The sequence below is a fragment of the Glycine soja genome, chromosome 16 (genome assembly GCF_004193775.1).
Source record: "Glycine soja cultivar W05 chromosome 16, ASM419377v2, whole genome shotgun sequence".
Taxonomy (NCBI): domain Eukaryota; kingdom Viridiplantae; phylum Streptophyta; class Magnoliopsida; order Fabales; family Fabaceae; genus Glycine; species Glycine soja.
Genome location: NC_041017.1, coordinates 13,525,522 through 13,597,610, shown reverse-complemented (window position 1 = coordinate 13,597,610; position 72,089 = coordinate 13,525,522). Strand labels below are relative to the sequence as shown.

General features: G+C 37.8%; 3 protein-coding genes, 1 long non-coding RNA gene and 1 other non-coding gene across 5 annotated transcripts; 4 read left to right on the top strand and 1 right to left on the bottom strand.

Moving 5' to 3' along the window:
• Positions 1 to 20,394: 20,394 nt before the first annotated feature.
• On the top strand, positions 20,395 to 21,092 carry LOC114391028. Its single transcript, XR_003662052.1, has 2 exons — positions 20,395 to 20,713; positions 20,825 to 21,092. It is a non-coding gene; the product is annotated as an uncharacterized LOC114391028 (long non-coding RNA).
• A 4,064-nt stretch (positions 21,093 to 25,156) lies between these two features.
• On the top strand, positions 25,157 to 26,789 carry LOC114391027 (aspartate--tRNA ligase, chloroplastic/mitochondrial-like). Its single transcript, XM_028352020.1, has 5 exons — positions 25,157 to 25,315; positions 25,411 to 25,598; positions 25,692 to 25,763; positions 26,344 to 26,442; positions 26,550 to 26,789. Exons 2-5 carry the CDS (start codon positions 25,446 to 25,448, stop codon positions 26,754 to 26,756), a joined length of 531 nt encoding a protein of 176 aa, XP_028207821.1. The 5' UTR covers positions 25,157 to 25,315; positions 25,411 to 25,445; the 3' UTR covers positions 26,757 to 26,789.
• A 4,433-nt stretch (positions 26,790 to 31,222) lies between these two features.
• On the top strand, positions 31,223 to 33,022 carry LOC114390374 (transcription factor bHLH91-like). Its single transcript, XM_028351099.1, has 4 exons — positions 31,223 to 31,261; positions 31,352 to 32,045; positions 32,199 to 32,591; positions 32,744 to 33,022. The coding sequence occupies exons 2-4, from the start codon at positions 31,362 to 31,364 to the stop codon at positions 32,834 to 32,836; spliced, it is 1,170 nt and encodes a 389-aa protein (XP_028206900.1). The 5' UTR covers positions 31,223 to 31,261; positions 31,352 to 31,361; the 3' UTR covers positions 32,837 to 33,022.
• A 2,044-nt stretch (positions 33,023 to 35,066) lies between these two features.
• LOC114389787 lies at positions 35,067 to 40,961 on the bottom strand. Its single transcript, XM_028350520.1, has 4 exons — positions 40,471 to 40,961; positions 38,574 to 40,360; positions 35,290 to 35,397; positions 35,067 to 35,161 (listed from the first exon to the last, which is right to left on the bottom strand). Exons 1-4 carry the CDS (start codon positions 40,959 to 40,961, stop codon positions 35,067 to 35,069), a joined length of 2,481 nt encoding a protein of 826 aa, XP_028206321.1.
• A 6,679-nt stretch (positions 40,962 to 47,640) lies between these two features.
• LOC114391346 lies at positions 47,641 to 47,747 on the top strand. Its single transcript, XR_003662137.1, has one exon. It is a non-coding gene; the product is annotated as a small nucleolar RNA R71 (small nucleolar RNA).
• Positions 47,748 to 72,089: the final 24,342 nt, after the last annotated feature.

Below are 72,089 nucleotides of genomic sequence, written 5' to 3'. Positions count from 1 at the left end.
CCTTCGAAGCTTGAGCTCACTGTTGTTGCCCCACAAAGCTCCACAAAATTTGTCTTAGCCATGCTCTTCCTTGTGAGCCCTCTTGGTTTCTTGTTCAAGGGCTCTTGTGGTAGCTGCATTTTCTTCTCGTAACCTGGCACACTCTTTCCAGACGTCTGTAGCGACCAACTTGAATTTTTCTTTGGCAAGTCTTGCTTTTCCTAGTTCGGTTTTTAGAGCTCGGACTTCTCCATCCTCTTCCGGAGCTTCGAAGTTCTCCTCATTGATAATTTTCAACTTGAAGAGCCAATCTAACCTTCGTGTACAAACTTTCAGCCATTCATGATAACCACCGATGATGCCATTACGGATACCCTTAAGTTCTTTATCTTTCCTTAACGGGCCTTCCCACGCCTTATGGACTCTTTGTATAACCTTGAAACTTTGCACGCCGAAATCTCTCACAAGGAAATGAGAAAGGCTCTTTTCCGCCGGTGCTCCCCTCATAGGGTACCCTAACTGTCTTATAGCAAGTGCGGGATTGTAGTTAATGCAACCCCTCATTCCTATCAATGGGATGTTTGGGTAGTCCCCACATGAGAATAAAACTTCCTCCTTTCCTTCCTTCCATCGAGGAAACCAGTTGATTGTTCTGCCTCCTATCCCAGCCAAGTGTTGGTCCCAATCTACTCTTCTCTTTTCGACACACGAGCGATGGCTTCGGAGCGGACATGGATGCCTTATGTCTTGTTGGAATAGGTGCGCAACCAACCATACACAAAGAGCGGGTAAACAACAGATGATCCGTGCGCTACTCTTCTCGCACCTTCAGTCAAATGTGTCAAATAAGTCCACCAAGATAGCTACCACCGGGCTCTCTTTGCTATGGTGATATGCAAGGAAAGCATCAATTACGGCTAGGTCCACCAAACCATCCATGTTTGGAAAGAGGACAACCCTAAAGATTAACAATGCTAATACATCCATAAACGGGACCCACTCCTCTTGATTCGCCATATCCCTTGCCTTGCCTTCTAAGTACTTCTGTGGTAGGCCCACTACGTCGTTTCGAGTTTGCTTTACACAATCCAACTCTCCTGCTGAATCCCTAACCACAACTACAATCTTGCTCAAGGAGGGAAGAAACCCAGAGAAAAGATACGGTTTCCTTCCCCCAAGAGGACATCCTAGAATCTCCTACAATTCTTCAACAGTTGGTACTAATTGGAAGTCTCCAAACGTGAAGCATCTCAAAGGCTGGTCATAGTATTGGGTGAGTGATACAACGGCTTCCGTGGATATCTCTGCTATGGTCAAATCTAAAATCTTTCCGTACGCCTTGCGGAAGGCTTACATTTGGAGAAGTCCTATCAACCACCCCAACTCCTTAATGTTGGTGATATCTAGGCCCTTAATCTTGACTTGATAAAACCTTTTTCCAGTTTGATTTGTTCCCATGTTTTACTAAAGTGAAACAAAAACCCAGTGCGAATCAAAACTCTGACATCTATCATGGGTGGAATGGATGAATGCATGAAGAAATGCATATGACACAGATGCAATTTATGAATACGGGAGCCCGGGATATTGTCTCCTTCTTAGATACAACGTCTTGGGGTAGCACGGTGCCCGACATATGTATTTAAGAAGGTGACACAAACCTTCCGTTGGTTTGCCAAAGAGAAGGGATCAAGACGAAACCCGTGCATGATAAGGCACAACATGGGAATGTACATAGTACGACACTATCCACAAACAAATATAATCAAAGGGGTACACGACATTTGACTATATGGATGGCAGTGTGAAAAATGGCACGCAGAGTGTTTGTTTCGTGTCCCTATTTTAGGGACCTACATGGGAGGGAGCTAAAAGGGCTTTTAGTGATAATTCCCAAGGTGGTCATATTTCTCTTGATGGTCTCTAGAGGTATCATCCCCTTCGAAGAACATATTGCAGCAGTAGGGACAACTAGCAATAATATGTTATCAAAGAGAAAAAATCTAGATGAGGGTTCACTGTAATCAAGCAAGTCGGAGACCTAGCATGATCACAGATTCACCTCCACTCCTTATGTTCCCACGAACCCGGGTATAGGACCCTTTTTCAACTCACCGTGTGTGCAAATAGTGTTGGTGTTTGTGTGCCTCAAATGAATAAATATTTACCTCATGCATACATTTTAAAACACACTAAAAGCATCAAAAGAGTTTATATACACAAGAACATAAGAAAAAAAAGACAAAGAAAAAGAACAAAAGGGAAGTCATAGTAAAGAAAGCACACGGATTGATTGGCCTAACTCTCTAACAATAGTCCCCAGTGGAGTTGCCAACTGTCGCAACCTACCCTTCGGCGGGAGGGCGATGCGAGGGCTCACGGGTGCGTCTTCCAAGAAAGGAAAATGCGCAGAGTCGCCACCAACGTTTATTTGAGGAAAACGTCAGAAAAACTGGAAAAGACGTGGTCTACGAACTTTAAGTGAAAGGTTCGAGAGTTGTATTTACGCACGGGGAAGGTATTAGCACCCCACGCGTCCGTCACAAAGGACGGCAGCCTTTAATCAAGTGTGCGAATATGACTTCAATTGTGTTATCTTCCCTTTTTTATGCTTTTTATGTCTTTTTATGCCTTTTATATTTTTTATCTTTTTATGGTCGACAAGGGTGTTTCCCTTGCTCATACGTATTCCTCAATTGTGGTAAGGAAATCAGACCTACGTAGTTCTTTGAGAACTAAACGTTGGTTAAATTATTTTTATCCTTTTTTGCAAGATATATTTTGATTGAATGAAAGGTCATTTAAGGAGTTGGACCATTAAACAATCTTTTGATTCTTTTGAAAGGAGAGAAAACATTAAGGCATTGGACCATTAATGATCTCTTGTTTTTTTGAAAGAGGTGACAAAGCTACGTGTTGATTTTAGGCTTTAGAAATCCAAGTTTAACCAATAAAAGCGGAAAAGACCATTTCAAGGCGTTGGACTTTAAAAAATGGCTTTTTAGGTGATGACAAAAGCTTGATTTATGAATTGATTTTAGCCTTAGTTTCACTTTGGTTATTAGTCAATTTGATTAAGAAAGAAAAATCCCAAAGAAAAACGTCCGATTGATTTTTTTGATTATTTTATTAAAAGATATTTTTTTGATTATTATATTATTATTTTGCCTCTTTTTGGTTTTAAACGTGATTACGGCATGACAGAACGGTCGGATTTCATTTTAACAGAAATTAAAAGATGTTACAATTCAAATAAACGGTGGAAATTTATTTTATTTTTTATTAGGCGAGAAAACAACTTAAATAAATTACTAAAGCACGTCAAAAGGGGGTACAGAAAGTAAATGAAATAAAAATAAAAGCATGCGAAACAAATGGTGACCTCTAAGGGTACCTAGAATGAATTGAAAAGTTCGATTTCGGGAACTTACCGGTTGAAGACCGAACAACGATGAAGAACGAACGAAGAACGATGAAGAACGGTGGAAAACCTTCGCGAAATCGCCCACGGAAACGTCTCGAAAGCGTTACGGAATCGCCTCGGCTTGGATTTTCTTCACGAAAACAATTTTTCTCACTAATTTTAAGTGATTCTCAGATACCAGGAGGGTTGAACATTTTTGTTCTGCCCTCCTCCCCCTATTTATAGGGGAAAAGAGGGTGGTGGTAGCCGCCCAGCTCGCCCAGGCGAGCTGGATTGCTTCCACCAAAAGGCACCGCCTTCGGTTGGAAGATCCTGGAAGGCCCAAGTGGGCCTGATTGCTATTTGTGCCCCCCTATTTACTAAATACACCCCCTGCCCCCTTTTTTTGCTGATTCTTTTTTCATAACGTTACGGAACTTTACGAATTACGTAACGATACTTGTTTTCTTTCTGTAATGTCACGAAACCTTATGGATTACACAATCATCCCTTCTTTGGCTTCCAGAATGTTATGGAACTTTACGGATTGCGCCTTAACACGTCCTTTCAACTCCCGACATGTTGTGGAACTTCACGGATTGCCTAACGATGGGTGTCAAGTACCTCGAAGTGATCAAGCAAGGGTCGCACCCCAACAAACAGATGATCCTCGAACGAAATTAGGGTATGACAAAAGCTTTTATTTGAAAGGATGTGACTCTTCACATTTGAATTTGAATTTCAACGTTCAAAGGCACTGGTAATCGATTACCAAAACATTATAATCGATTACAACTTTTTGAAATCAATTGGAACGTTGTAAATTCATTTGAAAACTTTTTCAAATCCATTTTGCTACTGGTAATCGATTACAATAATCTGGTAATCGATTACCAGAGAGTAAAAACTCTTTGGTAAACATGTTTTGTGAAAAATCCATGTGCTACTCAGTTTTTAAAAAATCCTTTTCATACTTATATTGATTAAGTCTTCTCTTGATTCTTGAATCTTGAGTCTTGAATCTTGATCTTATTCTTGAAATCAACTTTCCTCTTGAATCTTGAAGTGTTGTTCTTGATTCTTTCTTGAACATGTCATCACCTTTGTCATCATCTTTGTTATATTTGTCATCATGTTTGTTATCATCAAAACATCTTTGAATCAATCTTGATTCAACATGAAGCTTTGCTTCTACATTTTTTTCTGATTTTGAGAATAATAAAAAATGATTTTCTCATAATTTTAGTTTTCTATTGTTCTCTCACTTTATCTTTTGATATTGAGACATAGCCTCTTGATTTTTTTGGTAAGAGGGAGATAGGATGAATGAGGAGAAAAATAGAGTAAAACTTGTATGGGTTTGACATATCTTACACTATTTTAATTTAAAAAATCTTTATTTTATTTTTATCATTTCTATTTTCATCTTCTCTACTAATTGAAGGGTAAGAGAATCACCATTATGGAGTGTCCCTTTCCTACTTGTGGGTGGAGAGGTATTAGGTGTTGTGAGTCACTAACAATAACAACATCGAAGAACAAATCCTCTCTCACTAGGTTCCTCACAAAAGTCAGTGTGTGGACAAAATGGCACTAAATCTTAAACATTAATTAAGCTAATATTTGGTTCAAATTTAATGAAATTGTTAATAAATTTATCTTGTTATCATCATAAACATACGTTGTTTAGTAGACTTGTAAGTTGAAACTTGAAACCCATAGCTCTATTTTTTTTTATTCTTGAATCATGCAATTTTCATACTTCAGTTGCACGTGAGTGAGCATGAATAAGAGCCATAGTGTACAAGATGTGAGAGCAACATGCAATGCATAGTACAAATTGATGAGAATCAAGGAGACAATTAGGAAAGACACCACAATTCCAAAGGAATTGATAAGTCACATATTAAGATCGCCATAAGGATTAGGGTCTTTGATAAGATCAAAGGTGACTCAATGAAGAACCCTAGAGAGATAATTCTCTCAATTGGAAAATATCCAATTTCAATAACCAAGATTCTGCCTTTCATTCATAAAATTTGAGATACATATAGTTGATCATAGAATACCAAAAGTCTCTAATAAAAATGTACTAGTGGTAATTATGTCAAGCTAGTCTTTATTAATTAACATGTAAGTCACTCAAGCAACTCAACACAACAACACCAAACATCTAATTACACTCATATTAATATAAAATAAAACTAGATATTATATCTTCATGGGTCATCATCAATTCAATCCATTATCTTCATTCCTTAAGTTGGTTTATGTAGTTGACAAACTTGAACTTTAATTCTTCTAGATGTGAATTTGCTTTAATGAGAGTCAACATAATTTGTTTTAAGACTTCCTTTGCTTTCTTAGCACCCGCCCTTTGTTGGGATTTAATTCCAAATATAGGGATTCAATCAATCAACCTAATTTCATTCTAGCAGACAACCATTGATCCTAACCACATGCTTTCTATTCATGTATAGAGGAATTACTGTACAGAGATGAGTAGAATCCCTTTGTGTTTCCATACTCAAAATCATGATGAAAACTATATGCGAAAGCGTACCTGGATTAGCCATAATGGAATGATGATGATGAAAGGTTGATCAGAAAATTGGGTTTGATAAATCTTCCAATTGTAGAGAGCCCTTATCTTTCCTTCTCTGGATTTTTCTCTTCTGACCATCGGATTTAGAGAAACTATAACTTCACGCGTTGCACTGCATTACGTTGTGCTCTACAAATGGGGACCATAACCCCTTATATTGGTAACTGCCATCAGTTACCCCAAATTTGATAATTATAATTTGGCCCCTCATCAAATTATAATATCACTGGTATCTACACAATTATCCTTTCATGACATATATGCCCTTAGCCATGCTTTTATATTGATTAAACCACTTTAATCTTTTGGCTAATTATATAATGGTCCTAACTCATTCAATTTTGTGATATATATATATACATACATATATATATATATATATATATATATATATATGACCCAAAATTGCTAACAATCTCTCACTGGTCACAAATATATATATCCTTACAATCCTTATGAATGTATTAGACTTTATGAGCTCAAAATTTGCCATTACATTCCTTGAGCATATTCCAAAAATTTTGTCCATTGATTACACCTGCATGTAGGACCAAAGCAGTTTTCATTGTATCAATCACAACTAAACTCATCAATGATCACTAATGCTGACAGAATCAAATGACATAGACTCATCATGAAATGTGTAGCATGAAAATTACGTGAAGGTGGCCTGTACACGTCTATTTTCAACTGGTCCTACTTTACCTCAATGAGATCATTTAATAACCTTAGTGTACAAAGTGTAATAACTGAATAATAAACCACATATATATATATATATATATATATATATATATATATATATAACACCAAATATATCCAAAATTCAATGTATGCATACATAAAATCTAACATAGAACATAAAATACATAAAAGTGACTAACTCTCACTAAGCCAAAGATTCCTCGAACTGTAAAACACTCATGTGAGCAACATGCTTATGAAAGACCTTAGGTGGAAGTCCCTTAGTAAAAGGATCTGCTATCATGGAGTTTGTCCCTAAGTGTTCTATGGAAATCTGTCCACTCTGTACCCTTTCCTTAACAACTAGGAACTTGATGTCAATATGCTTCGACTTGGTCGTGCTCCTATTGTTGTTAGAATACAATACAGCTGATTTGTTGTCACAATATAACTTAATTGGTCTTTCAATTCCTTCCACAATTTGCAGCCCCGTGACAAAAATTTTTAGCCATATTCCATGATTTGATGCCTCATAGCATGCCACAAATTTTGCCGCCATGGTGGATGAAGTAGTAAGGGTTTGCTTGGCACTATGCCAACAAACCGCACCACCGGCTAACATGAAAATGTAACCTAAAGTGGATCTCAAACTATCTAGGCATCCTAAAAAATTTGAGTCAGAATACCCAGTGATCTTCAACTGATCTGACCTCTTGTATGTGAGCATATAGTACATTGTTCTCTTCAAATACCTCATAACCCTTTTGGCTGCTTTCCAATGATCCATTCCTGGATTGCTTAAATATCTGCCTAATACCCCAACTATGTATGCTATCTCAGGATGTGTACATACTTGGGCATACATCAAACTCCCTACTGCTGATGCATAGGGAATCTTCTGTATTTCCTGAATTTCCAAATTTCCTTTTGGGCACTGTTTGAGACTAAACTTGTCTCCCTTAGCAACTGGAGTATCCCCGGATTTACATTCCTACATGCAAAACCTTTTAAGTACCTTTTCGATATAGCTCCTTTGTGATAATCCTAGAATATCCCGAGATCGATCTCGGTGTATCTGAATTCCTAACACAAAGGAGACATCACCAAGATCTTTCATTTCGAAGTTTCTTGATAAAAATCTCTTGGTTTCGTGCAACATGCCTATATCATTAATGGCAAGCAGTATGTCATCAACATATAATACTAGGAAAATGTATTTGCTCCCACTGAATTTGTGATACACACAATCATCAACAAGATTCATCTCGAAACCAAATGAGAGAATTACTTGATGAAATTTGTGGTACCATTGACGAGATGTCTGTTTTAGCCCATAAATGGATTTTGTCAGTTTGCAAACCGTATTCTTTGGGTCTCCTGACACAAAGTTTTCTGGTTGCACCATATAAATTATATCATTAATGTTGCCATTGAGAAATGCCATCTTAACATCCATTTGATGAAGCTCCAAATCATAATGTGCAACAAGAGCCATGATTGTCCTAAAAGAGTCTTTCAATGAAACTGGAGAGAAAGTCTCTTTAAAGTCAATCCCTTCCTTTTGGGTATAGCCCTTCGCCATAAGACAAGCCTTATACCTCTCCACATTACCATTGGAATCTCACTTGGTCTTAAAATATCCATTTGCAACCAATGGGTTTCACACCTTCTGGTAATGGGACAAGTTCCCAAACTTTGTTGTCTTGCATGGACTTATACTCCTCATTAACTGCTTCAATCCACTTTTCTGAGTTGGAATCTTGCATGGCTTGATGGAAGTTGATTGGGTCATCTTCCATCATGCCATTATTTTCCTCATGTTCTTGGAGAAATACCACATAATCATCTGGAATAGCACTTCTCCTTTCTCTTGTGGATCTCCGCAAAGGTATTGACTCATGAAGCATAGGTTCTTGAGGATCCTGAGTTTGTTCTTCATGAAAGACCAAATTATCTTGAGTGGGAGATTCAATAACAATTTCTTGTAGAGGTTCCAAATTTTCTTTATCAAAAGCAATTGTATGAATCGGTTCTGGAATTGTTACCGATTCTTCTTCTAAGACAAAGTCTCTAACCTTATTCTTCCCCCTAAACTCAATATCCTCAAAGAATGTAGTGGTTCCCGTCTCAAACAGTGTCTTTAATTTGGGATCATAAAATTTATAGCCCCTGGATCTTTCAGAATAACCAATAAAGTAGTTGCTCACTATTTGGAAGTCCAATTTTCTTTCGTTTAGCTTATAAGGCCTTGCCTTAGCTGGGCATCCCCATACATGAAAATGTTTCAAACTAGGCTTTCACCCAACCCAAAGCTCATAAGGTGTTTTGGCAGCTGCCTTGGTTGGCACTCTATTTAGAATGTAAGTTGTAGTCTTTAGTGCCTCTCCCCAGAGTGACTCTAGTAAGTTAAAATGACAAATCATACTTCTTACCATATCCTTAAGAGTTCTGTTTCATCTTTCAGCCACACCATTCATGCTAGGTGACCCTGGCATGGTGTACTGTAGGACGATTCCACATTCCTCTAGGTACTTGGCAAAAGGCCCCGGACGTTGTTCACTTGAACACATCCAGAGATTGTGACTTTTCATATATAAGAAACAAGTATGGATATCTAGAGTAATCGTCTATGAATGATATAAAATATCGTTGACCATTCCATGAAGGTGTATGAAATGGCCCACAAATGTTTGTATGTATCAATTCCTAGACGTTTGTAGCTCTATATGCACCTAATTTCTTGCTTTTGGTTTGTTTACCTTTAATGCATTCAGCACAAACATCAAAGCTTGTGAAATCAATGGAATCCAAGATTCCACTTGACACAAGTCGTTCAATTCTGTTCTTAGAAATGTGACCTAAGCGCTTATGCCATAATGCTTCTGAGTTTGTATTATCAATTCTACGCTTAGTACCACGCAATTCTGCATTAAAGGATTCACCAGAGGAAGCTATAGTATCAAGTAAATATACATTATCATTAACCAAGAGTGAACCAGTTCCAACAATATATGAATTAAAAGACAACCTGAACACATTGTTTCCAAATGAACACAAATAACCCAATTTGTCCAAATAAGAAACTGAAACCAAATTCTTTCTAAATGACGGTACAACAAAAGTGTCTTTCTAATCCAAATAAAAACCAGTACATAATAATAATCTAAAGTGCCCTATAGCTTCCACTTCTACCGATTTACCATCTCCAACATAGATCCGTCTTTCAAAATCAATTGGCTTCCGGTAGTTTAATTTTCAAATGATCAAAGTTAAAAAAATGCACACACATGACCTCTATTTATAGCCTAAGTGTTTCACAAAATTGGAGGAAAATTTGAATTTCAATTCAAATTTCACTTGAATTTGAGATTGAATTTGTGGAGCCAAACTTTGGAGCCAAAATTTCACTAATTATGATTAGTGAGTTTTAGTTATGGTTCAGTCCACTAATCCAAGATCAATTCCTAGATTCTCCACTAAGTGTGCTTAGGTGTCATGAGACATGTAAAGCATGAAAGACATGCACAAAGTGTGACTATATGATGTGGCAATGAGGTGTGTTAAGCAAATGCTCACCTCCCCCTATAAAATTTAATTGGATTGGGCTTCTACCAATTCAATTAAATTTATTTCCAACCACACACATCAAATATTCACTTAGTGCATGTGAAATTACAAAACTACCCCTAATACAAAAACTAGTCTAGGTGCCCTAAAATACAAGGGCTGAAAAATCCTATATTTCTAGGGTACCCTACCTACATTATGGAGCCCTAAATACAAGGACCAAAAATAATGAAACCTTAATCTAATATGTACAAAGATAAGTGGGCTCATACTTAGTCCATGGGCCCGAAATCTACCCTAAGGCTCATGAGAATCCTAGGGCCTTCTCTTGCATCTTTGGCCCAATCTTCTTGGAGTCTTCTATCTAATGCCCTTGCGGGGTAGGATTGCATCATTCCCTCCCCCTTGAAAAGGATTTGACCTCAAATCCCGAGGTTCTTGAAACTCTGGGCTTTTTTCCTCAACACCTGTAAAAAGAACAAAAACATATGTATTAGTGGTGTTTGGTATATTGAAGTAAGGTAAGGTCTGAAAACCCATTTCCTTGGCATCTTCCCATGAAGGAACATGGTTCCTCACCAACTCAATGAGTGGTGCTACGAGTATAGAAAAATATGGGACAAACCTTTTGTAAGAGTTTTTTAAGTCATGGAAGCCCCAAATTTTTCTTATACTTGGGGGAGTGGGCCACTCAGGAATGACCTTTATTCTCTTAGGGTTCATGGGAACCCCTTGATCACCATTTAAAAAATTAAGAAAAGTAATGCAATAGAACATACCTTTTCTGTATTTTCATGTTGATTATTCCTACCAAAAAGTATGACAAACCTAAGGTGTCCCATTTGAGTACCTAAGTTTGTATTGAAACTAAAAATAAGAACAAACCTACCTAATGAGTCCTTATGTATACAAATCATGAAGATTTTGGGTGCACGAGTGATTTTACAAAAGAGTGTTGCACCACTCAAAGCATTCATCATACCACCTATTTTAGGGATTTGGTGCCTAATAATACCTATTTTGGGCACCAACAAAGCACAAGGATTTAAGCTCTTGCGAACCAAACCCTCATCCAACAACTCCTTTACTTGAGAAATAAACTCAAGCCTAAGAGGTGTGGCAATGCTAACAAGTGTCTTTTTACAAAGGAGAAAATGTGGAAATTTCTTTAATATTTGTCTTTATTTCAAAATGTCTTTCCTTCTTAGCTAACCTCTTGGAGGAGACACTTACCTCCTTACACTCCTCCTTAACCATTAAAGGTTGTCCTTCTTCTTTGGGGTAGATCTCTTTACTAGATTCTTCCCCTTTTGCTTCTTCACTTTCACTAAAGGAAGGTGAAGTAGTAGCCTCATCTTGGCTACTATAAATGTCTTGGCCCCTCATAATCATGGTTTTCTTGGTGGGGCATTGAGAAGTAATGTGCCCTCTTCCAAGACATTTAAAGCACTTTATGGAGCTAGTCTTCTCTTGCATACTAGCCTTAAGGGGTTGCTTTTCTATTGTCTTCCCCTTATCATCTTTGGGCTTAGAAGGTGTCACCCCTAAGATTCCTTGACCTTGGTCTTTCTTTGGATAAGAGTGAAAGCCATAAGATTTTGAAGTAGACTTCCTTTTAAGTTGTTGCTCTACCCTTATTTCCCAATCTAAGTAGGCCTCAACATTATCTTTTCCATGGAAATATGGGAGGCTAATGTTAACCTCTTGAGGCCTTCTATCCTTTTCTCTTCTTTGGGAGTGATATTTAGTATGTGAACTATAGCGCCCTCTATAATAGTCGCTAAGTTCTTCACTTAAACTCTTGCAAGAGTCATGACTACTATAGGAGGCATGTTTTTCTCTTTTCATTTCTTTCATTATTTTTCTTCTTTCTTCCTCTCTTATTTTCTCTCTTTCATGTTGACTTATTTCTTCCACTCTTTTTTTACCTTTTTCTTTTCTCTCTTGTTTTTCTTTCCACAACTTAAGGGATCTCAACTCATCTAATATTTTATACAAGGGTTCCTTAGGAGTAAAACCCTCACCATTAACACTAGATGAAGAATGAAGACTCATGTTGGTTCCTAAGTTATGGTTCTTTCTTGTTGGGGATTTGAAAACAAAAGGTAAAAGAAACTATGGTTGAAACTAGCCAAAATAAACACTAATAGAGGTGTGAAAGATAAGGTAAAAACTAATTGGTAAAAGGCAAGCTATCTAGGTGGTTTGACAATGGAGGGTAAAGGAAATAAGCTATGAAAGTAAGCAAGAAATTAAAGTACAAGAAATGCAACTAGGCGGATCCTAAGAGTGTTTGGATGACCTCATTTAAGGTTCCCAACAAAACACTCACTATCCTAAGAGAAAATTGCCTAAAATTATTACACACAAATGGAAGTAGGGTGACCTATTGGATTCTCCCAACTTACTTCCAATGAAAGGCCTTTTTGTTACAAAATTTGAAAGCAAAGCAAATTGCCAATTACAAAAAAAAAAAGTCCTTAATTGTGGTGGCTATTTTCTCTTTGGTGTTTCACTCAATTTGGAGTGTTTCTTAGTCTAATAGCTCTTAAGGTGGTTGGCCCCTTGCTTCTTGACTCAAATTCTTCAAGGTATGACACCAATCCTCCTTTCCAATTCCATATATGGCAACTCACAAGCAAGGAAACAAAGAGACAAGCAATAACCAAAGACCAAAAAAAATGAAATGACAGATAAACCAATAGAGTTTTAACAAGTTAAATTTTCAAGGATTATTCAACAACTAAAGCAATGAAAAGCACACAAAAGCAAGCTAGGACTCAAAGAGAAACCTAGAATGACTCTAGAGTAAAGTAGAAAAACTAAAAAGAAAAAAAGACTCAAGAAACCTCTAGTTTTGACACTTGTTCTCACAATAATTTTCAATTGAATTTCAGAACTAGGATTGGTATAAAATAGGAATCAATTATAGAACAAATTTTGAGTCAAAACAACAAGCACACTTCCCTTTCACTTTTTTTTTCCTGGACACTGATTTTTCTGCCAACTTGTGTGATTTTTCTTATTTTTTCCTTTAATCCAAATCGCTTGGTTCTTTTTTCATAATTTTTTTCCATATGTCTAGAAAATTTGGTAAAAATTTCAGCTCAAAAAACGTAGTGACCAATTCCCAGTAATTTATACAAGTTCATATGTTCAAGCTGCCAGCACCAACGATTTCAACTTAGAAATCAAGAGTAGTGTTTATGTTGCTTAAGGCTTGGATAGTTACAATTTGTGTTTGCTTATGCTCAATTATCTTGAATAACACAATTCAAGAGAGCTTAAGACTTATTTGATTCACAAATCCAGCCACAACTCAGCACCACAACTCAACTTCATCATAGGCATCATGTAGGAAACTTAGAAAACAAAAAAAAAAGAGTTCAACAATAAGACTACTTCTAGGAATTGATTTAGAACATGTTATGAACTAAATAACATGCATGAATTAGACTTTAAATACAAAAGATAGGCTAAGAATGACAAGAATACATGAACAAATGTATCTAGAATTCAATCAACAAAATAAAAATTCAACACAAACTTAGAACATAATATGACAATTACAATGACTAAACATGACTCTAAGACAACATGGATTAAGTGATTTACACTTAGATTTTTTTTTTGTTTTTTTTTCTAATCAATATTTTGGAAGAAAATTTAGATCTAAGGTTCAGCACCAGAATATTATGAATGAAAAATGATAGAACCAAAAATCAACACAAAAACATGATTCAAGAGTAGATCTACAAAATTTGAACCATAGAAATACAAGAACATGTGTAGATCTAAGATTTAATCGGTTTATTTTTTTTTTTTTGAATCTACTCTAAACAGCACCAAACCACAAGACAATGGAGGATATACATGGAGAATAAGATGAAGAACAGGGAATTAAAGAGAATTCACCGAACAAAAAGATAGAGGAAGCAAAAGAACATCTCCTAGATGAAGATGCTCTTGATACCACATGGTGTAAGCTCCATTGGAGCTTGTAGGCATAGGATCTTCTTCATCAATGGATTCCTTTGCTTCTTGGAAGATGAATGGCAGTATAATGGAGAAGGAAGAGAGAGAGAAGACTCCGCTTCAAGGAGAAGATGAGTCTAGAAGAAGCTCACCACCATAGGAGACCATGGATAAGAGCTTGGAGGAAGAAGGAGATGGATGAAGGGAGAGGAAGAGAAGAGCACGGAATTTTATGCTCTAAGAGAGATCTGAAATCTGAAGTTTAATTTTCAAATGATCAAAGTTAAAAAAATGCACACAATGACCTCTATTTATAGCCTAAGTGTCACACAAAATTGGAGGGAAATTTGAATTTCAATTCAAATTTCACTTGAATTTGAAATTGAATTTGTGGAGCCAAACTTTGTAGCCAAAATTTCACTAATTATGATTAGTGAGTTTTACAAAACTACCCCTAATACAAAAACTAGTCTAGGTGCCCTAAAATACAAAGGCTGAAAAATCCTATATTTCTAGGGTACCCTACCTACATTATGGAGCCCTAAATACAAGGACCAAAATTAATGAAACCTTAATCTAATATGTACAAAGATAAGTGGGCTCATACTTAGCCCATGAGCCCAAAATCTACTCTAAGGCTAATGAGAACCCTAAGGCCTTCTCTTGCATCTTTGGCCCAATCTTCTTGGAGTCTTCTATCCAATGCCCTTGCGGGGTAGGATTGCATCACTCCAGAAGCTAACCACCAAGTGTTTCTAGGTACTGAAGCTAAATTGACCTCGGAACATACCAAAGTAAGAAACATACCCTTCTTTTCATGCCAAGCATGATATTTGGTACATTTCTTCTTTACATGTCCAGGCTTATTGTAAAAGAAACAATTGTCACCCTGATTTTGTTTCTTTTGTCCTGGACCCTTAGCAGCTTCATTCTTTGGGCTCCTCAATTCTTTTTCTTTTGCACTTATCCTTAGAGGTACTCACAACATGAGCACTTTCAGTCCTTTCTTGCTTCAACCTTTCCTCTTCTTGCACATAGTATGAAATGAGCTCATCAAGAGACCATTTCTTCTTCTAGCAGTTATAAGAGATCTTAAACTGACTAAACTGTGAAGGAAGAGAAATCAGTACTAAATGAATAAGCAAGTCTTCTGATAGCTCAAGCTTTAGTGCCCTTAATTTTGAAGCAATATTTGACATTTCCATAATGTATTCCCTGACATTTCTTTTGCCTTGATACTTCATGGAAATCAAGTTCTGAAGGAGAGTACTTGTTTCCGCCTTATCGCTTTTTGCAAAGCGCTTTTCAATTTCAGCAATGAATTCTTTGGCACTGGTTATATCATCTGAAACAACGCCCCTAAAGACCTCAGGAATGCCACGCTTAATGATATATCTCATCACAAGATTCCCAATGCACCATTAATATCAAGTCTTTGGACAATGATATTAATTGCTAATGAAATCCTTGTTGTAAGTTCAAACATTGATAATAAAAGCATGTCAAATAACAAACCCATCTCAATACTAGAAAAATGCAATTTAGCAACCGAAATTAGCGACCGAATAATTTTAGTCCCTGTTAGTGACCGAAGTAGCAACCACACAGTTAACGTTGCAACTCGCGACTGAATTTGCGACCGAAATCGATCGCGATGTCTAACTTGTGTCAGCGACTGCATTAGCGACCGAAATGAAAGGTCACTGAAAACTTCAGTGGCTGTTTCGGTTGCTGTATATGTATAAACATAAAAGTATGTTAGCCACCAAAGTGGTTTCGATCGCTATATGAAGATTACAGCGACCAAAAATAATTCGGTCGCGATGCATATTTCTGTTTTGAGATTAGCGACTAAAATATCCTTTTCTATATAATTGAAGTAATAAAATTTTTATTTATTATAAATCGTAATAAATATATAATATACTTAAATATAGTTTATACTAGAAAAATATTGAAATTAGTATATTAGTAATATTTTTCAATTAAGAAAATAATATTTACATTATTTGATTGTGATAAATAAGCCATGCTTATCATTAGTCTTTTAATTTGTGTTTTTTACAAAATAAATATTTAAAAATGATAATAAATACCCTTTATATTTTGAAAATATATGATAATCAAAATTTATAAAATTAAGTAATTCAAAATATAAGGTATAAGTGTAACACCAATGATTCATTAAGTTTTAGTATGACATAAGTGAAATTTATGCATTGATGAATATCCAATTTGACTTTAGTACAACATGTGCATTGAGCAAGGTCCAATAAGATGCAATGCGTAACATATGCATTCACTAAAATCCTAAATTTACTTTAATTTAAGGCTTAATTGCAAAATCTGTCCCCCTATTTTACCTATTTCACCAAATTGGTCATCCTATTTTTTTAATTCACTATTTGAGTCACTAATTTTAACTAGGGGTGAGTAAACAGACTCGGGTTCATGGATTCAGATAACAGGGCCTATGGTTCGCGTAGGTCACAAACCATTTTTTTTTATAAAATCCATGGCTATGTAAGATTTTGGGTCCGTCTTGCATAATCCGCAAGCTATGTGGGTTTGGACCACGGGGTTCATGGGTTGACCCGCAAACCCGCAACTACTAATCAATGTCAACCCAAACCAAATTAATCCTAAAAGCCTAATAGAAAATTTCTTTTCATTTATGTTGAAAATTTATTTGATTGTGTTAAAATTTTTATAATTGAGTATTTGTTAGAGATTTATTAAGAATTTTTAAAATATATAATTGAGTGTAATTGACTTTTTTTAAGAAAAAAAAACTATATTTATTTTCAAATTAAAGTGTTTCTCTAAAAGTTAGGCTCACGAGGCGGGTGCGGACCAATGTATTAAGTTCGTGTAAGAGTGCGGGGCAGACTGGTCCGTCTGCTACCAATGTGGGCTTACGTAGGGTGAGTCGGCCCGCTTACCCACTCCTAATTTTAACCGTTGATGATTAAATTTCAAACATTGATTATAATAAAAAGTTGACTAACAAGAACCATGATGTTTAAAATGAGAAATACATTCCTTTGTCACGACATCTAAGTGCTCATTTGAATATTTGGTGCAAAATATAATATTAATATAAATTTTATGCAAAAATAGTTTAAATTCAATTTTTTATTTATTATATTTTTATAATCTTATACATTATCTTTTAAAATATAAAATATAAGATAAAATTTTATTTTCACATAAATTAGAATATGTATATTTATTATGAGTTTTGTTTATTTTATATATTATATTTATCTTTTAAAATAATGTTTCTGATTTAGTGATAACATTTTTTTTATCTATATTAAGAAATTCATTTTATTTATTGTAATATAGATACAAATACTGTCAATAAATTACATAAATAAATATTTTAAAAATAGAAAATTTTCTCATTTTATTTAACTACATTTATTTACTATATAATTTAATTCTTTTAAAAAATTAACCACTTGATTAAACAAAGTTAAATATTAATAAAAAATACTATTGTAATAAATAATAAAAATATCCTAATCTTAATATATGTAAAAAAAAATACAATTCACATAAATTAGAATATATATATTTATATAAGCTTTTTTTTATTTTATATATTATATTTATCTTTTAAAATAATGTTTCTGATTTACTGATAACATTATTTTTATCTATATTAAGAAATTCATTTTATTTATTGTAATATAGATACAAATACTATTAATAAATTACATAAATAAATATTTTAAAAATAGAAAATTTTCTCATTTTATTTAATTACATTTATTTACTATATATTTTAATTCTTTTAAAAAATTAACCACTTGATTAAACAAAGTTAAATATTAATAAAAAATACTATTGTAATAAATAGTAAAAATATCTTAATCTTAATATATGTAAAAAAAATACTATTCACATAAATTAGAATGTGTATATTTATATAAGTTTTTTTATATATTATATTTATCTTTTAAAATAATATTTCTGATTTAGTGATAACATTATTTTTATCTATATTAAGAAATTCATGTTATTTATTGTAATATAGATAAAAAAAATACTGTCAATAAATCAAATAAATGAATATTTTAAAAATAGAAATATTTTCATTTTATTTAAGTGCATTTATTTACTATATAATTTAATTCTTTAAAAAAATAACCACTTGATTAAATAAAGTTAAATATAAATAAAAAATACTATTCTAATAAATAATAAAAATATCTTAATGTTAATATATGTAAAAAAAATACTATTCACATAAATTAGAATATGTATATTTATATAATTTTTTTAATTTTATATATTATATTTATCTTTTAAAATAATATTTGTGATTTAATGATAATACTTTTTTATCTATATTAAGAAATTCATGTTATTTATTGTAATATAGACAGAAATAGTTTCAATAAATTATATAAATAAATATTTTAAAAATAAAAAATATTCTCATTTTATTTAAGTATATTTATTTACTATATAATTAAATTCTTTAAAAAAATTAACCACTTGATTAAATAAAGTTAAATATAAATAAAAAATACTATTCTAATAAATAATAAAAATATCTTAATATATGTAAAAAAAATACTATCATTAAATTAGTATTATGTAAAATAAAATTTAAATAATGTGATAAAAATATATAAGGCTATATATATAAATCTTATATAAGTTTTGGATAGCAATTCCGTGCACACGAAGTGAGGAGTTTCAGATTGTCTTGATGAAAGAATATAAGCAAATGAATTAAAAATAATCTTTTAATAAATTAATTTAAGAGTAAAATAATAAACTAATTATACTAATGTACAAACTAAACTTAGTTATAATGAAATTTATCTATAAAAAAATATTTGTAATATTATTAAAAAATAAAATACATTCCGAAAAGTTATCTATCTTTTATCTATATGTATTATATTTTATTTTATTTTTCTCTATTTTAATTTATTTGTATTTAGTATTAGAATTTTTTTATCTGTACTTCTCTCAAATTCAAATAGAAATAACAATAAAAAAAAAACCGCCAAAGGCCTGATTATGAGTAGGGTCTAGGCTAGGGGTGGGTAAACGGACTCTTCTCCATGGACTGGCTTGCGGGGCCTGCGCAAGTTACGGACCAATTTTTTTAAACGGTCATTGTGTCATATTTTTGAGTCCGTCCTGTTTAACCCGCGAACTATACCGGGTTTGGCCCGCAGGATCTACGGGTTGTCCGCACCCTCATTAGGTTTGATTTGTGACCCTGATCCAATTATATTAGGTTTAATCTCCTCTTTTTTTCACTTTAAACTTTTCTTTTAAAACAACATGAAATATATTAGATAAGATAAAAATTTAAAGATAAAAATAAAAGATTTAAATTAAAAGATGATAAAATAAAAAAAGGATAAAATAACAGAAATAAAAGATTAAGATAAAAAATATAAGTGATAACATGATAAAAATATTTCTTTTTGTTATTTTCTTGATCTTTTTTTCTTTTAACCTATCATTTTCGTATCTGCAAGTCATAAATAATAAAAATATCAATTCTTATCATTTAAGCTAAAAATAATTTATTGATAAAAAATTACATTCTTATTCATAAAAAAATGAAGATAAATTTATTGATATCAGATGTCAAATTTTATAAAATAACATCCTCTAATAAATTTTTTTTTCAATTTTTTTATCAATTCAATATACAATTTTACGTAATTAGACATTTGTAATAAATATATAATAAAATAATACCTATTTAGTTATATTTGAATAACATATTGTATGTTAAAATACAACGACGAAGCAAAGTATTAATTAATTTGTGAATTTTTTATACTTAACTAAATTTATTTGATGAAAACTTTGAATTCAATATGTCACTTTACAAAGTTTAACACGGTGTTAATTAATTTTATAAATAAGATTAAGATAAAATAAATTAGAATCTTATAATCACTCAGTCAACTGATTTTCAAAAACTCACTTCACGGGCTTATTATGTTAAAAAAACACTTTCACATAAAAAGATTCTCTTATTTAATATATATATATATATATATATATTATAATTTAGAAAAAGTATGACATGTTGATTATTCATTGAAATATCAAAGAGAGGGGTCCCAATGGATATTTTATTTTATTTTATATATTGTGATGATATGGTTTTTCAGCTTAATTTATAGGCTTTAAATTTGTGTTAGTAGGTAAAATAAGAGAAGGGGTGAGGGGGCGGCACCACCTTTCCTTCCCTCCCGATTGCCCTAGGTAAAAAATGTATATAGTTCTTTTCTTTTGCATCAATTCAGCGGCGACGAAACCGCAATAGATCTCCGTTTCTCGCCAAACAAACACAAAATAGCTGCCTTCAGCGGCGACGAAACCGCACCTTTCTTTGGCTTCCTCGGAGCCACCGCTACCCTCGTTTTTTCCTGTAACTAACTCATCAAGGAGGATCCATCTCTGAAACATATTTTGGAGGAGATAGAGACTGGTGGTCCTGCTGCTATGATGAGGTTTAGAAGCAATTTTTCTTTTTAATTTTTTTTTTTGCTGTGTTGACATTTCCATATTTCCCCCATAATATTGATGTCAAGTAGCTTCTTAAGTGATTCTTTTTCTTTCAGGTACTGGAATGATGAGGAGGTTTTGCGGAAGTTGGGACAAACCATGGGAGTTTCCTTAATAAACGTGTAAAGGGATTAGGTAGCTTTTAGCCCTTAATATTATTTCTTTATTGTTGTTATTTTATTTCCACATCTTCTGTAAGGAGGATCACTTATCTTCTGAATTATTTCTACTTTTTAATTTCTTTTATTAATTTTAAAAAATCCATCTTAGAAGGTGGCTTAAATTTTTTTTAAATTTATTGAAATTAGACATTTATTATTTCTACTTTCATGGGCAAGTGTTTTTTTGTATGCCGCTATACATGGGTTATGTGTTATTTTTTTTGTCAACTTTGAAGTAACCCAGAACATAAACTGTTCATTGTCAACTTTGAAGGAACCCAGAACATAAACTGTCCTAAAGCTACTTGAGAAAGATGCTTTTCTGTAATTGTAATGCATGATGCCATGCTGTCACCAACAATCAAAGGGGAAACTGAGGGGAAGAAGGCATGACTTCGTTATTTATCTTTTGGTTTCTTCCAACCGTTTTTCTTTTTGGATAAAATGCAATTTACTTTTTGCCAGATGTTTCCGTGATGAAAATTTAAGAGCTGATAGACAACTTGAGTTCACCCAACTAGACATGGAAATGACCTTTACTCCTTACGAGGATATGTTAACACTTAATGAAGAATTGATTAGAAAGGTTAGACTACACTATCTGTAATCAGACCTCTCTAACAGCTTATAAAATGCATATTATTCATTATTTTGAAACTTGGAAGTAATAAAAGCTTATCATGACTTGAGGTGGAAATTCGGAACAAAGGAATAAGGTATAAATAGAAGGGAATTTCCTTTAATGATTTGAATTGCCAAATGCCATCATTGAAGATTTAGAAGCCTGTATAAATATCAACTGAGAATGCAGGACAACTAAAGACAAAATTTAGAGGCAAACACCTTGTTCTTAGATCTTAAAATCTCATTAAATAGCTTTATGAGCCAAATGGTACCTTTTTCTTTTATATATTTCCTAATTTCAACTGGAATATTATCAAAACCAACTACTTTATCATTATACATCCTCTTAGGAAGAGCTTTTTTTATTTCTCCAAGTTAAATTCTGTGATAGTAAGCAAATTTTTTTTTGATATAGATCTTTTATGTAAGTGGATTTACGTAAAGATGGCTATAATAATTGGATCATATTGCTAATTGGTGAGTGATTGAGGATGATTTCATCATAATAGCCTTTTTTCTTGGTGTACCCAATTCAATTGGAAGTCCTTTACATTCAAAAAATCTGATTACATTAACAATTTATCGTTTTTTTTGAATTTTTTTTTGGTAATTATGGTCAGTATATGATCATCGATTTTTAAATTGTATAATTGATTTTCTGATTATTTTTTTACCAGAAGTAGTAAAGTTGCAGGAAAAATGGTGTGAGGATAAAGAGAAAACAAAGGAAGAATATGAAGGAGACAAGCGATGGTAACTCAAAAAATTATAAATAGGATGAGGGTTGCGAGTGGATCGAGTACCTTTTCGGATGGCAATGGGCCAGTCTGACTAAGAGTGATGAGAGACAGGTGAGGAAGCAGGATCCATGGTTGGAGGACTAGTTGGAGAAGGATGAGAATCACGAGGGGAGGCTTCAGGTACTGTAGAATTAGCTGGCCGTGTCCTGTGATGATATGTAAGTAGAGGTAGAGAGACAACTTCAATTGAATTTGGTAGAGAAGATGAGACTTCATTGACATTTTGGTCGGAGTTACCTAGAGGACAAGGAATTGGCAGTACTTCCTGGAGAGAAGAAGAATGATCTACAGAGGATGAGAAGAAAGGTGTGTCTTCAAAGAAGGTTACATCTGCAGACATATAATATCGTCTTGTGATTGGAGAGTAGCATTTGTAACCCTTTTGAAGACGAGAATAACCCAAAAAGACACATTTTACTGACTTAGCTGAAAGTTTGTCTAAATCAAGGGAAAGATCATGAACAAAACAAGTACAACCAAACACTCTAGGAGAGACATGAAACAATGGGTCATGAGGAAAGATAATTGAGTGAGGAATTTGGTTTTCAAGAGAAGAAGAAGGCATCCTATTAATTAAGAAGCACGCAGTAAGCACTGCGTCTCCCCAGTGATGTGTGGGAACATTAGAATTTAACATTAGGGAATGAGCAGTTTCAAGAAGGTGACGATTTTTCCTTTCAGCTATGCCATTTTGTTGAGGTGTATGAGGACATGTGGACTAGTGTAGGATACCTTTTGAGGATAAAAAAGAGGAAAGATCATGAGAGAAATATTTTTTTGCATTATCACTTCTGAAAATCTTGATTGTTTTTTCAAATTGATTTTCAATCTCATTGCAAAACAACTTAAATATGGGCAAAAGTTTAGATCTATCTTTCATTAAATAAACTCAAGTACATCTAGAGAATTCATCAATGAAGGTTACAAAATATCGAAAACCAAAAGATGTAACACGACTTGGTCCCCAAATATCAGAATGAATGGTAGAAAAAGCCGAATCACATCTTTGTACAGTTTGAGAAAATGATGACCTAACATGTTTTTCTAGTTGACAAGACTCACAGTCTACGACTTGAAGGTTTTTAAGACTAGGAACCATTATTTTCAGCTTGGATAAACTTGGGTGACCCAGGCAATCATGCTAAAGTTTGGGTTTTGAGGATGCAAAACAGGATATTAGAGAGTTGGATTCTAAATAATACAGTCCTCGTGATTCATGTCCTTCTCCAATTAGTCGACCTGTCCCATGTTCCTGAATAACGAATGAATTAACGGTAAAAGTTACTGAACAATTTAATGAGCGAGTCAACTGACTTAATGAGATTAGATTATATGGACACTGAGAAACAAATAATACAGAATTTAATTTCAATGAAGGAGATAATGAAACTTGACCACTTTCTTGAGACGTAACTTTGGACCCATTGGCTACAGTAACAAGGTGGGGAATCTTTGAAAAGAAAATAGATGAAAATGAGGACTTGTTACCAGAGATATGATCAGAGGCACCTGAGTCAAGTATCCAAGGGCTAGGACTTCCGATTGATTGAGAAACACATGCTGTTGAGAAACATGGTATTGATGAAGATGATGCTTGATTGCTGGATTTCTCGGACTTGAGCTTTAAATACTCTTGGTATTCCTCATCAGAAAACTTAGACTCAAATTTTTCTGACTTGGATACCTGTGTCACTTTGTCAGGGAAGTCATGCAAAGATTAACAATTTTCTTGAGTGTGGCCCATCCTCTTACAATATGTGCATTGCGGACGTCCACTTCTTCCATTGCGGCCTCCTCTACTGTTACGGCCTCCCCCTCTCCCACAAGGTGCCACCATGGCTGATGTTTCCATAGCATCAGTGAGATTTTCATCCTTCAACGCATGAGGTACACGGAGAAGCCTAGTAATGAGAGAATCCATCGATGGGACTTGATCTCCAGCTAGGACCTGATCACGTACATGATCAAAATCTGAGTGTAAACTCCTCAAGATAAGGACCATGTAGAACTTGTCCAGTTTCCTATTCACCTCTTCCAATGAATCAGCCACAAGAAACCTTCTCAGCTCTTCTACTGCTGCCCGAGCTTTACCCATATGTGCAATCATGTCATGGTTAGATTGCTTGAGAGCTGTAACTTTCACAGTCGCATCAAATAGGCTTTGAATATCGTTGGCGAAGATCTCTTGGGCCTTCTTCCAAAAAAGATGACATGTTTTAAAAGATCTGAGAATTTTCAAAACATCTGACTCAACCGATTGCCACAGAACATCACATAGTTGATAAATCTACCTTCTCCCATTCAGGTTTCTTGTCGTTTGGAACAGCATTGACGTTTTTCTCTAGGTGGTCATGGTACCCTTGACCAAGAAACCATAACTCAACTGAAGCAGACCACGACAAATAATTTTTCCAGTTGAGCTTGGCAGTTGCAATGGTTGGGGTTCCAGAAAATGAAAAAACAGGACCAGAAGTAGCCATTTGGACCCCAAAAAAAATTCCGGCGAGATTTTGGCGGCCGGCGACGATAGACGGTGGCAGACGGTGGCCGGAGGTGGTGGCTGGCGGCGGCGGACGGTGGCCGGAGGCAGTGGACGGTGGCGGCGACGGTGATGGTCGGAACCCACTCTAATGCCAACTTGAATTTAAGTGTGAGGAAATTTCACTCACATGACTCTTGATATTCATGTTTCAACTTATAATTTATAGAGTACAAAGCATAAGAGAGAGAAAGGGGGAAAAGACAGCCTAGCCTAGTCTATGTGACAAGCTAGTCTAGTCTATGTCTGTTGACTTCTAAAACAAGGAAAACATATTTAGTAATAATGCATACAAATCTAATTTAGAAATCCCAAAAGATATTCAACAATACTCAAATTCAGCTCTTAAGAAAGGTGATATTTACAATGAAGCATTCAAATCTGGTGCAAAGGGTTTGCCTTTTCTCAAGGTCTTGGATGATGGTAAAGGATGAATTTGCTATTAATAATATGTATTTTTTGATATTGGGAGATATTTATTATATTCCATTGTCTATTGTGCAAACCTTTGATTTTAGGGAATATTGAGGGAATCTCTGTTTTAGTATCAAGTATGGATCCTACAACCAGAGGGAATTTGTTAAGGCGATGCTCTACAGGACCAAGCGATCTGATTTTATTTGCAGTGGGTCATCACACATCTGTAAATAAAACTTTAGACCGTCTTAGAGTTTATGTAGCCCATGACCTAGGTTTGGTTGACCATGTAAGTTAGTGATTGGTTTTATGCAGTGGATCACCATGCTCTCTTTCTCAACTCTTTTTCTAAAATTATTTGGTTATTTTGTTCGAGTTTTAGGGCAGGCATTCAGTTTTGTGGATCACTAATTTTCCGATGTTTGAGTGGAATGATCCAGAGCAAAGGCTAGAGGTCTGTTCTGCTTTTAAACCCAACAGTGTATTTCTCAATATAATAAATGTCTTGTTTTGAAATTGTATGACCGTTCTTTGTCGTTACAGTTTTTGCTGTTTTTTCTCTTTTTTCTTTAAACTTATGTCATTGTGTGAATTGGCAATTTTCCTTTCATCAAGCCCTGAATTTTACTCAGTTCCTTTGTTTAGGAGGTTTTAAAATATTAGTTAATGCACTTAGGAAATAGTACGTTCATGTATCACATGACAAAATTCATTTAGTACTCCTGGGTATTGGTGTTTAGGAAGTTGTACTAAATTAATATTAGCCTAGGAATTAGGAAATAATCTCCACTAAGTCTATCGACTAGTCTATACGTATGAATGATATGTAGAACTGAATTAATTCTCTCTAAAATATTCTATTCTATCTTTCTCTAAATCTCCCCTAAATTGAAATGGATGGCCTGTGGTTAGGGCTTGATTTTTTGATCTTGAGGGAAAAAGATGTCCTAGTAATATGTTTGGGTATAATAAATCATTTCCTGGTTATCTCTGTTACTGTTCTTGCTATTATTCTGAATTATGGTCTAATTCAGGCTCTTCATCATCCTTTCATTGCACCAAATCCTGAAGACATGAATGACCTTGCATCTGCTCGTGCGTTGGCTTATGACATGGTTTACAATGGAGTGGAGGTAAGAATCATTTCTGATTACTTTCCCTTTGTAAGCTGTGAGGCAGGTGATTTGATCACTGATATCTGTATCAATAACAATATTAATTTGTCCCTATTTTTTGTCAGATTGATGGGGGAAGTCTAAGAATTTATAAATGTGATATACAACAAAAGGTTTTGGAGATTGTTGGCATCTCAATGGAGCATGTTAGTGGAGCATTAATCGGAAATAATGACTACGTCACCATTCCTGTGCTTAGTTGTCTTTTTATTTATTTTGCATCTTTCTATATTTATAAAATGCTTCAATGTTGCCAGACAAATTTAAACTAGAATTATGTATGGTTATTGTTTTCCTGTGTCCCATTACTTTTTTCCGAATTCTTAACTGAGATCTGACTAGTCTTATTATTTTAGTTACCATCCTAATAATTAAAAGGGGTACAGATCTTAATGGAAATAAAACTTAAGAGATCTAAAACTGAATGGCTAAAGGGTAGGAAAAACACGAGCCTATTAAAATTTTACAAAATGCTTTCCAAAATGGTACAGATCTTAATAGAAAGAAAAACTGAATAGAATTATTTTGTTTTGAGATGTGTTGATTTAGTTTGAAAGCTTATGTATGGACTTGCACTGATGCAATGAATTTCCTTGTATATGACTCCATATTTATTTTGTGATAAGTATCTTTATGCAAAATACAGTTTTGACTTCTGTTAAATTAATGCAGAGATACTTGGCGGGCTGATGCTGTTTTTTATGAAGCCATGCACTTTAATCGGGTATGATATAACATTGGTTTGTGTTGGTAGGCTTTTCATATGTTGGGCTTTAGGTTTGTATCTATTTATTTCTGTTTTTAGATATAAGCAGGAACTAACCAAGTTAGGCATTTTGTTTCTTTTTGTATATGGTTATGATACCCCCGTACCATTATCTACACTTTTTTTGTTTAAAATTTTTTTATACATAAATTAAGAAAACAAATATTTGAAGATAATAGTATTTTTTTTAAAAGACAATAGTATCTATTATTAGAGAATAATTTTATTAAAATATTTTAATCTCTTTTTTAATTTTAATAAATATATTATTAAGTCTTTCAAAGACAAGAGTATTTATTAGAGGTAAAGTTAGAATCAACTTTTTAATATCTCACTAAAAATTGGAAACATTAATTAAGATGGTTTTTTTTTTATATATTTAATAGAGGGGGCCAAAGGCCTAAGAAGAATAGCATCACTTAATAGCAACTAGCTTAGGAAAGATGATTGTTACTCTAACATCAGGGTATCAACCTCCAAACTACACAGGTACGTAATCAACTCTACTTTAACAATAGGTAAATAAATTATAGTATCAATAGTAATTAAATTAATTATTATTTAATAACACTTTTTGAATGATTATGTTGGGCAAAATGTGGAACAAGAATTAAAATTTACAGCCATGAAGTTATGAGGGGTTAACGTGAATCAAGTGATTCCCATAATTATGGCTAGTGGGTATCTTGTTTATTTGCTCTCTACTATTTTTCTTCCCTTTATTTTATATGCTCTTTTGCTTATTTTTTCAATTATTTTTATTTTAACAATTATTTATCCTTTCACTTGATATTCCAATTGAACTTGTCTGATGTTATTGCTTGTAAATTAACTACGTAACTGCATCCACTGCTCAATAAGTTCTTATCTTGTTCTAGCAAATTCATGGTTTCATTATATATACCTTGTCACATATACAGGGTAGATTATAAAATTGATCAGTTTTTGGGAAAAGGAATTCATACAGGACATGAAGTTGTGGCTGATAGAGAATCATGATCGCATAGTCAGGAGATGTGGATGAAATTGAGCATCATGTTGACGATGCTCAAGTTGATCATTGACTCTTGGCTATTGTTTTAGTTTGATTGTCATGTTAGTTATGAATTTAAACTATATTAAACTTTCACATTGCATTTTATTAAACTTTGAATTTGTACTTTATCAATATTTAATTAGAACTTTGTTATTAGATGTATTTATAGATTATGAATGTTCACTTTTTTATATAAGTTTCATTATATAGTTTAATTAAAAATTATATTTACAGCGGGTAATTATTAAACATATTAAAATCTAATAAATGAAAAAATAAAAATAATGGCATATTTTCTTTGAACAAACGAGTTGTTTTTTAATTTATTTTAAATTTAAAAATTAATTATTCAACTAGACAAAACTTTCAAAATAAATTCTAAAATGTAAAATTAGCGATCAAATTAGCAACCGAAATTATTATTTTTTAAAACTTTATTATTTAGTAATCGAATTAGCGACCGAGTTAGTAACCCATCTTATTTTAATTTATTTTGTATTAAAATTTAATTACTTGTTAGTGACTGAATTAGTAATCGCATCTTATTTTAATTTATTTTATATTTAAAATTTAATTACTTGTTAGCGACCGAATTAGCTACTCCAACTTTGCTGATTTGGTCCCAAGCAAAATACCAACCAAATATCTAGCGACCGAATTTTATGTGCTTGCGACTCAGCAGTTCGGTGGCGAAATAACAACCGAATAGAAAATTTGGTCGCTGAAGGTTTAGTGACTTGGGTTTTTGCAATATACATGATTCGGTCGCTATTTTGGTGGCTAAGAGTTTTAACGATCAAATATATCGATCGCTAAATCATGCTTTTTTTGTAGTGTCTTTTGATGTGACTTATCTCACTTGTAAAACCTCGTAATTATCACATGTTTAACATCACAGGTGTGTATGTAACTTAATTAAATGATAACTTTCCTTTGGGTCAATCATCATATTTAAATAATCACACACGTCAACATTTAACATTTCTCATGAACAATCTACACAAGAGAGATCACTTTGGTGATATCTTGAGTCAATTAGCCCATTTAAATGATAAATAATTAAAATGATATATCATAATTGAATTCTGAACATTGATGCATCAAATCCAAAATTAAAATGTTTCATGAGTAAATTATTTTAACTTATTTATTTTAAATTTCAAAAGTCTATGATTATTATTTTAATATACTATAGTGGCCTCTACGAGTAACAACAAACACATAAATGATACATTTAAATTTATTATATCAAATGCTTTATATCATTGTTCTTATTTGTTTCCTCAAAAACATTGTATCTAATGTATGTATGTTGTCCAAACATCATACATGAATCAAGTATGGGTTGCTCTGATATCAAATGTTGGGATTTAATTCCAAATATAGGGATTCAATCAATCAACCTTATTTCATTTTAGCATACAATCATTAATCCTAAGTACATGCTTTCTATTCAAGTATATTGTAACTGGGTTTTATGATCAGAAAATCATTGATTAGAAAATTGGGTTTCATAATGTAGAGAGCCCTTGATACCATGTAACTTTACAAGTTGCGCTCTACACAAGTGGGAACCATAACCCCTTACATTGGTAATGTCATGAGTTATCTCAAATTTGATAATTATAATTTGGTCCCTCATCAAATTATAACATTAGTATCTACATAATTATCCTTTCATGACATATATGCCTTTAACCATATTTTTATATGGATTAGATCACTTTAATCTTTTGGCTAATTATATAATGACTATAACTTATTCAATTTTGTGATATATATATATATATATATATATGACCCAAAATTGCTAATATCCTTATTATTGGTCTACCTAATTCTTGTATTGCTTCAATATCTTAATTTATTCTTTGTTTGATATCAGAAACAGTCTACTAAACAGCGAACCTAAGCTTACTACAAGATGCGAGACCAACATGAAACAACCTATATGTACATGAGAAATAGCATGGTATGCAGTGATTTTAGCTCAGAGAACCAAACTCTACGACCCTGATAAATGTGATTGTGCCTTTAATCAGAAAAAGTGCTTAGTTCGTTTGGAACTAGTTTTGTACATATTCAATATAATTTAAGATTAGTTTAATGACGTCAATGTTGAATTAACAATATATCCGATCTAATAATTTAAACAAATTGGTTTGAGCACCCATATCAGTCCAGTTTTAGTAATATAGAGAGAATTGTTTTTAATTAAAGCGATTTACTAAAATGGTTTGACACTATGATTAAATCCAGTTTTGATTTAGCAAATGGTTTTAACTGACACTACCATGATTAAAAAATAATGTAATTAAAGTGGACCGAGATTGTAAAATTAAGCTCTTGAAAAATTCCAAATTGCTCCTAGAGGCTAGAATTGTGCAACTAACATACTGCCACGATAAGTTCATCCGACCTATATCACCATTGGTTCTCAATCATGTAAATTAAATGTTAAATAATCCATGTACTGATTTACATCATCACATGGTCAAATTTTACAGATTTAAAATCAGTCTCACATTCTTGCTTTCTCTTGCAGGTACCTCATGCACAAGGCATTGGTTAGGAAGGTGATTTTTTTTTTTCCTTTTTAATATCACATATTTATAAATTAATAAATTTTATATTAAAAAAATAAAAAGCGGAAGCATCTTTGGGATTGGGAAGGAGAGCATGAGGAGATCAGTTAGTGGGGTCCACACGTGGGAAATCTGCAGACCAAGTAACAAAATGAGACCCATTTTGGTCCTTTGGCACACTCACCTACAACTGGGCCAACGGATTCCGGTATGTGGCCACCCGTAAAACTCATCCCACATGATACATAAATCTCATTTTTTTGAATCCGTTTAAAAAAAAAAACAGTTTTTTAACCGGTCCCGCACAACGTGCAGGTTAAATAGGTTAATTTATTTTATTTGTCATTTCTCAAGTTTTGTTTGTTTATCTTTGGATTAAGAATTCGAAGGGTGTGAGCTGCTCTATTATTTTTTTTCTCTCTCTCTCGATAATCTTTGCTTCTGAAATAGTTTTGTTGACTCATTTCCTTTTCTTTGCAGACAAAGATCAATGAGTAGTGTGTGGTGTGGTCCAAAAATGTACGAAGAAAGTAGTTGCTATGATCCCGATGCAATGATGGCAGAGGGAGCAGAAGACTGCTTCCCCCAAATGGTTTCAGAATCAGAGGCAGTTATGTCTGCTACACCCACACAGACCCACACCCACAACACCTTTGCCTACTCCTATTCCTGCGGAGAAGATGCTGCAAATGCAAATGGCCCAATAGCGATGGAACACCCCCAACAAAATCCATACAATTATAGCAACACCCAATTTGTGGAAGAGCTTTATTCGAATCAGCAATTTACTTATCACACACCAACACCAGATCTCCTTGACCTTCTCCACTTGCCAAACCCTATTCCAGGAGATAATAGGACAAACGTCTCCTCTGTGTCCTATGACCCTTACTTGCATCTCAACCTGCAACAACAACAACAACCTACCCTCCGAGAGTTGCTTCCTCACATGCCGGCTCTCAGAAATGATTTCCCCTTCGGCGGTGCCGCTGGAGGGGACGACATACAAGACTTCGGAAATGGATTGGTGGACTTCACTCAACAAGAAGTTGGGAAAAGGAGAGGTGGAAAGAGGACGAAGCAGTTCACCAGCACCACCACTGAGAGACAAAGGAGAGTGGATTTGAGTAGTAAATTTGATGCTTTGAAAGAACTCATCCCAAACCCCTCCAAGGTAATTAATTATATAACTTTTTTCATCCTATTTAGACAAAAACATAACACAAGTGGATTTTTTTATATTAAAATATTAGTTGTTAGTCTGTTAGCGGAGGATCTTCACCCTTTGGATATTGATAATTTTGTTTTTGTTTTGGAAACCAATTAGAGTGATAGAGCATCTGTGGTGGGAGATGCAATTAACTACATCAGAGAGCTTAAGAGGACAGTGGAAGAACTCAAATTACTGGTGGAGAAGAAGAGGCTCGAGAAACAAAGGGTGATGATGAGGCACAAGGTTGAAACTGAAGGTGAATCCTCCAACCTGGACCCTGCAGAGTACAGTGAAAGCTTAAGAAGTTCTTGGATACAGAGAAAAACCAAAGACACCGAGGTTGATGTGCGCATTGTTGACAACGAGGTCACAATTAAGCTTGTTCAGAGGAAGAAGATCGATTGCTTGGTGCATGTGTCTCACCTTCTCGATCAACTTAACCTCGATCTCCAACATGTTGCTGGTGGCCACATTGGCGATTTCTGCAGCTATCTCTTCAATACCAAGGTCGGTGTATATATGCAGAAAAATGCGACATCGTGTGTATGTTAATCATATAGATTTAATTACTCCTACAAATTTTATCTATTTCAATCCTATATATATATATATGTGTGTGTGTGTTAATAAAAAGTATGATTATTTTTGTGGTGGTGCAGATATGTGAAGGTTCCTCAATTTATGCGAGTGCCATAGCCAACAAGCTCATTCAGGTCATGGACACAAGTTTGGCGGCAGCGTCACTCGCTTAATATCTCTGGGATCGCCTCAGCACCAACGAGTGCTTTGCTTCTTATTACCAAACTACTCACTTGATTTTTGCTTCTTGTTTAGATGTTATTTTTCCTTATCCTTTAGTATCTAGTATTTCTTGAATTTATTCTAAGTTCAAAGAATAGACATATATATAGATGGAAACAGAAACTATATTAGTTTAATTGGTGTTCTTCTACTTTAAGACATTGGAAGAATTACAAAAATGTTTTAGGGAAAGATCAAATACGTGCACAACTTTGGTTTAATGTTAGGTTAAATGCTGGATATAATATTTTGGAGACTAGATTACTTACCAATCTATTCTTTTATCGCGGGAGGATTTTTAAAATTATCAATTTTATACATATTGGAGTACCTTATTTTTATTTTATAAGTATTATTAATTAAATTTAATTAATTTCACTTTAAATTTGAAATGAATTTTAAAGCTATAATCTTCATATACTATATTTAATTCATAAACATGGATATTACTATTCTCCATTTTTGTAATCTTTATATACCATATTTAATGAAATATACAAACTTTTAATAAAATCATTTAGCGGCAATCTTCTGACATATAACAGCCTAAACTTAATAAGACAAGTATGTTATGAAGTAAATTCCCGATTTTCATTTTTTTGAATACTTTTTTATAACTATTTTTAAAATAAGAAATAAAAATAAAATAATTTTCTTTTATAAACTAAAATTATTTTTTTATCTAGCTGAAACTACCTCACTGATCAATGTGCTTGGTGGCCAACTAATCACTTTTTTTTAAAAGATTAAAAAGAAAACTTTTAAAAAAACTATACATATTTTTTAATAATTTTTTATTAAATATTTGACGTTTGGTTTGGTTTTAACGTTCATAAGCTTTTTTTTAAATTATTTGTTAAAGAGAAGTGATAATAAACTTTTTTTTACACTTTTTTAAATATATTTTACTTTTATTAGTTAAAATTAAATTCTATGAAAAATATAATATTACAAGTGAAATTAATTAAAAATAGTAAGACCGACATAATTTTGTATTTTTTTAATAAATTTTAATCAATAAATAAATAGTGAGAGGATATAAGGAATATTTATAACACATTTTAGACACGCCATTAGGAAATTTAAAATAAATGTTTTAGAGACTAAATAAAAAAGTTGTTGCATCAATAAACACAATAAGGGTAATTAAACTTAAAATAATGTACTAACAAATCAAATTTAGTAAAAGTGATTAATCTTCAAGGACTATTCTGATTTCAGGTTAGATTTCAACTTAAAATCAATTGGTACTAAGTAAAATTGTTCAACAGATATATAAGTTACACCTCAATAACTGAGACAGACAATGTGAGATTTTCTAACATTTTTGAATACATATATTAGATGAAGTATTTTTCATTTCATCCTTCTATGGAGAGATGTTAAACCTAATTGTAATGGATTTGACTGTCATAGAAAAGCTACTAGACATGTTCATTATTTATCTAAGCTAGACTACAATACAAATTTATTTTGCATTTATCTACACTATAATCTTATAAGGGCAGCTATCACTACTACAAAAAGCGGATTCAACATCGGTGTGTTAACATCGGTTGTTAAAAAAACCGATGTTAACATATGCGCGGTGACATAATTGTAAATACCGTGTATATGTTAACATCGGTTTTGTGAAAAATCGATGTTAACGAAGTTCATTAACATCGGTCATTGGAGAACCGATGTTAACATTTATTAGTTAACATCGGTTTTTTAATAACCGATGTTAACATATGTTTATTAACATCGGGTTTTTAGAAAACCGATGTTAACGTTTGATATGTTAACATTGTTTTTTTTTTTTTTTTCCAGAAAACTGATGTTAACATCGGTGTTTTTTAAAAAACCAATGTTGAACTTATATTTTAAAAAATATGGTGAGCCCTATGAAGCTCGCGCTCTGTCTTCTTCTCCATCTAAGCTTTTGCGCTCTCTTCTTCTTCTAATCTCTGTCTACCTTGAAGGTCCCTGTCTGCATCTGAGCATCGTGTTCATCGCACTCAAGCATCGTCTTCGTCGCACTCGAGCATCGTCACAAGTCTCTACTTCTTCTCCTTCGCCACCATACCTAGGTATGTTTCGTCTCCTTCTCTTTGTCTTCTTCTCCATCTAAGCTTTCTTGCTCTCTTTGTTCTTCATCTACCTTGAAGCTGTATGTTCTCCATCTGACCATCGTTTTGTCTAAGGTCGAGCATCGTGTTCGTCGCACTCGAGCATCGTCAGAAGTCTGTGCTTCTTCTCCTTCGCCACCTCACGTAGGTATGTTTGGTCTAATCCTGTATAAATATTTGATTGCATTCATGTATCGCACACTTAGTGAACTAAACATGGCTAGGGTATCTCATATTTAACTCGAGCATCGTCACAACTCTGTGCTTCTTCTCCTTAGTGAAGTTTCCCTTACCCTTATTGTGTTCTTGTAACAGTTTAAGTGGATCTGTTAATGCCAACCTCTTGAGCAACCTCTTGAGCTTGTTCTTTATACACACAAGAGCAACCTCTTGAGCTTGTTCTTTATACACAAAGAAAAGTGATTATGAATATAAAGAAGCTATGTTGATGGTCTGCACTTTAGTTTAGCTTATGATAAACTCGAATCATGGTTATAGGTATGTTGAAAAACTGAAAATTCAGGGCTGAGAATTTCACTCTGTATTTTAGGTTTATTGGACCACCATGTGTCATTTGTAGAGTAGGTGTTGTTTAATTTGAGAGAAAGTTAAGAATGCTATTGTGACATTTAGTAATTAGTACAGGCAAAGCTATGCCACAACTAAGATTATACATATCTAGTATACCTTTGTTTGCTGTGCCTTTTTTGTCCTGTGTGTGGGTACATTACCCTTATAATTTTTTATTGATTTGGTAGGAGGATTTGTTGTACTTTGTTTCTAAAAGCACTACTGAATTGTGTGTCCCACTCCCTCATGATTGCAGGATTATAGGAATGTTGAACGAGTAATTTGGATTACTGTTATCTTGCCAGACGGTCGTCTCATTAGTTGTATCTTTTCCTAAAGAGAAAAACTTGAGGTATAATTAGTATGATTTTGGATATTGTGTATTTTACATTACTGTGAAAGGTTGTATACATGGCTAACCAATTGTCATTTTTTTACCTTGGTAGGAAGTGTTTGGGTTCGTAAGCATTGTTGGATTAGGAGAACCTTTGTCTAAGGCCTATAGACTTGTGAGTGCCTCTTTCCCTATCCACTTGATTTCTGGATTGAACCTTCATGTTTTTTTTTTAATTTTTGCACAGCAAAAATCAGATAATATTATAAATGATTCAGTACTAAGTGTACTGAAGATAAGCTGAAATAGATACAAAGGCAGAGAACTACCGAACCCAACTACATAGGATAAAAGCACAGTAGCTGGAGGGTTAAGTCGATAGAACAATTTTGTTGTTTGCTTATTAAATATAGATTAGGATATTTCACACTTGAATGTGGTATGTGGGACAACTTCTGTTAACTGTTCAGCTAACTTGAAATCATCAATTTCCTTCCAAGACATTTTCTTCAATAATTAACCTTGGCATGTTGCTGCACAGTGCAAACTTTCTATCTTCCTTTTTGCTTTATGTAAACTCATACATACTTTTTGAAAAAATTGTTAATTCATATGGCTGTTGTGGACTGGAGTTGCCTCTCTTAAGATACCTAGATTATGAATTCAATGTGTTATATTTTCAGCAACAATGTTATCTTCATCATTGAGCATTATATAAAAGTGTACAACTAACAACAGATGATAGGTCTCCTTAGACCATTCCAACCGCCTAATAAGCTAAATTCTTTGTCCTTATTCTAATTTTGCACTAAGATCGTGATGCTGTACGCTTTTCCTATGTTTTAGTAATTTTTTTCTTGGCTCTTTTATGATTATTGCCTTTGACTAATACTCACTAGCTCTTTTGGGGATCCACGTTTACACCATGTTTACTTTAGTTATGCTTCAATACAACATATTTTGATATTGGAGCCAGGCTAGGGATGCTTAAGTAAAATCGACCACCAAGAGCTTAGAGATGCTGTGAAACAGTGAAATTGGGATTAGCTAATTGCTATCACTGAATTTGCAGGATGAATCTTAAACCATATTTTGTTTGCTGAAGATTGTAACGCCTGCCTTCAACTTATTTTGTGGGCATTTTGTTCAGTCACATGCATATAATATGTGCATTGAAGAATACTATAATAGAATGTGTGTCAGTATAATCTGTTCAAATTGTCATTGGGATGAACTTTTCCTCAACTTGATTATTATGTCTGCTTTTCATTATCTTGAAAAGATAATTGTTATTGACAAAATAGATCTAGACTAGCTAGAGTAGATTTTCGGTCTGCCTGATGTTGCTATGGTTAAGCCAACAATTGTTGTTCCGGAGTTGTTGCTGCTTGCCTGTTTCTTAAAATGCTGACACTTGCTAATATTTTAAAAAAAATGATAGTAAAAAGTTTTACTTGACAATTGGTCCAGAGGTGGTGGCTTGTTGTCGTCCGTACTGGTCTTAGAAGCTAGTATTTTATTTATATGGCCCAAAGAATTTCTACCTGCACCCTCCTTTCTTCTAGAGTAAAGTTTTAAGTTAGAAGCATTTTCCTCTCTTGTTCTTGATGTCTACTCTCTAGTGGCATTGCTGCTTCTGAACCTTTTATTTATCCTTGAAGTAGTTTAATTTTTTTATTATTTATGTTCAACTAGTGAAGAGTGAAGACTGAAGTTGTTCTGTCAGACTTATCGATTTTCCTTTCATTTCGACGGAAGCCTAAGCAATACACTTCCAGTGAATTGCCAGTAAGAAAAATTGGTCATGAAACACACACACACACACACACAAACCCTAATGACACACACACACACACGTATGATAGAAACACACAGACATACACTGATGACACACACACACACATTCATCATACAAACACACACACACAAGTTTGATAACAAATTTGTTCAATTATACATGCAGAAATTTGTTCACTTCTGACTTGTTAGTTGTGACAAGGTAGCTGGCCTCTTCATAAGGTACTCATCTAAGTTTAACTTAAATTCTACTGTAGTGGTGATAACCTACTAATATTAGTGAAAACAAATTTTCCTACTGTTTGTTTTTGGAATGCATAAAATATATGATATTATTAAGATAATCAAAGCAGTACAAGGGGTACTGAATGACAGGAAATACAAGCACCTCTGGTGCTGCCCTCCAAAAGAAAGCCCAAACTAACCCAGTAGGAAAGGCAACCCCACATAGATTAACCAAAGGATTCCGATATGTTGGAAGACCAGTGGTTAAAAGTAATGTTGAAGCCTTTCTCTTTAGCTTTTAGCCAAGACCAAACTAAGAACATAGCCTCTTCCATGACTTTAGATGAATCAAAAGGATTTCCTTGAAAGATCAAAAGATTCCTATGCTGCCATATAGTGCTAGTTAGAGCCACCCACCATCCACTCCATCTGCTATGGTTTATGTTTGCACCAAACCCATCACAAAATTGTGCAAAATGGTTTGCTGGGTAAGCTGGAAGAGGTCCTACAGCCTGAATCCATCTCATTGATTCCCACCACAAATTTATTGTCCTTTTACAATTAAAAGGAGATGACCCACTTCCTCCTGCACTTCACCACAGAGAGGACAACCAACATCTTGGATAGCCACATTTCTTCTTAAAAGATTACCCTTAGTGGAGAGCCTGTCCTTGAGGAGCCTCCAAGTGAAGACTGCTGCCCTTGGGGGGATTTTCAGCTTCCATATTAATTTGGAAATCCTCACTTCTGAACCAGGAACATTGGGCTTCAACATTAGTCTATAAGCTGACTTGGTGGAGTACACACCACTAGAATCAGCTTTCCACATCATAGTGTCCTTCACATATCTCTGAATATAGATAGAAGTAATATCCTCCATAAAGTTCACTGCCAAATCATTTTCATGGTCAAATAGATTTCTCCTCCACTTCAAGCCCCATCTCCAATTATCCTGGGAGAAGGTTCCCATCATTGAAATGAGGCTGTGTTGCTGTCTACTGATCATGAAAAGTTGATTGTATTTCTGCTCAAGAGTGAATTCTTCCCTTACCCATCTGTCTGTCCAGAAGTTAATTCTGTCCCCACACCCAATCTTCCAAGCCATGTTTTGATGAAATATGCTATGGTCAGCCTGATGATAAAGCTTCCTCAGGTCCCTCCACCAGTAGGAAAATCCCCTTTTATCTCTTCCAAACTGGAACTCTTTCCATCCTCCATATTTGGAGTTAATGATTCTAGCCCATAACTGCTGTTGGTCAGAAGCTAAGGCCCATATCCATTTTCCCAACAAAGCTTCATTGAATTTAGATATTTCTTTAATCCCGAGACCCCCTTCAGCCTTAGGAAGGCAAATATCCTCCCATTTTACCCATAGAATTTTCTTGTGCTCCCTATCTCCCCCCCACAAAAAATTCCTTTGCAATGCTACCAATCTATGAGCTACCTTTTGGGGAATCTTGAAGAAGGATAATAGATATATTGGTAAGGCATTGATGACATAATTTATTAGAGTCACCTTCCTTGCCATGGATATATTCTTCTGTGCCCACTTGGATAATTTGGATTCACATTTATTGATCAAAGGCTCCCACACCAATCTGCTTGAGGGTTTAGCCCCAATAGGGATACCCAGATAATAGAAAGGAGTTTCCATTTGCCTACAATTCAGAATTTGGGCTGCCTCATTTGCCCAATTAACCATCCCTCCTATGATCCCAAATTGGCTTTTAGCATAGTTAATCTTCAGTCCTGAGGCCAGTTCAAAGCCTCTAAGCAGAGCCTTCAAAACAAGAACATTCTCCCAAGCAGCCTCTCCCACAAAAACTGTGTCATCTGCATATTGCAAAATATTAGTGGGTACCTTTTTCTTTCCAACCATGTAACTTCTATATAGATTTTTCTGAACTGCTTCCCTCATCAATCCTGAGATGCCTTCTCCAACTATAACATGTCTCAATCTGTTTGCTAGTAACTTCGCTATCACCTTGTACATACATCCAATCAAGGAGGTTGGTCTGTAATCATCAAAGGACTGAGGGTGTTTAATTTTGGGAATTAGACCCAGAAAGGAAGCATTGCTGCCTCTAGGGAAGCAGCCATGCACATGAAACTCATCCACAAATCTTCTGAAGTCAGGTTTCACCACTCCCCAAAATTCTTTAATAAAATTGAAATTAAAGCCATCAGGCCCAGGGCATTTGTCCCCACCACAGCTCCACACTGCTTCTTTGATCTCTTGATCTGAGAAAGGGGCAATGAAGTCCTCCCTCTGCCTCTGGTTAATTGAGGGGAATTGTACTCCATCAAGGGTAGGTCTGAAATAATGCTTTTCAGTGAATCTGTTGAGGAAAAAACTCACAGCTTCTTTCTTGACTACATTAGGATCCTGAACCCACACACCACCAATGAGAATTCCTTGGAGACCATTATAATTTCTTCTGAAATTTATGACTTTATGGAAATATGCTGAGTTGCAGTCCCCTTCTTTTAACCATTTTCTCTAGATTTCTGCCTTAAGAGGGATTCATAAGCATTTGAGGCCTCCCACAGTTCTTGCTGTAAAGCTCTCTTAGCCTTAATCTCATCCTCGCATAGAATTCTATTAGATGCTAGGTCTTCCACTTCATTTAGCTTCTGCTGGATTTTCTGAATTCCTTTGTGATTAATGAACCCATAATCTTTACTCCACTGCCTTATGACATCTTTTAAGTACCTTAGCTTGTTTTTGAGAACAAAACCCCCCCAGCCCCCCTGCTGAGCACTACTCCAAGTCTCCCTCACCAATTTTTGATACCCTTTTTGATGAAGCCACCAATCAGCTACCCTAAAAGGCTTAGGACCCCAGTCCACCCTCTTGGTTTGCAAGATGGTTGGCCAATGGTCAGAAAAGTCCCTTGGGAGGAAATGTTGAAAACTATCAGGCCAGGTAGACAACCACTGGTCTGAAACCAGGAATCTATCAAGACTACTCTTCACACTTCCATTGGGCCTGATCCAAGTAAAGCTACTACCAGCACACTTAATCTCCCAGAGCTCCATTGGTTGAAGTCTGAGATATCCGAGGAGTCAGCAACTGTACCTTAGTTAATTTGTTCACAGTTGTAAAAAATGAATTGGTTTTAACTTGAGTTATTCATATTTTAAGTTTTCAAATATGCTTGCATGATTGTGTTTGTATGAGGATTATATTCTTTTTTTATATAAATTTTGGCAAGCTGAACAGTTGTTAGTGTAATGTTGGTATTTTTATTTTTTTTTAAAACAACAAAAGTATATTTTATAGATAAAAGTACCAGAGGTACTAAAGATACAAGATAGTTATAGTTTTAGATAGACTAATAGCTATAAAAAATCAGGCTATATATTAGTCTGATCAGTCCAAAATTCTCAACATCCAATACAACACCTTGCCCCACAGGTTTTTGTTTCCTAATTACAAAAACCATCTATAAGGTTGCTAGACGACTGATTATAGTGCATAGAAAAATCTTTCTCCATAGGTCTGAGCCACGTCCAGTGCAAAAACACAGCATCCTCCAGCAGCTTGATTCCATTGAATTGTGCATTCTGGAAAATGACCTCATTTCGATGCTTCCATATAGACCAAGTTAAGGCTATCCACCAAGTCTTCCATCTGTTATACCTCTGCGATCCTGGCTTCCCATGTACCTCTGCAATCCTGGCTTCCCCTGCAGCAATTTATATACACTCCTTGTCGAATAAAGTCCATTAGGCTCAGGTTTCCATACCCATCTATCAGATACTTGTTGTTGAATTACCAGCTGTGAGAGCTCCCTCATGAATTTGTATGTAGAGTCAGCTTCATTATCAAATAATTGCCTTCTCCAGGTTAGATTCCATTCGCAGGATGTATCAAAAAAACTTCCCACTTGCTAGATGAGGTTGTGTTGCTATCTAGATATCTGATACAGCCTTGGAAATTTCTGCATTAATGCAACTCCTTCACCATTCCAGCAATCTTCCCAAAATTTGATTTTATCACCGGACCCCACATTCCATGATAATCCAAATTGTATCACATTATTCAGCTGCTGTTCCTGTGTGACCACCATTAGATGCTGCCACCACAATGACTCATTAGTGCCTCTTTTACCTTCAGCCAACGCTCTCCACCCGCCATATTATAAGAACCACAATAGTTGGCTTTGAACAACCATAAAGAAAATTTAATAAACTATATCAGAACCTCAAGCCTGAAAACAAATGCATCATAATTTTAATAAACTATATCAGAACCAGAAACAAAAAAGAGGTAAAAGAAAAACTTGGGAAGAAAATTACAAGAAATAAATTATAAATGTAGAAAATTTTCAATTTTAAAAAATTCCCACAGTATGTGCTTTTCTTTTAAATTTCAAATAAGGTTTGTAGAAGAGTTATATTGTAACAATAAAGTGCAGAATAATCTGATTTGATACTCCCTTATTTTATCCGTATCTTATGCTAATATTTATTCCGTAATCAGGGTGGTTAGGATCTCTCCTTATCAGCTCTCTGCCTTTATAAATCATGTAAATCCAAATCAATCAATAATACAAAATATCTTTTCCTTCTCCTAAAATTACACAGTACCAAAGCATCAGTCCTGGATAACAATACATATTGTAGTTGCTACTAATAAATCTATCTATCTGAGCTACCCCACTACTGAATAAAAGCTGCTGGTAAGTTTGACGACCAGTGATTCAAAGGAATCATAAAGTTCTCCTTAAAAGCTGCAGGATTTTGTGGCAATGAAGAAACAAATGTGCTGCATCCTCCTTAGCCCTCCTGCAAAATGGACAATATGTGTCATTGAGTGCCACATTTCTCCTTGTCAAATTTGACTTAGTTGGCAACCTATCTCTAAAGAGTATCCATGCAAAAACACCAACTTTGGGTGGGATTTTTAACTTCCATAATTCTTCAAAATCCTGCACTTCATTATCTACTGCAGCCTCCCCCCCACATGTCAGCATATGCACTTTTGGTGGAATATAAACCACTCGGATGAGGTTTCCAAATCCACTCATCCATTCTGTTCCTTTGTGTCATACCTTAATTTCGTCCGGGGATTATTATTTGATGATATACAACCTTTGATTGGCCGCTTCGAGATACTTGGCGCCCTTTGTTGCACAATATGTGAAGTCCCGAGATGTGCCGAGAATCAAAAGGAAGCAGGCTTACGCGATTCGTGAAAATTCCGTAATGTGACGGAAATCGAAAAGAGGTGTTTTGCGCAATCCGTGAGTTTCCGTAACTTCTTCGAAAGCTAAAAAAGAATAAATACATAATCCGTAAGGATTCGTAACCTTGCGAAAGGGAAATAAGTATCGTTACGAAATTCGTAAAGTTTCGTAATGTTACGGAAAAATAATTACCAAAAAATAGAAGGGGGATGCATTTAGTAAAAAGGGGGGTACAAATAGCAATCTGGCCCACTTGGGCCTTCCAGATCCTTCCTCCAGAAGGCTGTTGCTTCTGGAGAAAGCAACCTTGCTCGCCTGGGCGAGCTGGGTGGCAAGCTCCTCCCCTATTTTGCTATAAATAGGGGGAGGAGTGAAGAAGAAAAGGGTTCAGCCTTCTTGGCACTTCTCTCTCTCTCGAAATTGCTGAGGAAAATTATTTCCGTGAAGAAAATCCAAGCCGAGGCGCTTTCGTAACGTTTCCGTAACGTTTCCGTGAGTAATTATGTGAAGATTCTCGACCGTTCTTCAACATTCATCGTTCGTTCTTCGTTTTCTTCAGTCTTCAACGGGTAAGTTTTCAAATCAAGCTTTTCAATTCATTCTATGTACCCGTGGTGGTCCACATTTTGTTTCATGTATTTTTATTCTCGTTTTCATTCGCTTTTTATACCCCATTTTGACGTGCTTAAGCCATTTATTTAAGTCATTTCTCGCCTAATATAAAATAAAATAAATTTCCACCGATCGTTTGAATTGTATCATCCGTTAATTTCGGTTAAAATGAATTCCGACCGTTCGGTCGTGTCGTAACCACGTTGGAAATCAAAAAAGAGGGAAAATAATAATATAATAATCAAAAAATACCTTTTAGTAAAGTAAAGCGAAAAAATCAATCGGACATTTTCTCTTTGGGATTTCTCATTCTTAATTGAATTGAGTAATAACTAAAGTGAAACTAAGGCTAAAATCAAACTCGCCTAGTCAAGCTCGTCCACAAAAATAGGTTTTTGAAAGTTTATTATTTCAGTTTCCTACTAAGTAAAATGGATCATTTTTAAGGTCCAACGCCTTAAAATGATCACCCTTCAAGTAAAAAGAATCACTTGATTCACGCATAATAAAGAACTACGTAGTCTGATTTCCTCTTCGATGGAGGGTACGTAGGAGCAAGAGCCCCGCTTTTGTCGACCTCAAAAAATAAAAAGAAATAAAGTTAAGGTAACACAATTTCCACAATTCTAAAAAATAGGCTGTTGTCCTTTGAGACAAACGTGAGAGGTGCTAATACCTTCCTCAAGCGTAAATACAACTCCCGAACTTAGAATATTCATTTTGACCAGTTTCCTTCGATTTTTCCGACGTTTTCCACAAATAAACGTTGGTGGCGACTGATCGAGGCCGTACCCGAATCAAATAAACATGAAAATGCAGTAACTAGGAAGTGATCCTAGGTCGTTTCCCAACGAGTAGTGACAAGCCAAATGTTCATAATATACTTGCAGTAACAGTAACGATGGGGGGGGGGGGTTGGTTGTTTGGTAATTAAAGAGCAGAACAAATAAAATGGAATATGAAACTACTAATATTAAAAACGGGTTGTTTCCTCTGATTCAGAAGCCACTCTCTTATCCTGGGTTATGGAGAATTCGTCCCTAACAGTCAACCACTTAATCCAACCCTATTTCAATTTACTAAGCGAAAATCAACTTAGGGTTGTCAATACGTGATTAGGCACCACATACACCAGTTAGCCCTTCGTCCATTAAGCATGAACGCAAGTTAGGCTCAGAGGCAATTAATCGAACACGAAGCGTGCACTGATTAATATTCACGAAATTGGGATAACTGGTGAAGGGAAAACTGCCAGGAAACCACATTACAAACGAAACCTCAAAGAGAGTTGGGCTTCCTCCTCAAAAGGAAACAACACCAGAAAATCTAGCCTTCCATGGATTCAAACAGAAAACGAAAATGAAACATGAAGCAGAAACGTAAATGAACAAGAACGTAAATGAAAAGAAACGTAAATGAACAGAAACGTAAATGAACGTAGAAGAAGAAGCAAGAATGAACTCGTAATTAGAAGCAGAAAACGGAAATTTGCATTAAGAACGATGAGGCCAGTCTTTTTCGGGACTACCTGGACGGGACTCACCCATTGGCTGTCGGAGATAGGATAAATGATCCCAGCTTGCAAAAGCTTGGTTATCTCCTTCTTCACTACATCAAGAATCACCGGGTTGAGTCTTCTCTGTGGCTGTCTTACTGGTTTAGCTCCATCCTCTAAATTTATTCGATGCATACATGTGGATGGGCTAATACCAGGAATGTCCGCCAGGGTCCAGCCTATAGCCTTCTTATGCTTCTTGAGAACTGACAACAACTTCTCCTCTTGCTCATCAGCAAGGGAGGCAGATATAATCACTGGAAAACTCTTGCTATCATCCAAGTAAGCGTATTTTAAATTTGATGGCAGAGGCTTCAATTCTGGTGTGGTCGGCTGGACAGTGGTAGAAGGAGATGGTTTCTCAGCCTTTACCTCATAAAGAAAGTCAGAGGTATGTGTACTTCCTGAAACATGGTTAGTCCTATCTAACTCTATAAAATCAATCTCAAGAGGTAAAACACCACCACCAGGCATGCAATCAATATCACTTTCAGATTCACTCTCAGCATCAAATTCAGACATATGATCAAATACAATTTCAGACTCAATGCATGAAGAGTGAGAGGCATGCAGATTAGAATAAAGATCAGTCATGTATTCATCAACAACATGGTCAATTATTTCAGCACGAAATACAGAAAGATCTTCAGATGGGTATTTCATAGCATCCAGAATATTAAAATGAACAGTTATATCACCAAACTCCATGGACAGTGTGCCTGCATAAACATCTATCTTAGTTCTAGCAGTTTTCATAAAGGGTCTGCCTAGAATGATGGGAACTGATCCTTGAGAAAATCCATCTTCCATATTCAAGATATAAAAATCAACAGGGAAAATCAGTTCACCAACTCTAACTAAGACATCTTCTATGAAACCAACAGGATAGGCAACACTTCTATTAGCTAAATGAATTACCACATCAGTTGACTGCAAGGGACCTAGAGATAGAGAATTAAAAATCGACAGAGGCATAACACTAACAGAGGCTCCTAAATCTAGCATGGCATTGTCAAACTTACTATTCCCTATAATACAAGGTATGCTGAATGTACCTGGATCTTTGCATTTTTCAGGAATTTGAGGAACAGATTTACCAATCAATGCGGAGACATTTCTGCCCATGCTAATGCGTTCACTTCCTTTAAGCTTCCGCTTATTAGTGCACAGCTCCTTCAAGAATTTGGCATATCTTGGAATTTGCTTTATGGCATCCAACAGAGGTATGTTTACCTCTACTTTTCTAAACGTTTCCAAGATCTCTTTCTCTGCCTCTTCCATTTTTTTGTTGGAAACTGCTCTTGGAGGGAATGGAAGAGGGGGAATGTGCTGCTTCTGCAAATCAGAATTACCTGTGGAAGAAGATTCACCTGCACAGAAATTGTTAGGTAGATTTTTGTCATCACCTTTTTCTGGAATAGAGTGAAGTTTGGCAGGTTCATTTGCAGATGAGGAAGGTGCTACGGGTTGAGGTCCTTGACACTGCTTTCCCGACCTCAATGAAATGGCACTGACATTTTTGGGATTTTGGACAGCTTGAGAAGGCAGCTTGTCAGAATTCTGGGACTGTTGTTGATTCAATTGGGTAGCTAATTGTCCCATCTGATTGATTAAGCTCTGAATGGAGGCTCTGGTCTCTTGCTGAAACTGCATGTTCTGCATAGTCATTTGCCTCACAAGTTCTTCGAGGGAAGGTTGTGGAGGGGCCTCAACTGTTGGCTGTTTCTGGGGTTGTTGCTGTTGTTGGATTGGTGGAGGAATGTATGGTCTGCTTGGGCCAGCAACATTTTGGAAGGAAGGAGCAGGCTGCTGTTGTTGTTGCTGAGGGCTGGACCATCTGAGGTTAGGGTGATTCCTCCATCCAGGGTTGTATCTGTTGCTGGAAAGGTCATAAGTGCTCTGCTGTGGTTGATTTTGCTGCTGAGGTTGAGGAGGTCTATTGTAAATATTTGCAGCATAAGCTTCAGGTTGCTCAATTGCTCCAGGTTGCTGCATGGAAGGGCAAAGGTCTGTATGGTGGTCAGCAGAGGAGCACAAACCACAAACCCTTGCGACAGGTACAGATTTCTGATTCAAGGCCAGCTGGGTTACCAAGTTGACCAATGCATCCAGTTTGCCTTCAAGCTTCTTAGTTTCAGATGATGCAGATGGGTTTGTAGCTACCTCATGCACTCCTCTAATGACTATGGCATCATTTCTGGCGCTAAACTGCTGGGAGTTGGAGGCCATCTTCTCAATTAAATTTCTGGCTTCAGCAGGGGTCATGTCTCCAAGGGCTCCACCACTGGCAGCATCTATCATACTTCTCTCCATATTATTGAGTCCTTCATAAAAATATTGGAGAAGAAGCTGTTCTGAAATCTGATGGTGGGGGCAACTGGCACATAGTTTCTTAAATCTCTCCCAGTACTCATACAGGCTCTCTCCACTGAGTTGTCTAATACCTGAGATATCCTTCCTGATGGCTGTGGTCCTGGAAGCAAGGAAAATTTTTTCTAAGAATACTCTCTTAAGGTCATCCCAGCTCGTGATGGACCTTGGAGCAAGGTAATACAGCCAGTCCTTTGCCACTCCCTCTAATGAATGAGGAAAAGCCTTCAGAAATATGTGATCCTCTTGGACATCTGGGGGTTTCATGGTGGAGCAGACAATGTGAAATTCTTTCAAATGTTTGTGCGGGTCTTCACCTGCAAGGCCATGAAACTTTGGAAGCAAATGAATCAGTCCAGTTTTAAGAACATATGGGACATCCTCATCAGGGTATTGGATGCACAAGCTTTCATAGGTGAAATCAGGTGCAGCCATTTCCCTTAGAGTCCTCTCACGAGGTGGAGGTTGTGCCATGTTCTCAGAATATGCAAAATCAGAATGCTCAGAATCAGAATGCTCAAAATTATAATGCTCAAGATCAGGATGTTCAAAATCACCAATAACAGAATGCAGAGATTCACCAGTTATGGAATGCTCAGAATGATCAAAAGGTATAAAATGATGCCTAACTAATCTATGAAATGTCCTATCTATCTCAGGATCAAAGGGTTGTAAGTCAGATGGATTGCCTCTAGTCATACACTACATTCAGCATGCACACAACTAGTTGCCTTGTCATGTAAATAAAGGTGTAGGTTTGAACTACAACTACCCTCAAATGATATCCAAATGACTTGAAATTTTGTGAGCAACCTTATAAAATGATGAGAAGATAGCACAAAAAATTTCAGACAAAAATTCAAAGTCTAACTATGAAAGCTAAAATTGGTAGGTTAAGAAAAATAAGTGAATAAAACTTGAAAAATAAAAAACTTTTGACAGAATCGCTTTTTTTGGACGATGGAGACCGGCCGGCTGCCACGGCGTAGGAAATTTTTTTCTACCCCAAATGCATATATAATAATTGCGATTCTGATAACCGGAGCAAAAGTTATGGCCGTTTGAAGTTTTGACAAACACAAAATTTGCTAGTTTTTTGGAACTTTCAAATCTGACCAAACTAAAGGATCTAGCTATTTTTCTCACAAAATATGGATTAAAAGAAGTTACCACAAAAAAATTCAGCCAAAAATAACAACCCTAGCTACTAAAACAAAAAATCCCAAATAATTCAGTATGGGTGGTCGCTAAAATCCGTCTCTAATTGATTTCTACTACTACTCTGTTTTTCCGCAAGCTGATTTCTACTACTACTCTGTTTTCAAACACAATCTTCACAGCAAAACACCCAAGACTGAAACAGGGGAAACGCTTAATGGGAAAACTGAAACAGAACACACATTAAACAAAATACCAGGACACTAAACAACACTAATACACATACTAACACAATACTAACAATTAAACATAAAACACGAAAGGATTAAACACACAACACTAGCTAGCTATTATGAACCTTTGGACACTGCTCCCCGGCAACGGCGCCAAATTTGATCGAGGCCGTACCCGAATCAAATAAACATGAAAATGCAGTAACTAGGAAGTGATCCTAGGTCGTTTCCCAACGAGCAGTGACAAGCCAAATGTTCATAATATACTTGCAGTAACAGTAACGATGGGGGGGGGGGGTTTGGTTGTTTGGTAATTAAAGAGCAGAACAAATAAAATGGAATACGAAACTACTAATATTAAAAACGGGTTGTTTCCTCTGATTCAGAAGCCACTCTCTTATCCTGGGTTATGGAGAATTCGTCCCTAACAGTCAACCACTTAATCCAACCCTATTTCAATTTACTAAGCGAAAATCAACTTAGGGTTGTCAATACGTGATTAGGCACCACATACACCAGTTAGCCCTTCGTCCATTAAGCATGAACGCAAGTTAGGCTCAGAGGCAATTAATCGAACACGAAGCGTGCACTGATTAATATTCACGAAATTGGGATAACTGGTGAAGGGAAAACTGCCAGGAAACCACATTACAAACGAAACCTCAAAGAGAGTTGGGCTTCGTCCTCAAAAGGAAACAACACCAGAAAATCTAGCCTTCCATGGATTCAAACAGAAAACGAAAATGAAACATGAAGCAGAAACGTAAATGAAAAGAAACGTAAATGAACAGAAACGTAAATGAACGTAGAAGAAGAAGCAAGAATGAACTCGTAATTAGAAGCAGAAAACGAAAATTTGCATTAAGAATGAAAACTGTAACAAGGGAACAGAAAAACGTGAAAACCTAAAACCAAAGCTCTAAATAATGAAAATAGCCTAGCAGAATAGAATACCCTGCACGAATCCCAAGGCAGCTATTTAAAAAGAGTCTCTCAAAGTCACTGGGCCCTATTAAAATACTCTGGCCCAAAACGAAATAAACACTGAACAACATAAAATAAAATTGCGAAATTTCCTAATTAGAAATTAACTAAGGTAAGTGCTGCTTTATTTGCCCTCTTCAAGTCCACAACCAAAATCCGGATTAAGCCCAATGTTTCATTAATTCCTGAAATTAGATTAAAAACATCAAATTAGCTAAATGAGCCCAAATAATAAAACTGCCTAATTAATTGACAATTAAGACCAATCAAAAATTAAAATGGTGCAAAAGGGGTTTAGAAAATAGAAGAAAATGATGGCACATCAGCGACTCCGCGCATCTTTCCTCCTTTGGAAAGCCCACCCGTGAGCCTCGCCTTCGCTTGCTCGCAAAAGGGCATGTTGCGACTGTTGGCGACTCCACTGGGGACCTTTTTGTGAGTTAGGCCTATTTTAAGGAATTGTGAAACTTTGTGTGTGCATTTGTTGAACTGTGTAAAATGTAAATAACTGTTGTCTATTTCACATTCTTTACACTGCATTCTAAGCACCCACGGGTTTGAGTAAAAAAGGGGCCCTATACCCGGGTTCATGGGAATTTAAGGAGTGGAGGTGAATCTATCATCATGCTAGGTCTCCGACTTGCTTGATAATAGTGAAACCTCGTCTAGTGCTTTCTCTCTTTATAATGTGTTGTCGCTGGTATTCCATACCGCCACAATATTATTATCTTGAGTGATGATACCTCTAAAAACAGCCGTGTGAGTTATGAATTGTTGGGGAGTAGTTATTGGAGACCCCTAGATATTGTCCTATAGGTTCCCAAATAGGGGCAAAGAGCAAACACGCTCCGTGCCATTCGTCCTCATGCATTTTTTTGGTAAATAGCACCAGTTTATAGTTTTGCTAGTGATGTTTGGTTTCTTTAGAGTAATACGTAACCTTTTTAATGCTACGTCGAGGCACCATCATGCCCGAACGTAGCATTAAAATTGGGTCTCTGCGGACTCGTATGTATGAATTACCCCTTTATGTTGTTTTCCTTCTGTTTCATGCATACGCATTGCATTCATTCATGTTGGAGTCTTGATCCACCCCTTTTTTAGGTAAATGATGGGGACAAATCAAAACGGCAAAAGGTTTTGTCAAGTCAAGGTTAAAAGTCTAGATGTCACTAGCCTCAAGGAATTGGGACGATTGATGGGACCTCTCCAAAGGCAAGCCTTCCGCAAAGTCTACGGGAAGATTCTAGATTTGACCGCAGCGGAGGTATTTACGGAAGCTGTCGTATCCCTCGCCCAATACTATGACCAGCCGTTGAGGTGTTTCACGTTTGGGGACTTCCAAATGGTACCAACTATTGAAGAGTTTGAGGAGATATTAGGATGCCCTCTTGGGGGGAGAAAACCGTATCTTTTTTCCGGCTTTCTTCCTTCCTTGAGCAAGATTGCAGCTGTGGTTGGAGATTCAGCAAAAGAGTTGGATCGCATGAAGCAAACTCAGAACGGCGTAGTGGGCCTGCCTCGGAAGTACTTGGAAGGCAAGGCAAGGGATATGGCAAGCCAAGAGAAGTGGGGCCCATTTGCGGATATTTTAGCTTTGCTGATTTTTGGGGTTGTCCTCTTGCCGAACGTTGACGGTTTGGTAGACTTAGCCGCCATTGATGCTTTCCTCGCATATCACCATAGCAAGGAAAGTCCAGTGGTGGCTATCTTGGCAGATTTGTTTGACACCTTTGACCGGAGGTGTGAGAAAAACAGTGCACGGATTGTCTGTTGTTTACCCGCTTTCTGTGTGTGGTTGATTTCACACCTATTCCAACAAGACACAAGACACCCGTGTCCGCTTCAAAGCTATCGCTCATGCGCCGAAAAAGGAAGAGTCGATTGGGACCAACATTTGGCTGGGATAGGGGGCAGCGCGATCAATTGGTTTCCTCGTTGGAAGGAAGGCAAGGAAGGAGTTCTTTTCTCGTGTGGGGACTACCCTAATGTTCCATTGATAGGGACTAGGGGGTGTATTAATTATAATCCCGCACTCGCCATAAGACAGCTAGGGTACCCCATGAGGGGAGCGCCAACGGAAGGGAGTCTCTCACCTTTCCTTGTGAAAGATTTAGGCACGCAAGGTCTCAAGGTTATACAAAGAATCCACAAGGCGTGGAGGAGTCCGTTGAGGAAAGACAAGGAGCTTAGGGGCATCCGTAATGGCGTCATCGGAGGTTATCATGGATGGCTAAGAATTCACACGCGAGGGTTAGATTGGCTCTCCAAGTTGAAAGTTATCGATGAGGAGAACTTCGAAGCTCCGGAGGAAGATGAAGAAGTCCGAGCTCTAAAATTGGAGCTAGGGAAGGCAAGACTCGCCAAGGAGAAGTTCAAATCAGCTGCTACACACATCCGGAAAGAATGCACCGAGTTACAAGAGGAAAACGCGGCCACTGCAAGAGCCCTTGAACAAGAAACCAAAAGGGCCCGCAAGGAGGAATATGGCCGAGAGAAATTCCGAGGAGCATTGTGGGGTAGCAACAATGAGCTCAAGCTCCGAAGAGAGGAAAGAGATCGGTCACGGGTGCATGGCATGATCTTGAAAGAAGAGTTAGTTGCGTGCGCGAGGTCCAAAAGGAGTTTGGCTCAACACTTGGAAGCCACGGAGCAAAGCATGCTAGCTATCATAGGGCAATACAAGGAAGAATTGAACCAGTCCATGGCCCATGAGCAAAAGCTAGTGGAGGATTTTGCACAAGTGTATGCCGAAAAAGAAGCAAGAGGGAGGGTGATTGATGCACTGCATCAAGAAGCGACTATGTGGATGGATAGGTTCGCCTTGACCTTGAATGGAAGTCAAGACCTCCCGCGTCTATTAGCCAAAGCAAAAGCCATGGCAGAAGTGTGTACTACCCCCGAGGAGATTCATGGGCTAATCAATTACTGTCAACACATGATAGATTTGATGGCCCATATAATTAGGAATCGTTAGGTTCTCTTGTAACACCTTTTGTATAATCTTGGCTAGATGAAAGCTTTGTTCTTTTTATAAAATGAGAAGTTCTGAACTCATCATGTTATCTAAAAAACCTTGGGGTGGATCCAAGTGCTCTGATCATCCATTTGCATACTCATGTTTTGGTGGCATACTCACCGTCGTTTATTTCTTTAGGAATTTCATCATAACTAAGAAAACACCAAGGCACCCCTATAACACTCGATCCAGAAAAATGGATAATGAAGAGGGCGTGCAGGAACAGATGAAGGCCGATCTATCGGCCTTAAAAGATCAAATGGCTTCCATCTCAGAGGTCATGTTAAAAGTCCAGAAAACCATAGAGGATAAAGCCACGACAACCGTCTCCAGTACAGTTAGGGATGCGGAGCCGGTGCTGCAGCCCGCCTTGAATCCGGGCCTAGACAGAAACACGGCCGTGTTCGGTCAAAGGTATAGTCCGCAAGCTTATCCTTATGGCCTGCCTCCGGACTTCACCCCCCGTGCCACCCCGGAAGATTTAAGCCAAGCCCCTACTTTCGAGGGGCAACTCCCATCTTATGAAGACTATCCCGGGCAAGACAATGAGGAAGGAGATACCCATCTTAGCCCCCTGCTCCACCTCAAAGATCCGTCCCCCCATGAACTACCCCAACCAAACATAGTCCGCCATATCCCGACTTCACCCACACCCGTAAAAGAATCTGTTCCCTTCGTGGAAGATAAGGGAAAGATTGAGGCGCTTGAAGAGAGGTTGAGAGCAGTCGAGGGCCTCGGCAATTACCCATTCTCGGATTTAGCGGATTTATGTCTCGTGCCCAACATCGTCATCCCTCCCAAGTTCAAAGTACTGGACTTTGATAAGTACAAAGGGACGACATGTCCGAAGGGGCATCTTCGGATGTATTGCCGAAAGATGGGGGCGTATTCTGCGGACGAAAAATTGTTGGTCCATTTCTTTCAAGACAGCTTGGCCGGGGCAGCTGTAGCATGGTATACCAATCTAGAAGCTTCCCAGATCCGATCATGGAAGGACTTGGCAACTGCCTTGATTAGGCAGTACCAGTACAATACGGACATGGCTCCCGATCGGAACCAGCTTCAAGGTATGACTAAACGAGAGCATGAGTCCATTAAGGAATATGCCCAGAGATGGAGAGATCTCGCAGCCCAAGTCGTACCGCCCATGACGGAGATGGAGATGATCACAATTATGGTAGATACGTTACCCACGTTCTACTATGAAAAGCTGATAGGCTACATGCCAGCTAACTTTGCGGATCTCGTCTTCGCCGGAGAAAGGATTGAATCCGGACTACGAAAAGGCAAGTTCGAATATGCTGCCAATATGGCCCCCAACAACAACAGAAGAGCCCCAGTAGTGGGCGCGAGGAAAAAGGAAGGAGATGCCCACGCGGTCACCACCGCCCCAACATGGATGAAAGCACCCCAAAATATCCAAAGCTCATACCAGCCCAATCCCCCAAATTTTTTAATCCGAGCCGGGAATTCCCTCCCGACTCAAGTAAAAGGACCACCCGCAGTAGAAAGAGCGCCGACCCAATGCACAGCTCCAGCCGCACCCCGGCCAGTTAATAATACAGCCCCCGGCGCGACCTATAAATATGCACAGCACCCGTCCCCGAAAGACAACTACCCTTCTATTCCCATGGCATACTCCGAGTTATGACCTTCATTATTGGAGAATCATTTGGTGGTGGCCATACCTGAGAAGGTTCTCCAGCCACCCTACCCCAAGTGGTATGACCCGGGTGCCAAGTGTGTGTACCATAGTGGAGTCCCCGGACACAATATTGACTCCTGCATCCCGTTCAAGTATAAGGTGCAGCACCTGATTAGTGCCACCTGACTATCGTTTCAGGAGGAAGGCTCAAATGTTGAAACCAACCCGCTAGCTAGTCATGGAGGGGCTAGCGTGAACGCCGTCGAAGAGGATGGCCCATCACGGGCAAAGAGATTTGGAGAGGTGGCTACTTCTAGACGCTTCATCTATCAATCACTGCAAGCGGCGTGCATGGTCTCCCGTGGTGGAGACGAAAGGGATGAATGTTTGTTTCACCTCGGGGAGTCGCACGACATGGAAACCTGTCCTGCGGTGGAAGAATTGCTTCAGCGGCTCATGGATTGCGGGCAGCTTGAAGTGTCCATAGTGTGGCGTCCCTAAATTAATGATTGGTTTGATAGTAATGATTTAAATAACAAAAACCATGGTAAATTTTTTTTTTCTTTTTCTTTTTCATTTCTTTCTCTTTTCACCATAACTAGGTTTAGAAGGAAAATCCTCACTATAGAGTCCTGAATGGCCAGTTCACAACTCTATTCGGAGTCATTTCTTTCTTACCGCTCATAATCTCTAAACTATTTTGCTGTTTCAAAAAGAAGAATGTACCAGCCATTACTTTAGGTCGTCACGTGAAAATAAAAGAATAAAATACGGTCGATAAACTCTTTTACAAATAAAGTTGCTAATGCTTTCTTTTCAAATAACAAGATCGATCATAAATGCATTCATCATTAAAGCTGTCCAAAATATGGGAGTTTTACAAAATACACAGTGTCATCTAGAGCAAAGGTATCCATAGTGGTGGCTTCAGCCACATGTATACAATCATCAAATTCCTATACATCAGGTCTACCCATACAAAAACAAAAGAGTAAACCTAACAGTCAGTCCTAGATACACCCACCCTCAAAAGTATATAAAACTAATCCATGGAACTGTCCACTATGATGAAGAGCCTCCGCTGATCGCCATCTCCCCCGGGCCACTATCCTCCGTAGAATCTGCCTTAGATGCCGACATGACTTCCTCGGGAGAATCCACCTCAAGAAGTGGATCCTCATCACCCTCTAGAAAGTCAAGAGCATCCACAGCAGGCTCAGAAGGTAGCTCCTCAAGATCCTCCTCAGGGTCTTCCTCGGATGACGTTACCTCGATCACTTGGACGGGGTAGACTCTTTCACGAGAATCTAACTATGCCGCAACACAATGCTTCTCATAACCATTACATGCAAGTAATAGGGGTATCTTTAGGCTTTTCATCTCTGGTAATCGATTACACAGCCTTGGTAATCGATTACCAGAGGCTAAACTCGAATTACACAGCCTGAGAACATGAAATATGCAAAAATGCACTGTGTAATCGATTACACATACCTGGTAATCGATTACCAGTGACCCATCCCTCTGTGTAATCGATTACACAGACTGGTAATTGATTACCAGAGGCTCCCTTAGTTTCCTGACTTCGTTTTCAAGCCTGGTAATCGATTACACCCCTTGGTAATCGATTACCAGAGACCATCTTAGCCCCCTGTCTTCATTTTTAAGCCTTGTAATCGATTACCCACCCTTGGTAATCGATTACCAGAGACCATATCTCACATATCAATCAAGTTTCACAGCTGGCCAGCCACCACAAGCCTCCTTGCTTTGTGGTCTTTGTTCCTTTTATCTGTTGACTGCCAGGAGCTCGCCTGTTTAGGTACATCACAGGTTCTCACTGACCGACTATGCCCGGGTTGGGTCGGGATTGGTCAAGCTTGGTTTTGGGCAATAGCACCCCACCTGACGTCCCCAAGGTCTCCTGACCCCCGCGACATATCTCCAGGTACCACTCTGTGGTCAACAATAAAAGCAGGAAGTTTCACCCTTCAACACTTCCTCATCTCAAGCTTGTAGGATTATGGGGTACCCATCACATGTGGTACTAGGTGGCGGTCGGGCGATGGTGCACAACAAGTTTTCCACATCCACAATGCACGCATAAACCCACCATCCCCTGTTGCCCACCTCCAACTGAGCTCACGTACTCCCACGTAGCCCATATCCTCGTGTCTCTCAACATCGGGTCCCCATCAATCCTCCCAAGCTTCCACAACATCCAAGCAAAACAACATTCAAACAGCACAAGCTATCACAGCCAAGCAAAACAGGGCAAAGGCAAAAAACTCTGCTCAACACACTAACCAAAATCACAGCTTTTCTCACTTAAAGACCCCAGTAACATTTCCTTCGATCCAATTCGTTAACCGTTGGATCGACTCCAAAATTTTACTGGAAGTCTATAGTGAATAAGCCTACATTGTGACCGTTGGGATCTACTAGAAAACATCCAGAACTCATTCTGCACTACTCTTTCCACAGCCAACCACACACAAGCATTTTTCTGCACAAGCCAAAATCCTGCTGCACCTATTTTGACAGCAAAATTCTGCATAAGTGCAGATTTCGAAGATCACACTTCCCCTCATCCAATCTTGCTCAAATCAAATCCTACAAGTCCCAAATCATGTATCAAACATGTCTAAACCAAAGCCAAGCTTCAAACCACAGCAACACAGAATCTAAGTGTCCAACACCCTTCCATTCAATGGGTTTTCTAGGTTTGAAAAGTGAAATTTAGAATGAGGTAAATTTGAAGCAAACTCTCACCTCACACAAGTCCATAGCATCAATCTAAACTTGCTCAAACTGAATTTACACCTAAAATTCCACCGAATCAAAATTTGACTCTTCAACACCCAATTTTGCCCTAGAAATGGCTCTTGGTTCACTTTGGTCATTTGTTCTTCTCTCTAGCACAGTCCAAGCTTTCTCCCAAGTCCTAAATGACATTTCAAGCTAGGATTAACTCACTTTAACCTCCATTTACCACAGAATTCAGACTTAACCTTCCAACTCTCAAAGCCTCACTCTTTTTCCACTCATAACACCACATTCTCACTTTCCAATCCTAGGTTAACTCTACATTTCATCTCTAACAGTTTTCCATGGGCAAATCTCAGCATACAAACATCACAAACATCATCACAAAACCCTAAAACAGAATGGGTATGTCTAACTCATCCAAACATGGCAATTTCAACAAGCTTTCAACAAGTTTCTTCACAAATAACTATCATGAAGCAGAAAACTAGCAAGACTACCCATCATATCTCCCAAAACCCCATACCCACGAAATTTAAGAGAGAAAGAAGTCCACCCAAACCTGAATTTTCGAAGTCCCACTCGTAGCCACGCACTTCACGACCCCGAAAATGCCCTCCTTTCGCGATTTGGGGCAGAAATGATGGCCAAAGGTTGAAGCTTTGCTTGGAGCTTCAATGGAGAATGAAGAAGAAGAAAATGGCAACGTGAGGGAGAGAGAGAGCTGTCTGAAAAGTGTGGTGGGGGCTGAGTGAAGAGAGAGAAAAGCTTTTTGGTTTTAAATAAAGGGTTTTCTCTTTTTCTATTATTTTATTCAAGCTCTGCCACATGTCCCTATTTGAGTGGAGCCAAAAGGGCCCACTTTCCCTTTTTACTGTGATCCACACTCAGCCACAAAAGTGAGAAAAACCTGACCTTTGAAACGCTAATATCCTGCATCGGTTTGCGTGCCGTTTCTCTGGTTCCAGTTTCTCGCGTTTCTCTGCGTCCGTCGGGGCCAGTTTTCGAAAGTAACCAATATATATATCAAAACGCTCAGAATAAAACCCCGAGCGTGGTTCAGAGGTTGGTTTCGTTAAATTTTAAGTTGCACGCAAAACGATGATTTTTAACTAATTTATTAGGAATTAACCCATAACCTCCCAGTTATGGATTTCTCTTCCTTAATTAGTCTAACCCGCGTATCTTGCCCCCGCTATTCCTACTTCTACCAAGAACATATATGCATATACACTGAATAATACTTATATATATATATATATATATATAATCATTCAAAATACATCGTTTCCAAAAATTCCGGGTAGAAATTTCCAGGATGTTACACATAGGAGGGAGGGAAATCCATACAAGTATGGATTAGGGTATGAACCTGGGATGTCGGGGAGGAGGAATGTGCCGTCAAGATTTCGGGCGGATAGGGTATGGCCCGGCCGTATTAGCCAGTGTTTCACCAGCGCTGGAATGGTGTCCGAGGAGGAGGTGGCCACAATAGAGGAGGAGTTCCCTCAAGACCCACCAAGTTTTGTGCAACCATGCCACCCCGATTCCCAAGTGGGGAACTGGCGCGTGATAAGCCAGTCAGAAGTCTATACTGCTGATTCAATGTAATTAGAGCCTATAGATTTCCTTTCTCTTTTGTTTTGTGAAACCTACCTCATTAAATAAACAAAGAGATCTTGTTTCATCTGTTCTTGCAGTACCACCCTTTCTCATATCATTTTGCATGTTTTTTGTTTCTTTTGTCTTGTTTGGTATAGATATGGGGGTCGATTCTTTGAGGATCCTAACAACGAGGGTTTGACAATCGATTTCGATTGAGATATAAGCCAAACGATAAACGAGGAAGAGGAAGAGGACGTCCTGTCACCAGAGTTGGAGAGGTTGGTCGCTCAGGAAGAATGTGAAATGAAGCCTCACCAAGAAGAAACCGAATTGGTAAACTTGGGGACCACGGAGGAAAAGAAAGAAGTGAAGGTAGGAACCGGTATGACCGCGCCTATCCGTCAAGGCTTGATAACCCTTCTTCAAGAGTATCAAGATGTCTTTGCGTGGTCATATGAAGACATGCCCGGTCTGGATTCCGACATTGTGCAGCATAAGTTGCCCTTGAATCCTGGGTCTTCCCCGGTTAAGCAAAAGTTACGAAGAATGAGACCCGAGATGTCTTTAAAAATTAAAGAAGAAGTAAGGAAGTAGTTTGATGCAGGTTTCTTAGCTGTGGCGCGGTACCCGGAGTGGGTGGCCAACATTGTCCCAGTCCCGAAAAAGGACGGCAAGGTTCGAATGTGTGTAGACTACCGGGACTTGAACCGAGCCAGTCTTAAAGACAATTTTCCCCTGCCACACATTGACATATTGGTAGATAATACAACCAAATTCGCCCTTTTCTCATTTATGGATGGTTTCTCGGGGTATAATCAAATAAAGATGGCACCCGAAGATGTAGAGAAGACCACTTTCGTCACCCTATGGGGGACATTCTGCTATAAAGTGATGGCCTTCAGGCTGAAAAATGCTGGGGCAACCTATCAGCGTGCCATGGTGGCGTTGTTCCATGACACGATGCATAAGGAAATAGAGGTCTACGTAGATGACATGATTGCTAAGTCTCGGACTGAGGATGAACACCTTGTCAATCTGCGTAAGTTGTTTGGAAGGTTGCGGAAATACCAATTAAAACTAAACCCAACCAAATGCACCTTTGGGGTGAAGTCGGGGAAGTTGCTTGGATTTATCGTAAGTCAGAAAGGGATAGAGATAGATCCCGAGAAAGTGAAGGCCATCCTTGAAATGCCGGAACCACACACGGAGAAGCAAGTTCGGGGTTTTTTGGGCAGGTTGAATTATATCACGAGATTTATCTCACAACTCACCCCTACCTGTGAGCCCATTTTTAAGCTATTACGTAAGAACCAGGCGGTCTCGGTGCTCATGCCACCTGTAACAGGAAGACCTCTTTTCCTGTACATGACCGTGTTGGACGAGTCTATGGGGTGCGTGTTGGGTTAGCATGATGATTCTGGGAAAAAGGAGCAAGCCATCTACTATCTGAGCAAGAAGTTTACCGCATGTGAGATGAATTACTCAATGCTGGAAAGGACGTGTTGTGCTCTGGTATGGGCATCACATCGGCTTAGGCAGTACATGCTCAGCCATACCACGTGGCTTATTTCCAAAATGGATCCCGTGAAATACATCTTTGAGAAACCGGCCCTCACGGGACGAATCGCTAGGTGGCAGGTACTATTATCTGAATTCGATATCGTTTACGTCACCCAAAAGGCGGTAAAGGGAAGTGCCTTAGAGGATTATTTGGCCCAGCAACCCCTCCAGGATTATCGACCGATGCACCCCAAGTTCCCAGATGAAGATATCATGGCCCTGTTTGAAGAGAAGCGGACGCACGAAGACATAAACAAATGGATTGTTTGCTTTGATGGGGCATCCAATGCTTTGGGCCACGGAGTAGGGGCGGTCCTTGTATCCCCGGATGATCAGTGTATTCCTTTCACGGCTAGGCTAGGTTTTGATTGTACCAACAATATGGCCGAGTACGAAGCATGCGCCCTCGGGGTTCAGGCGGCCATTGATTTTGATGTAAAACCACTCAAGGTGTATGGAGACTCAGCTTTGGTGATACGCCAGTTGAAAGGAGAATGGGAAACTAGGGATTTGAAGTTGATACCCTATCAAACTCACATCTTGAGGTTAGCCAAGTACTTTGACAACATTTACTTCCACCACATACCTCGGGAAGAGAATCAAATGGCTGATGCGTTAGCCACCCTGGCATCCATGTTTCAACTTGCCCTACACGGGGATCTGCCATACATCGAATTCAAATCTCAAGGCAGGCCGGCATATTGTTATGCAATAGAGGAAGAGCGGGATGGGAAACCGTGGTATTTCGACATCAAGCAGTATGTCGAGAACAAAGAATACCCACCAGGGATTTCTGACAATGACAAAAGGACGTTGAGGAGATTGGCTACTGGTTTCTTTGTAAGTGGTACCATCCTGTACAAACGAAACCACGACATGACCCTCCTACGATGCGTAGATGCCAAAGAGGCGAACTTCATGACTGAGGAGATCCACGAGGGTTCCTTTGGGACACATGCCAATGGGCATGCTATGGCCAGAAAAATCCTTAGGGCCGGCTATTATTGGCTCACCATGGAAAGCGATTGCTGCGCTCATGTCAGGAAATGTCATAAATGTCAGGCATACGCGGACAATGTCAATGTTCCGCCACATCCTCTGAATGTTATGTCCGCCCCTTGGCCCTTTTCCATGTGGGGAATAGATGTCATTGGGGCCATCGAACCCAAAGCGTCGAACGGTCACCGCTTCATTCTTGTGGCGATAGATTACTTCACCAAATGGGTCGAAGCAGCTTCTTATACTAATGTCACAAAGAATATGGTAGTTAGATTCATAAAGAAGGAGCTGATTTGTCGATACGGACTCCCCAGGAAGATCATTACTGACAATGGAACCAATCTGAACAATAAGATGATGCAGGAGATGTGCGAAGACTTCAAGATCCAGCATCATAACTCTACCCCTTATCGGCCAAAGATGAATGAGGCTGTAGAGGCTGCGAATAAGAATATTAAGAAGATTGTTCAAAAAATGACAGTGTCATACAAAGATTGGCATGAGATGTTGCCTTTCGCCCTACACGGATACAGAACCTCGATACGAACTTCTACTGGGGCAACGCCGTATTCCTTGGTTTATGGGATGGAAGAAGTGCTCCCATTTGAGGTAGAGGTTCCTTCTCAGAGGATTATGGCGGAGTCAGGCCTGGAAGAGTCAGAATGGGCTCAAGCACGCTACGACCAACTTAACCTTATTGAAGGTAAGCGTTTGGCCGCCATGAGCCATGGGCGTTTGTATCAACGAAGGATAAAGAACGCATTCGACAAGAAGGTATGCCCGCACAAGTTCAACGAGGGGGACCTCATGCTGAAGAAGATGTCCCACGCTGTTAAAGATAATCGAGGCAAGTGGGCCCCAAATTATGAAGGACCTTTCGTGGTGAAAAGAGCTTTTTCTGGGGGTGCTCTGATACTCACCCATATGGACAGCGAGGAGTTGCCCTCGCCCGTGAACTCCGATGTGGTTAAACGATATTACGCTTGAAATCTGGGGCAATCGAGAGGACCGTTGCATATTTCTTTTAATTCTGAGTTTTTGTTCTTCCTGGTTTCCTCCAGGGATTCCCTTCCTCTGTATTTGTCTCGTTCCTTTAAAAGAAGAAAAGATGGGCGAGGTTTTAGTCCTCCCTTTGATTTCAAACCTTGTGTTTTAGATTTGTTATAACTTGAGCCCTCTTCGCTCGGTGTATGGGGTGTGTTTTGGCATCCAAAAAACTCCCCCCCTCATTCAAAAGAAAGAACACGAAGGCTTGCGGTTCTTGCTCCCTCAAGCCACTTTTGGTTGCCTTTTGCTTTCATTTTTGGTGTTATAATTCACTCCAACAAGTAAGTATTCAATCCTTGATGTTTTTAGCCTCCCATCGGTATATTTTCTTCATCTTTTGGTGCTCCAAATTGTGAGAATGTGCTTATATTTGTGGGGCAGTTTTGGTTTGTTTTTATGCTTGTTTTCTTGAGTTGAGGATTTGAATGAGAAGGCCTTAGGCCTATGCTGTATTCTGAAGCAATGGGGCATGCCACATTGTCCCCATTCTCTTGCAATTTATGTCGAAACGTGCGCCCACCAAGTGCTCGGTGAAATGCCCCAATGATGTATGAATATGATTTTGTAAAATGGGGAGAGTGGGACTGTTTCTTATATGTAGGTACAGCATAGGAGATTCAAAATAGGTGCCCAAATGCAATTCCAAGCTTAGGAACCCAAACTTGTAGCTTCAATGCAAGGAAACATGCTTATGGCTAGGAATCCAAAATTTGGTTTTAGAGTTAGAAAAACATGAAAATTAGGATTTGCTTGTGAGAGTTCTTGCTCGAATTTGGGCTGCCCCATGTTTGATACTTTACATAGAGGCAGCGTGGAAAACACCTTGCAATAGTGTGTATACATAGGTAAATATAAGGAGTATGAAATTCCTAGCAAAGTGTGAATGATTGTATGATAGTGTGGAATGCTTTTTTTTGAATGCAAATATGTGCAGGATGTAATTAGCTTTCCAATCTGCATATAAATAAATATGAGTGAAACAGTAAAAATTTGTATGGCGTACTTCAAATGTATGTAAGTAGTTTGTGATAGCAGATGTTTAGGATATAAATTTAGATGTAAAGTTTGACGCAACACTTTGAGCATGAAAGTGTGTTTTTCTTTTTCAGAATGTATATAGGTGTATGGCAATCAGAATATGTTGGATGTTCTTGTATGTTGACATGAGTAATAGGATATTTTCTACACATGCGCGTGTGCATGAATGGATCATATGAGTTTGGTCTAAATCAGAGGGATTGGCATGACATATTTGCGTTAATATAAGCATTATCTTGTAAAACTAACTTCTAAATGTTTGTTCTCGCAGGAAATGGCCCCCAGGAAACTTGCCTCAAAGAGATCCAGGAAGGATAAAGCGGCCGAAGGAACCAGTTCCGCTCCCGAGTATGACAGCCACCGCTTTAGGAGCGCTGAACACCAGCAGCGCTTCGAGGCCATCAAGGGATGATCATTTCTCCGGGAGCGACGCGTCCAGCTCAGGGACGATGAGTATACCGATTTCCAGGAGGAGATAGTTCGCTGGCGGTGGGTATCACTGGTTACCCCCATGGCCAAGTTCGATCCAGACATAGTCCTCGAATTTTATGCCAATGCTTGGCCTACAGAGGAGGGCGTGCGAGATATGAGGTCCTGGGTGAGGGGTCAGTGGATCCCGTTTGATGCAGATACTATCAGCCAGTTCCTGGGATACCCTTTAGTGCTGGAAGAGGGTCAGGAGTGCGAGTATGGCCAGAGGAGGAACCGGTCCGATGGGTTCGATGAGGAGGCCATCGCCCATTTGCTATGTATACCGGGGCAAGATTTTGCCCAGAATGCTGTCGGGAGACTGGTGCGGATCATGCGCACCAACATGACCACCCTGACTCAGATCTGGATGACTTTGTTGCTCAGCAACATCCAGCCCAGCGATCATAATTCCGACCTCCCCCTGTCGAAGTGTCAGCTGGTGTATGCCATCCTGACACGGATGAGCATTCAGGTGGCTCAGTTAATCGCTGATGCCATCTATCTATTCGCAGGTATGGCGCCTACCAGGCACCCTCTGGACCCGGATAAGTCCAACAAGGCCTTGGGATTTCCCGCCTTGATCACAGGACTCTGCCAGTCGTTCGGAGTCCCTGTCGCACCTAGCAAGGTGATTCGGCCGCCCATCACCCGAGCTTTTATTGAGAAGTATTGCACGCAGAGACAGACCCAGGGGGATGCTCCGCAGGCTGCAAACGCGCCGCCACCTCATCAGGCCGATCCAGCCGGATCGTTTGATATGGAGCAGTATTTGCGGCATTTGGTTCACAAGCAGGTGGCCAACCACCGGGCACATGTACGGACCCATGATTGTCTTTATCAGATGAGTCTCAGCCTGTAGAGCCAGGGCTTTACTTCTTTTCTGTGCCCTACTCCGGACCAGTTCAGGGCAGAGGTCGCATGGCCTGAGGCCCGGGTAGGAGAGGCACCAGCAGAGGCTCCCGATGAGGCAGATGAGGCCCGCGAGGACGAGGAGATGACCGATTTACTTGATTTCTTAGGATGAAGCGGGGCCACATGATTGGGAGATTCCTTGATCTATATTTCTTTTTGTTTCCATTTTTCTTGGTATATATCATCTTATTTTTGTTTGGCTAAGGGACTAACGTTTGTTTCATGTTTTGACTTTTGTTTTGTACATACATATCGTTTGAGTTGTTACGTCGATACTTGTTTCATTGTTGTCAATAGTGTTTGTTGAAATTCCGGAACCGTGTAGAGTTTTTTATTTAGGGACGTCGTCCTAAAAATAAAATGAACCAAAAATCCTAATAAAAAGAAAGAAGCGTTGTGAATAAAAGTCATGTTCATAGAGAAAAGAAAAGGTTTTATTTATACATGTATGTAAAAGGAAAATGTGTATAGAAGGTTTTTGTGTGTAAATGATGCGTGGAAAGAAATTCTTGTGTGTGTGAGCAACGAGTGTATATGAAGAAACTTTTGTGTGAACTATAAGTGTGTTGGGAAAAATGAAAAATCTTTGAATATAAATAAGGTTTGTATATAGGCCGTGTGACGTAAAGAGAAGAGTTCTAATGCGTGTACAGAAAAAGTTTGTCATGTATAAAAATATAGATGTACAAAGGAAGGTTTTCCTCATAAAGGACCACAGGTGTATAATTTTAGTGAATACATATAAAAATAAAACAAAAAGTAAAAAGAAAGAAAGACCGCGAAGGTCGACATGTTATAGTTAAGAAGTATAAATCATTCGTAAAGAGCAAACGCATCTTCTGGAAACAAGGGACTGATGCTAAGAGTTTATTTTCCAGAATAAACCGAGATAAGGATGGATGAATTCATTGAACTGATGAAAGAACATAACTTGGAAACGTTGGGTCTGTCTGTGTAAATTCCCAACCGTAGTATCACAATGCCATAAACGGGATGCTTGAGTGCCCACCTGGCTGTAGCCATGACTAATTTTGCACGTTGTTTTCAAATCATCATTGTCACGCGTGCCTTATGGAATAATATGGAAGTTTGGCCCGAAATCGACACCTTGACACCCAAATTTGTTTCGCCCCAGATATCAAGATTGGGGTTCCCACGATAAAAGACCCCATTGAGACACAACCTTAGACCTTTTTGAACCTTGGCCTATAAAAAGGAATCCTCATTCTTTCCCCCGAAGCAAAGGACAACGGAATCTCCTCAAAGGAGAGAAAATAGAATGCTAAACCCGATTTCCCAAAGAAAGGGATGGGGAGGGAAAAGTGAAAAGAAAGAAAAGGAAGAAATGGAAAGAAAGAAAAAAAAAAGAATGAAAATAAAGAAAAGAACAGAAGAAAGGAAAGAAGGATTCCCGATCAAAGATCGAAAAGAAGTGAAAAGGGAAAAGAAGCAATTCTCGATCAATGAAAAAAAGAGGACAGAAATTCTTCAAAGCCAGATTGCCACTCAGAATCATTCTTGACTGGCAATATCCCACCCCACATGAACAAAGAGGAAAAGACCGAAACACCCAGCTTCCTCTCCAAAAAACACTATCCTCGAGAAAATCCTATTGGTCCGTGATCGTACGTTTGATCTTTGATTCGATAGGAAATCGTGTGCAAAATGAAGTCATGGTGCAGTTATGGTTTGGGAATAGGATAAAACACTTGCCTTGTGAGTTTTATACACTATGAGTGATTTATTTTCAGCTTAGCCCGATGTTTCCCTTGAATGTTCATTTGAAAGCTAAAAGTTGACATCCTACCCTTCATTCTCGGTTACAAGGAAGATTACCCTTGGCACAAGTATATTGTTTCTCTAAGATGTGGTGCTCTCGCGAATGATTTATTTTTCTTTGCAAAAAGTATGTTATCCTTTTAGGTGGAAAAACCCGGTGGACCGTTCGGTCTTGCCAATCTTTTTCGGAGCCCATGAATTGCGTTGATGTGTCCTCCACCTTCGAGTTTGGAGCAGTGTTTCATGATTGCCTAAGTGCGGACCCTCAAGGCAATCCTCCATTCTCCCCTTTTTTTTTTTCAGAGCCCCATGAATGTTATTGCCTAGCGCTGTTCATGTGTCCTCCACTTTCGAGTTTGGAGCTGTGTTTCATGATTGCCTAAGTGCGGACCCTCAAGGCAATCCTCCATTCTCCCCTTTTTTCAGAGCCCCATGAATGTTATTGCCTAGCGCTGTTCATGTGTCCTCCACTTTCGAGTTTGGAGCTGTGTTTCATGATTGCCTAAGTGCGGACCCTCAAGGCAATCCTCCATTCTCCCCCTTTTTTCGGAGCCCCATGAATGTTATTGCCTAGCGCTGTTCATGTGTCCTCCACTTTCGAGTTTGGAGCTGTGTTTCATGATTGCCTAAGTGCGGACCCTCAAGGCAATCCTCCATTCTCCCCTTTTTTCGGAGCCCTATGAATGTTATTGCCTAGCGCTGTTCATGTGTCCTCCACTTTCGAGTTTGGAGCTGTGTTTCATGATTGCCTAAGTGCGGACCCTCAAGGCAATCCTCCATTCTCCCCCTTTTTTCGGAGCCCCATGAATGTTATTGCCTAGCGCTGTTCATGTGTCCTCCACTTTCGAGTTTGGAGCTGTGTTTCATGATTGCCTAAGTGCGGACCCTCAAGGCAATCCTCCATTCTCCCCTTTTTTTCGGAGCCCCATGAATGTTATTGGCTAGCGCTGTTCATGTGTCCTCTACTTTTGAGTTTGGAGCTGTGTTTCATGATTGCCTAAGTGCGGACCCTCAAGGCAATCCTCCATTCTCCCCTTTTTTCGGAGCCCCATGAATGTTATTGCCTAGCGCTGTTCATGTGTCCTCCACTTTCGAGTTTGGAGCTGTGTTTCATGATTGCCTAAGTGCGGACCCTCAAGGCAATCCTCCATTCTCCCCCTTTTTTCGGAGCCTCATGAATGTTATTGGCTAGCGCTGTTCATGTGCCCTCCACCTTCGAGTTTGGAGCTATGTTTCATGATTTTCTAAGTGCGGACCCTCAAGGCAATCCTCCATACTCCACCTTTGTTCGGAGCCCCATGAATGTCATTGCCTAGCGCTGTTCATGTGTCCTCCATTATCAAGCGCGAAGCCTCTGGTAACTGGGAAATACGTTCTTCTGTTGTTTTCCAGATCGGTTCCTTTGCCAAACATGTGCATATGTGTATATGTATATTATATTCGTTGTTCTTGTTGTTTTTTGTATTTTGTTTTGTGCAGAAGAGGGGCAGGACGGACGAAATCAGTGTCCTATCTTTGGAAAGGGCAGGACGGACGAAATCAGTGTCCTATCTTTGGTTTCCTCTTATCTCCGATGAGAGGTAAGTAAAGAGGGGCAACTGTCATACCCTAATTTCGTCCGGGGATTATTATTTGATGATATACAACCTTTGATTGGCCGCTTCGAGATACTTGGCGCCCTTTGTTGCACAATATGTGAAGTCCCGAGACGTGCCGAGAATCAAAAGAAAGCAGGCTTACGCGATTCGTGAAAATTCCGTAATGTGACGGAAATCGAAAAGAGGTGTTTTGCGCAATCCGTGAGTTTTCATAACTTCTTCGAAAGCTAAAAAAGAATAAATACATAATCCGTAAGGATTCGTAACCTTGCGGAAGGGAAATAAGTATTGTTACGAAATTCGTAAAGTTTCGTAACGTTACAGAAAAAGAATTACCAAAAAAATAGAAGGGGGTGCATTTAGTAAAAAAGGGGGTACAAATAGCAATCTGGCCCACTTGGGCCTTCCAGATCCTTCCTCCAGAAGGCTGTTGCTTCTGGAGGAAGCAACCTTGCTCGCCTGGGCGAGCTGGGTGGCAAGCTCCTCCCCTATTTTGCTATAAATAGGGGGAGGAGTGAAGAAGAAAAGGGTTCAGCCTTCTTGGCACTTCTCTCTCTCGAAATTGCTGAGGAAAATTATTTCCGTGAAGAAAATCCAAGCCGAGGCGCTTCCGTAACGTTTCCGTAACGTTTCCGTGAGTAATTACGCGAAGATTCTCGACCATTCTTCAACATTCATCGTTCGTTCTTCGTTTTCTTCAGTCTTCAACGGGTAAGTTTCCAAATCAAGCTTTTCGATTCATTCTATGTACCCGTGGTGGTCCATATTTTGTTTCATGTATTTTTATTCTCGTTTTCATTCGCTTTTTATACCCTCTTTTGACGTGCTTAAGCCATTTATTTAAGTCATTTCTCGCCTAATCTAAAAATAAAATAAATTTCCACCGATCGTTTGAATTGTATCATCCGTTAATTTCGGTTAAAATGAATTCCGACCGTTCGGTCGTGCCGTAACCACGTTGGAAATCAAAAAAGAGGTAAAATAATAATATAATAATCAAAAAATACCTTTTAGTAAAGTAAAGCGAAAAAATCAATCGGACGTTTTCTCTTTGAGATTTCTCTTTCTTAATTGAATTGACTAATAACTAAAGTGAAACTAAGGCTAAAATCAAACTCGCCTAGTCAAGCTCGTCCACAAAAATAGGTTTTTGAAAGTTCATCATTTCAGTTTCCTACTAAGTAAAATGGATCATTTTTAAGGTCCAACGCCTTAAAATGATCACCCTTCAAGTAAAAAGAATCACTTGATTCATGCATAATAAAGAACTACGTAGGTCTGATTTCCTCTTCGATGGAAGGTACGTAGGAGCAAGAGCCCCGCTTTTGTCGACCTCAAAAAATAAAAAGAAATAAAGTTAAGGTAACACAATTTCCACAATTCTAAAAAGTAGGCTGTTGTCCTTTGAGACAAACGTGAGAGGTGCTAATACCTTCCTCAAGCGTAAATACAACTCCCGAACTTAGAATTTTCATTTTGACTAGTTTCCTTCGATTTTTCCGACGTTTTCCACAAATAAATGTTGGTGGCGACTCCGCGCATCTTTCCTCTTTTGGAAAGCGCACCCGTGAGCCTCGCCTTCGCTCACCCGCAAAAGGGCATGTTGCAACACTTTGTATATGACAGCCTTCCACGTCACATAGGAATCTAGCAGCCATGTTGAGCTGGCTGTCAAACAAATGCCTCCTCCATTTTAAATTCCATTCCCAGCCCATATCCTTCTGCACTCCCATATCTGCAATTCTGTGGTTCTGCTGGCAGGAGTTGAGATATAGCCTAGGATATGGTGCTACCAAAGCTGCATGATCATGGATTCACGATATGTTTTCCATATATGTACAACAAAATACATAATAAAAACTGAGATGAAGAAAAAACAAAGTAGTGTATAATAATGATGATTAATATTACTAATTTTTAATATTTCTCTATCTCGTTCTTTGAAACGAATGATCCCCGCACAAAATAAGCAAGAAACGTTATGTGTATTGAAACCTATGAGAAAACAAGCTAGCTACAACTAAGAATTGAGAGAAAGGGAAAAAGAAACAATGAACCAATATTTTCACTAGGAATGCATGGTAAAGGGACACAATCTGAAATTGTAAAATATGAAACAACGGGAACCTTGACTAAAAACACCAGCATCAAGTTCAAATTGTAGCGGGAACCTCATAAGCAACGCCTCTGATTCACCCATTCCCTATTCGCTGTCTTTCCCATGACGTCTTTTGTTCTATGTGATGAATGTAATATGCTATAGAAACAACTGTTGATGTCGATATATGTGTGTAATCGAAATTTAAATTTTGTATGTTGTTGTATGTCTTCAATGTTATTTGCTATATAAACAAATGTTGTTCATGCTAAGTGAACCTTAGATTCCCGTTTGAGACTGAATGCAATGATTCTTGCGGAGAGTTTGCATTAGTCATTGTATTTGGTCTTGAATTGTCCGTTTGGACAGTTTGGGGAGACTGATATTTTTATGTTAGATTCATTCGTGAAGGTTATTATTATTTTGATTAATTTGATGAAATTTCGGTCCAATGCATTTCAAGTTGTTCTCTGGGTGCATACTTGATTATCGAGAAATTCATTTCACCGATGCCATGTCGTGTACTTGGAGACCAATGCGAAATGCTGCCGAAATTTTGTGAAATTATTCAAAATAATGCTAACCCTGACGTTTGAAGCTAACATAAAAGACAGTCTTCCTAAATGGGATAGGGCCACACCTATAAATAAAAAAAGTGAGATTTTCATGCATGGAATTGCTTAGATGGATCGAAGTTGGATGAATGAAAGTCGCATGAGCCCAGAATATGAGGATGACATCGAGCAGTTCTTGCAATTTGGTTTAGAAAAAGGCCGACCGAATGAAGAAGGAAAATATTATTGTCCTTGCATCAACTGTTTGAATGGAAGACGACAACTACTGGATGACATACGGGACCATCTATTGTGTGATGAGATTAAGAAGAATTACACGACATGGATATGGCATGGTGAACTAACAGACATGTAGAGTGGGTCCCAATCTGAACAGTTTGATGTAGAAATGGGAGATCGCTTGGAGGACATGATTCGTGACTTTGGACAAGAGTCTTTCCAGCAAGCACATGCCCCTACATATGAAGGATTGCAGAGTGATTCAAAGAAGCCTTTGTATACGGGGTGCAAAAATTCCTTAACTCTATTGTCTGTGGTGATAAGTCTGGATAATGTGAAGGCTAGGTATGGGTGGAGTGACAAAAGTTTCACCTCACTGCTTGAGGTAGTGCACAATCTGCTTCCAGATGACAACACGTTGCCTATAACCTATTATAAGGCGAAAAAGATATTGTGTCCCATGGGTATGGAATATCAGAAGATTCATGCTTGCCCCAATGATTGCATACTGTACATGCATGAATTCCAAGAAATGTCCCAATTCCCTATCTGTGCCAGTTGGAGATGTATTTTCCCCCTGCTTTCTTTGATGTCATGGTTCACTTGATTGTGCATCTGGTCAGAGAAATCAAATGCGGTGATCCTATTTATCTACGGTGGATGTACCCAGTTGAGCGATACATGAAGATCTTAAAAGGGTATACAAAGAATCTATATCGTCCATAAGCATCT

Excerpts from the sequence above, each read along its gene's own strand:
- LOC114391027 (XM_028352020.1), top strand. The coding sequence starts at position 25,446 with ATGGATCCTACAACCAGAGGGAATTTGTTAAGGCGATGCTCTACAGGA. Across the intron at positions 25,599-25,691 it reads ACCTAGGTTTGGTTGACCAT|GGCAGGCATTCAGTTTTGTG; the intron begins GTAAGTTAGTGA and ends TTCGAGTTTTAG. Across the intron at positions 26,443-26,549 it reads TGGTTTACAATGGAGTGGAG|ATTGATGGGGGAAGTCTAAG; the intron begins GTAAGAATCATT and ends ATTTTTTGTCAG.
- LOC114390374 (XM_028351099.1), top strand. The coding sequence starts at position 31,362 with ATGAGTAGTGTGTGGTGTGGTCCAAAAATGTACGAAGAAAGTAGTTGC. Across the intron at positions 32,046-32,198 it reads TCATCCCAAACCCCTCCAAG|AGTGATAGAGCATCTGTGGT; the intron begins GTAATTAATTAT and ends GAAACCAATTAG. Across the intron at positions 32,592-32,743 it reads GCTATCTCTTCAATACCAAG|ATATGTGAAGGTTCCTCAAT; the intron begins GTCGGTGTATAT and ends GTGGTGGTGCAG.
- LOC114389787 (XM_028350520.1), bottom strand. The coding sequence starts at position 40,961 with ATGGAGCTCTGGGAGATTAAGTGTGCTGGTAGTAGCTTTACTTGGATC. Across the intron at positions 35,398-38,573 it reads GGACAGGCTCTCCACTAAGG|AACAAGCTCAAGAGGTTGCT; the intron begins GTAATCTTTTAA and ends TTGTGTATAAAG. Across the intron at positions 35,162-35,289 it reads GTTACAAGAACACAATAAGG|GATTAGACCAAACATACCTA; the intron begins GTAAGGGAAACT and ends ATATTTATACAG.